The sequence below is a fragment of the Pinus tabuliformis genome, chromosome 6, assembly GCF_031772625.1.
Source record: "Pinus tabuliformis cultivar Carrire ecotype Pingquan chromosome 6, CPIR1, whole genome shotgun sequence".
NCBI classification, from domain to species: Eukaryota; Viridiplantae; Streptophyta; class Pinopsida; order Pinales; family Pinaceae; genus Pinus; species Pinus tabuliformis.
This window is the reverse complement of record NC_142292.1, coordinates 963,540,247-963,612,335: the sequence shown is the minus strand read 5'-3', so window position 1 is coordinate 963,612,335 and position 72,089 is coordinate 963,540,247. Positions and strand designations below refer to the sequence as shown.

The following is a 72,089-nucleotide window of genomic DNA, read 5'->3' as shown; positions in this document are numbered from 1 at the left end:
AATTGTCCTCTTGCTTTTCAATAGTTATAAAATTAGCTCAACCATATGAATTAATTGATTGATACTTCATGATATATATAATATAGCTAAAAAAACTATATTATTAATTTATTTATTTTTCATTAGTATTAGTTATAAAATGAATTAATATAGAAATTAAATATATACAATTTGAATGGATTTAATGGTTAGTAACATGTAATTCCTGGTAAAAACCAAATTCAAATTTTGCCAAAATCATGGATCCAATCTAATCCTCCTTGTTTTAATTATATTTGTTAAATTTAATATTTAATTTTCACTTCTTACATTAAAATCCAATCTAATCCTCCCAACTTTAATTATATTTAATACTATTGAATTTGATATTTAATGTTCACTTCTTAAACTAGATGAAATACTAATTATGATAAGGAAAATAAAAATATTTTAAATTGAATACAATCCTAAGAGTCTAAATTGAATAAAAGTCTTCTATTTTAAATTGAAAGATGAGGGTTATAAAGTCTTCCATTTTTTAAAATGGAGTGGAAGATAACCCAACAAATGAGTGGTTATGGCTTTTCCATTTTTGACCATTTGAATAAGGTTTGAAGTGCAACCCTTGAAATGACTAAAATGGTTAATATTTAAAGTGGAAAGGAAAATTTTAAATTATTTTTGGAATTTATTTAAAAAAAATAAATTAAATGTTAAAAGTAATTAAAAAATAAAATTTAAATTAATTAATTAATTTAAATTAAAAAAAAATATTAAATTTTTAAAGTCAATAAAAAATAAAATTCAAAATAATTTGTTTGTAGTTGAAAAAATATAAATTATTATAAACGCAAAAGACTTTCACCAATAAGAACCCAAAAAAATCATATATCATTTATGGAAGATCTATGTTGCAAAGGCTATAAAGAATTGTGAAATCTGCATGTAACTTGGATTCAAAATTTATCCTAAAATATTTAAAATTATAATTATAATTACAATTTGAATTATTTTAAGTTTTTTATTGGTTATATATATATAATTATTATTATTAAAATTTGATATTAAATTTATAATTATTAATAATTTAAAAATAAAATTTAGTTTACGGGTTTTTGGATAGATGGTGATTAAATTTTTTGTTAAGGAAATTTTTGATATAAAGTCATTAGTTTAAGTGATATATTAAACATGATGAAAATGTAATTTTACCCGATTTAAAAAAATCAAATATATCTTATATTAAATACATAATTAAAATTAAAATTAAATCTTTAACTAAAAATAATAAATCTAATTTAGACTAGAGATTATATTAAACTTTAAATTAGATTACAGAAAAACGGTTAATAAATTACAAAACAAACATTTTGATATTCCATGTCTACCAAGGCAAGACTGACCCACACACTCCCCTTCACCCATTAAAACCTATACAGCACTTATACGCAGTATAGGTTTTAATTGTAAGGTGAACGGGAAATTTAAAAAAATCTGAAAATTTGGATTGAAGATTGACCTTAGAATTTGAAGTGACCAAAGGGGTGCAGGATGCCGTGTTGACTACGATGCAGTGGAGAAAACGGAGCAGTCTCATGGATTTGCCATCCCACGAGAAGAACACCAGAGAAAATAAGAAGCACGCGTTCGTTTGTCCATCCCGTGGTCTCTCAATTTCTGTTTTATGCGGTGGAAAAAGCTTGTGGGCTTTTTTAGTGTTAGGTGAAGGGAAATTTTTTTTTTAGCCTTTTATGGTTAAGGAAAGAGGAGAATAAAAATATCTCTTCATTACTTTAAGGCCAAAATATCTTGCTGAATGGGAACTCAGGAATATATATATATTATTTTGGAAGGCTTTCGTAACAAGGGGTTTGCGGAGGGTAATCTATAATAATAATTTTGGACTTCGTTTTATATAAATTGTTAATTTCTGTATTAATTAAATAATGGGTGTAATTATATAATTTAAAAGGTTGGTAAAAGTCTATAAACATTAATTCATGAAAAATATTAAAATATTTATTTTATAATATATTATATACATAGAAAATTATAAAAATAATTAATAATTTTTTTAATTATTATTTATAAAAAATAATTATATATGAGTTAAATATATATAATTTAAAAAAATATGTAATAATATTTGTAAAGATGGAGATTTAATTCTATTTTACTATTGAAAATTTTAATTTGTAAATAGTTTATGTTATAATATTATGATTTTTCAATATCACATGTTTAATATGACATAGTTTAATATGTTTTTGTTTTAATCCATTAATGTAAAATAAAATAACTAAAAACTCATTAATGTAAAATAAAATAACTAAGGAACCACGGACAAGATTGCTTGGATCCTTAAGAGGTATGATATTCCCTCTTCATTTAGACCCCTCAAAACTATTCGTAATTCCCTCCGATCGGTTAAAGATCCCGTTAAACCCAAGGACATGAAGGGTGTCTACTTGATCCCTTGTTCTTGTGGGACCCCCTACATCGGGGAAACCGGGCGCTCCATCCATCAGAGGATTAGCGAACATGCAGCGGACCTAAGACATGGGAGAACCAAATCTTCAGCGCTAGCAGAGCATGTGGATAAGACCAAGCATCACGTTTGTATTGAGGAGGCTCAGGTTGTTTCCAAGGTTGCCCAGTTCCATCATCGTAAACTCAGGGAAGCTATTGAGATCAAAAGAAGGCCTAACAATCTCAATAGAGATGACGGCTGGAAGATCAGTAGATGTTGGATCCCTGCCCTTTCATCTCAGTCTCCCCCCCCCCCCCTCTTTCATCTTTTTCGCTTTCGTCGTTCCCCTAGAGCCTTCCTATCTCCTAGGGTTTATCCTTCTTGCTCTGGACTCTTTCCAGTTCTTTTTTTTTTTTTTTTTGTTGCTCCTTTTTTTGTGTCGCTCCTTTTTCCCTGATTGATTTTGGTATTTATTATCATAACTAACATTTATTTACTTATATATATATATATATATATATATATATATATATATATATATATTTTAATTTTTAATTTTTTACGAATATATATTATTATTATTGTTGTTGAGTCGCTTCCTTTTAACAAATATTTATTTACTTATTTTATTATTATTTATTCATTTATTTTATTAGTTTTCGTAACTAATTTATATATATTATTATTTATTTTAATTAATTAATTAATTTATCTATTAATGAATATATTATTATTGTTATTATTATTATCTATTTTATTATTTTTTCGTAACTGATTTTTACATATTGTTATAATTTATAATTTATTTATTTATTATCGAATATATATCATTTTTATTTTCTTATTATTATTTATTTTATTATTTCTTTCGTAATTAATTTATATATAATATTATTATTTTGAGTTATATATATATTTTTATCTATTTATTTATTTATTTATTAACGAATATATATTATTATTATTTATTTATTTGCTGATTTTTATTATTATTATTTATTTTATTTAACTATCATCTTGCATTTACCTTGTTTAAAAAAAAAATAAAAAAAAATAAAAAATTAGGTCTTCAATTTAACTAATACTAATTTTGTTAATTATTAAATTATACATTTTTAACTAAAACTCCTTATAAAATTATTTCATTTATATAATTATATATTTATATATAGGTATGGTCATTAACTATCTTCCTTTAAATAGTCAATTTGACTTTTTGACTGTCCCTTAGTCAAAGCTAGCCGTTGATCTAGATAGCTGTTGGAGGCCCTGCTCAGACTATTTAACATGCCAAGCTGGATCTGTTTCTTCAACTTGTCCTGACGATGAGCCACACTTGTTGGTTCGAAACGCGTCGACTAAGGTCTTTCTATATGTGATTTACGCCGAAGCTCTTCTTATAACTGTTATGGATCACAGAAGTCTCAATTCAACAACCCATAATTAATTTGGAGAAAAATCTTACTCTTTTATCTGTAATTATTATTATCCACCTAATAATTAATAATAACTAAATTAAATTTATGAAAAGATTATCCTACATTTAAATTTATGAAAAGATTATTATAAAATAGAAAAATAAAAAACCTAATAAATAAATAAATTGATTAAAAGTTAAATGAAATTTGTAAATTGCCTATAAAATTAATAACATCCGTTGACGTTTAGAGTCCTGATTAAAATTTGCGATCATCAAAGGGGTGCAGGATGATGCCGTTTTGACTACGACGCAGTGGAGAAGACGTAGCAGCCGTTTTGACTACGATGCAGTGGAGAAGACGTAGCAGTCACCATGGATTTGCCATCGGAAGCTGCCCGCGAAAAGTACACACCAGAAGACAAGACGCACACGGCGATACCCCTTTCGTTTGTCCATCTCATGGATTTCTCAATTTTCATTTTCTGATGTGGAAAATTTGTTGTGGGTATTATAATTAGGGGCTGGCCAATGAGACATTAACCTCAGCAAGCAATTCATGCTTGCACTTGGATACCAGCTATCCTGTTTGAGCTGGGTGAGCAGCGGCCATTTGTTGAGATTAGGCAGGTACAGGATTGTGTTTGAAACGACAGGAGAGCACTGATTAAGCCATGACAATTTTTGGGTGTTTGGGCTTGCTATGGCTCATGCTACTCATTCTCCAACTCATATGCCTCAGTTCGTCCCAGACCATTTCTCAAGGAAATGATGTACAGTGTCTTCTGACTACTTACAAGGAATTGAAGGACCCTCAAGGGAACCTCTACACCTGGAACTTCGCGAACACTACCCAGGGTTTTATTTGCAATTTTCTGGGAATTACTTGTTGGCATAATGATGATAACAAAGTGCTGTCAATTTCTCTTCAAGGTATGGGGATTCAAGGTGAGTTTCCATCTGGAGTACAGTACTGCAAGAGTATGACGAGCTTGACTCTCTCTCAAAACAGTCTTACGGGTACCATTACCAAGGAGCTCTGCCATTGGCTTCCTTTTCTGGTAACCATTGATCTCTCCCAGAACAAGTTTACGGGACCTATTCCTGTTGAGCTTCATAATTTCACATACCTCGATATCCTCCACCTGAATGGAAATCAACTTACAGGGGAAATTCCCTGGCAATTGACACGGCTCGACCGTCTCAAGGACTTCAATGTAGCAAACAACGAAGTTGTCTTTAGTGCGATTTTTTGGAAGTTTTTCTGGTGGGTTTTTCCGATCAAATTTCTCTAAAATTCGGCAATAATTTATTGAAATCACAAGCTTGATGGGTAATCCCTTTACAATCAAAGTGTCTTGGGGTTTTTTGAGAGCGCTGAATCCAAATATGCAATGAAAAAACCAGTTTGAATAACACAAAACAAGATTTCACTTCAAATTTTTCCGCCGGATTCCGGCAACGGAATCTCCAAAAAATCGCACTAAAGACAACTCCGCAAACAACAAGATTATTGGAAATATACCTTCATTCACTCACAACTTTTCTGCCTCTAATTTTCAGGGTAACCCCGGGCTTTGTGGGTCTCCCCTTTCGAAAGCCTGTGAACCATCGACCAATGGGCAATTAAATCCGATGGCTGTCATGGCTTTTCTCCTCTTCGGCATGGCGTTAATTGTCTGGATTTTTCTTGGTGTTCAGTGGATGATTTCTAAAGCAAAAAGCAGAAGATCTGTCAAAATCCCACCGCCAAGTACCAATGTTCCCAACGATTGGCAGACATATGTCCGAGCTCGGAGATCTGTTAAAGTTTGCTCGTTCGAGAGGCCCATCAGGAAGATGAGATTGGCTGATCTTGTGGCGGTCACTGGCAACTTCAGCAAAGACAATATCGTTTTGCATGGAAGGACATGTATAATCTACAAAGGCAAACTGCCAGATCAATCTTTGCTGGCAGTAAAAAGACTCCGGCCATGTTCAGTACAGACTGAAAAAGATTTCAAGTGCGAGATGAAGGCATTGGCCCACCTGAGGCACCGAAATCTTGTTCCTCTTCTGGGCTACTGCATTGTAGACGAAGAGAAGTTGTTGGTCTACAAATACATGGCCAAGGGAACACTCCTCAATTGCCTCCATGGCGTTCGAGGTGAATAGCATACGCTCGACTTGGCGACGAGACTGAAGATCTGTATAGGCACGGCAAGAGGATTGGCATGGCTTCACCACAGCTGCAATCCGCACGTCGTGCATCACAATATAAGCAGTGGAGTCATCTTTCTGGATGAAAAGTACGAAGCGCACATAAGTGGATTTGGTTTGGCCAGACTTTTGAATGCAGAGGACACTTGTGTTCCCATTTCTTCGTCTGGAGAGGATGATCAGCTTGTGGAGGAGTTTGGGTACGATGCTCCAGAAGTGTGCAGGAACTCGTCTGTTGCGACATTGAAAGGCGATGTGTACAGTTTTGAGATACTTGTGTTAGAGATAGTGACAGGTTTAAGGCCTTGTGAGACGGTAATGGATGAAGAAAGTAGAAGGGAAATGACTTTCCTTGAATGGATACATGGTGGTTTTGCGCGTGAGCGCGATTGTGTAGAGCAGGAGATACAAAACTATTGTGGGAATGAGATCATTGTATCATCAGATGAATGGATACGCCGCCTTTTTGCAGCTGAGGGCATCTGCTGTGTTGAGCCCACAACAGAAAGCTGTGATGACAATCATCAGAGGGGTGTATCATTAGATGAATGGACACGCCGTCTTTATGCAACAGATGAGGGCATCGGTTGTGTAGCACCCGCAACACAAAGCTGCCACGCCAATCAGATCGGTGTGTTCGCTGAGGAAGAGAGTTCAGTAGTTGCAGAGGTGATGCGGGTGGCGTTTCGATGTGTGAATTATAATCTGGATGGAAGGCCTGTTAGCTTTTAGCAACGATTTTATATGCGGAAAAACTTAAAAAATCGTAAAACTTAATGCCCAGAAATATAAATGACCTCCAGCCATTGGTGACGTTCTTGATACAAACCACAGTCCACTTGCTTCTTTACTAAAAACAACGCTCCAGTTTCTATCCAAGAAAAAGAAAAGAATGCAGAAAGTCTGAAGGCACTTCCAAGCTCTGCTCTCTCAGCTAGATGGTGTAAAAAACTGAAGGGGATTGAGATGCTAGCTTGGGGACCAAACAGATAAATTTATAGCCAAGCTTCCATCAAGCTTCTGATGGCTATGTGTCAGGTGTTCCACAGATCAAGGTAGAGAACTCCAGATGGAGTAATGGACCACTTCAGAAGCTCCCAACAAGAAAATTAATTAGCTGCTGTTGATTTCCTTAATTTAAGAAAATTACTGCAGTTGGTTTCCAGAAATTAAGGAAAGACTGCAGTTGGCTTCCACAATTATAGGCAGCAGTTGGTAAACTGCAGTTGGCTTCCACAATTGTAGGCAGCAGTTGGTAAAGAACTTAATGGAGCTTAACATTCTCCCACTTGGTCCATACTTCCAAACTTAATGTCTCAACTTAAAACCCATTGATAATCTGTATTAAGTAATAGATACATGAATCATGGCGATAAGTCCTCTAAAGACGAGTATTATCTTCCATGTATTACTATGTATTTATTCTTATTATAATTTATGTGGCAACAATTTCTTAATGAATAAACCTTATGTTTATTCTTGGTCATTCTTAAATGAATTTTCTCAAATCAACTTAAGGTGCACATAAATATGAGAAAAAAAACATCACAATAATTAAGAATTTCATTAAAATAACATTGTCCATACAATGAGAAACTACATAATGGAACCAAGTCTCATATTCATTACATGATCCTTGAATTTAAATGGTGGCATGCCCTTAGTCAAAGGATCAGCGATCATCAACTTAGTGCTGACGTGCTCAATGACCACTTTCTTTTCTTTAACATGTTCCCTTATAGCTAAATACTTAATGTCGATGTGTTTATTTCGACTCCCACTTTTGTTGTTTTTAGCCATAAAAACAGCAGTTGAATTATCACAATATATTCTCAATGGCTTAGAGATAGAATCCATAATTCTAAGCCCAGAAATGAAACTCTTAAGCCATACACCATGTAAAGTAGCCTCAAAATAGGAGACGAACTCGGCTTCCATAGTGGAAGTGGCAATCAAGGTCTTCTTGGCACTCCTCCATGATACAGCTCCACCGACCATCATAAAAATGTAACCTGATGTTGATTTGTGTGAATCAACACATCCAACAAAGTCAGAATCTGAGTAGCCAATTACTTCCAAGTTGTCCGTCCGTCTATACATAAGCATGTAGTCTTTGGTTCCTTGAAGGTACCTCATTACTTTCTTTGCAGCTCTCCAGTGCTCTAAACCTGGATCACTCTGATATCGTCCCAACATTCCCACAACAAATGCAATGTCAGGTCTTGTGCAGACTTGAGCATACATTAGGCTTCCGACAGCAGAAGCATATGGAATGTTCTTCATTTGTTCCCTTTCAAGGTCGTTCTTCGGGCATTGGTTCAAATTGAACCTATCACCCTTCACAATGGGAGCTATACTTGGTGAACAATCCTTCATCCGAAATCTCTCTAAAATTTTATTAATATAGGTTTCCTGTGACAGACCCAACATGCCTCGGAATCTGTCTCTATGGATCTTAATGCCAATGACATAATATGCATCACCCATATCCTTCATATCAAAATTTTTAAAGAGGAATTGTTTCACCTCATGTAGCAAACCCTTATCATTGGTTGCCAGCAAAATGTCATCCACATATAACACAAGAAAACAAATTTTACTCCCACTAACTTTCAGGTATATACATTGATCCATAATGTTTTCTACAAAACCAAAAGAAGAAATTACATTATGGAATTTCAAATACCATTGGCGGGATGCTTGTTTTAAACCATATAATGACTTCTTGAGCTTGCAAACCAATTGCTCACCATCACTAGAGGGGAATCCTTCATGTTGTTTCATGTAAACCTCCTCCTCTAGATCTCCATTAAGAAAAGTTGTTTTCACATCCATTTGTTGCAACTCCAAGTCAAAATGGGCTACTAATGCCATAATAACGCGCAAGGAATCTTTCTTAGATACAGGAGAAAAAGTCTCTGTGTAGTCGATTCCTTCTTTCTGAGTGAATCCCTTAGCAACAAGTCTTGCCTTGTATCTCTCAATGTTTCCCAATGAGTCTTTCTTTGTCTTAAAGACCCATTTACATCCAATGGCTTTTGCACCATTAGGCAACTCAACAAGATCCCAGACTTCGTTACTCTTTATGGAATTCATCTCTTCCTTCATGGCATTGTACCATAGTTCTGATTCTTTGCAACTCATGGCTTGTGAAAATGACTCGGGATCATTTTTGGCTCCAATGTTGTAGTCATATTCTTGTAGATACACAACATAATCATTAGGAATTGCTGATCTCTTTGGTCTAGTAGATCTTCTTAATGTTGTACCATCATCTTCCTGAGAAGTATGTGGTTCAACTTGTTGTTCAAAAGTTCTTGGCAACTCTTGAACTCCTTGATCTACTGGAATATCGTCAGCAGCTTGTGGAACTTCAACAATTGGTTGTTCAACACCAGTTTGTACTTGAGGGGTGCTATGAACAATAACCAATCTATCACTTGAAGTGGAAGGTTGAGATTCTGAATGATCCTTCTCAGAAACTATGTTTCTGGTTTGATCGCTCCCACTGATCAAGTCATTTTCAAGAAACTTTGCATTTCTTGATTCCATAATCCTAGTGCTGTGATATGGACAATAAAATCTGTAACCTTTAGACCTTTCAGCATATCCAATGAAATACCCACTAATGGTCCTTGGGTCCAGCTTCTTCTCTTGTGGATTATAAATTCTCACTTCAGACGGGCATCCCCAAACGCGCATATGTCGCAAACTCGGTTTCCAACATTTCCATAATTCAAATGGCGTTTTAGGAACTGCCTTGGTTGGAACTTGGTTTAATATATACACTGTCGTCTTAAGTGCTTCAGTCCACAAGGATTTAGGAAGATTGGAGCTGCTAAGCATACTCCGCACCATGTCCAATAATGTTCGATTTCTTCTTTCTGCTACACCATTCTAGTCGGGTGAACCAGGCATGGTGTATTGGGCAACGATCCCATGCTCTTGAAGAAATTTAGCAAATGGCCCAGGTGCTTATCCATCTTCTGTGCATCTACCATAATATTCTCCACCTCTATCTGATCTCACGATCTTAATTTGCTTGCCGCATTGTTTCTCTACTTCAGCCTTAAAGATCTTAAAGGAATCTAATGCTTCGCTCTTTTTATGAAGCATGTAGAGATACATATATTGTGAGTAATCATCTATAAAGGAGATGAAGTATCTCTGACCATGTGAGTCCATGTCTGGACTACATATATCAATATGTATGATCTCTAATATGTCCGAACTCCTATTGGCACCTTTCTTTGACTTGATGGTCTGCTTTCCCTTTATGCAGTCCACACAAGTCTCAAAATCAGTAAAATCCAGAGTATTAAGTACCCCTTTATTTACCAATCTTTTAATTCTTTCTATGGAGATATGACCTAGTCTCCGGTGCCATAATTTAGAAGAATCTTCATTAATAACACATCTTTTAGTGCCAGTGTGAACATGCATTGAATCATAAGTGACATTGTTTTGTAAATTAATGCAGTAAAGACCATTAGACAAAATACCATTCCCAACATAATCAGATTTATAGAATAGACTGAAAGATTTTTCTGAAAAGTTTAAGGAATATTCAAAAGGTACAAGCCTTGAAACTGAAATCAAGTTTCTAGAAAAACTTGGAATATAAAAGGTCTTTTCTAATTCCAAAACAAAACCACTACTTAAAGTTAAATAACATGTTCCTATAGCTTCCACATGCGAGCCCATCTTGTTTCCTGATAAGATGCTTTGCTCACTTCCCACTGGCTTCCTTAGGTTTTGCAAACCCTGCAAGGAATTCGAAATGTGAATTGTTGATCCAGAATCAATCCACCATGTGTTAATATTAACGTTAACCATATTAGATTCATAACAAACAAATGAGATTAAATTACCTTTGTCCGCAAGCCATTTCTGAAATTTGGCGCATTCCTTCTTCATGTGTCCCTTCTTTTTACAAAAGAAACTCTTGGAATCCTTCTTGACATCGGCTTGGGGAGGTACTTTACCTTTCCCTTTCCGATTGTCTTGAGATTTGCCCTTTCCACGCGTTGCCAGCATTGCACTCTCTCCCAGTTCCATCACCAGTCTCTCTTCCTCTTGAACACACATGGTCATGAGTTCATTAATTGACCATTTATCCTTATGTGTGTTGTATGAGATTTTTAAAGGTCTATATTGGTGCGGAAGGGTGTTCAGGATGTAGTGCACTAGGAAGGACTCCGATATATCAACCTCGAGTTTCTTCAATTGAGCCACAGTGTCCCTTATCTGCATGATGTGCTTGCGCACACCTTTCACACTGGTGAGCCTTAGGGATGAGAACTTCATGATTAGGGTGCTTGCTAGTGCCTTGTCAGAAGTGACGAATTGATCATCAATGGCCTTCAACAAGTCTCGGACCTTTTCATGCTGATCAACGGAACCACGAATACCAGCTGAAATTTTAGTCTTAATGAACATCATGCTTAGACGATTAGATCGCTCCCCTCGTTCATAAAGCGTGATGTCCGCTGCAGTGCTGGTATTAGTGAGTGCCGATGGTTCATCTTTCCTAATAGCATAATCTATGTCCATCCACCCTAAATGAAGGAGAATCCTCTCCTTCCAAATCTTATAGTTATCTCCCTTAAGTTCAGGAATGTCACAAAGAATTTCACAGAAATTTGCAGGTTGTACAACTGCATCAAAATTAAAAATCACATGCTTATGTTAAAATTGAGGCTTAATAAACTTTCATGTTTTACCAATGTAAATCATGCTCAAAAATTGAATCTAATGACATAAAAATTGCCTGTGGGCTAAATTTTCAATTCAAACAGATTCAATAAAACTTTATGATAAAACTTATTAATTCATAACTCCTGTGGGTAGGTTATGAAATTTTATCCTAATTAATTACATAAATATAATAAAAATTCCTGTGGGATAAAATTTATTATATTTAGTCTAATTAATTACAATTTAATGTCTAAATAATCTTTATGTGATCTAACCAATCAAAATATATAATTTTATTTAATTAAAGATGTTGTGGCTATTCTCTAATTAATTAAAATTATATGGATCACTAGACATTATTTTTGTTGCATAAACAAAACTTAACCAGAGAGAAAAAATAATGTTTACTGAAAGGAGTAAGTCAAAATGACATTTTAAATAAACTCCATATAACTGTAATAATTCTTCACAAAATCAAAATTAAGGTTAAAGCAGTCAGCATTACCGTAAATGACTGCAAATTGATTGTTCAATTTATAAACAAAACAAAAAATAGACCAGCAAACAAGCTATTTTGCTCACAAGATAAATAAAATTAAAATTAAATTTCAACAACGCTAAATCTGAACTTCATGCGAAATAAACATAGAATCAAAAACTGAATGCCCAAATGAGAAATAAACCATTTCTTATTTCTTCTTTAATTACAAATGTTCATTATTATAAATGTAAGTTCAGCGTAAATTTTACAATAAATATGTAATCAATTATAAAATTTACTTTGCATTGTTGATAAAATTCCCAACTATTTCCAAAAATTAATCTAGCAAGATTTGTTGACCAGACCACATATCAAATAAAAGCACGCATATTAAAATACACGGGCCTGATGCCCATAAAGGAGGCCCTGCCCTCTGGACACATGGGCAAACTTGTAGGCTTTTACCATCTAACACCTCCCAACAATTGTATCGGAACCTTTTGAGGAGGTTGATTTTCTATGAGTAAAACCACAAGCAGCGGGAAATTAAAAGCAATAAGTGGCTTAGTCAACCTGCAAAGTAGGCTTGAACACGTGGACAGGTTGGTCAAGGTTTAAATGGTTTAGTTGATGTGGGGGAGTCAAACATGCCAATATATATGTAACCATATATACATATGGTTATAACCATATGCGATCCATTTGAATTAAACGACATAACCATATAACGTTAAATTAAACGATACAAATAGATCCAAATGGGGGAAGCCCACAGGCTTGACCCCGTGACCTCAACACTCTATATTAAACATGCCAACCAATGTGCCATGGTAATGATCATTAAGACTTTCAGTCAGCACCCAGTAAGGCTTTTAAGGACCAACTCTTCAAAGCATTGGCGTTTCAGTTGAGAATAAAACAAGTCTGATAATTTTCACCATATCCGAGGCTCAAAATAAAAAAATCTTGCGATACCCTAAGAATGGAATAAAGCCACACAGTTAAACCCTTACGTGCTACTTTTGTCCATTCATTCAAGCGTTAGCGTGGAAAGGATAAAGCCATATAGCTAAGCCCTTAATTGCTATGTCTGTACATTCAGTCAATTGATAGCTTGTAAATGATAAGGGGATATGGGTTCATTAAACAACCGACCAATACATCTCGCTCAATTTGTTGTTACAGGAGAACCCATTAAACCATATTTTGCTTTATACATACATTCCCTGAACCCCTTAATTCAACTTTGGCATCGAGAAACAAAACGAAGCAATAAAATAAATTTGAACTGACCTGTACATACACGCACTTTTGAATGATAAGTAATCAAGAGGGGGGTTGGGTTTCTTTGATGAACCAGCCGAGTGCGAAGAAGGAAACACCGGCCAAAATGGCAGTTCCCCATGCCTGAGAATACCACCTGCTGTACTGCCTAATGGCGAAAAAATCTAATGACAAATACGATATTTTCTAACAAGAAAAAGCCATTCGTTTAAAAGCGACTGAATTCGAATTTTCGAGGGGCGAGAAAACAAATTTCTCGGGGCATGGACTGTGATTTTCGTTATCATAACAACATAATTTTGGTAAGCAGAACACACCAAGGCAGAGATAAATGTTACGCTCCGATACCAAATGTTAGCTTTTAGCAACGATTCTATATGCGGAAAAACTTAAAGAATCGTAAAACTTAATGCCCAGAAATATAAATTACCTCCAGCCATTGGTGACGTTCTTGATGCAAACCACAGTCCACTTGCTTCTTTACTGAAAACAACGCTCCAGCTTCTATCCAAGAAAAAGAAAAGAATGCAGAAAGTCTGAAGGCACTTCCAAGCTCTGCTCTCTCAGCTAGATGGTGTAAAAAACTGAAGGGGATTGAGATGCTAGCTTGGGGACCAAACAGATAAATTTATAGCCAAGCTTCCATCAAGCTTCTGATGGCTATGTGTCAGGTGTTCCACAGATCAAGGTAGAGAACTCCAGATGGAGTAATGGACCACTTCAGAAGCTCCCAACAAGAAAATTAATTAACTGCAGTTGATTTCCTTAATTTAAGGAAATTACTGCAGTTGGTTTCCAGAAATTAAGGAAAGACTGCAGTTGGCTTCCACAATTATAGGCAGAAGTTGGTAAACTGTAGTTGGCTTCCACAATTGTAGGCAGCACTTGGTAAAGAACTTAATGAAGTTTAACAAGGCCGTCCATGTATGAAGTGTACAAGTGGTTCACCAAGATTGGAGAGAGGTATGGTTCTGTTTCAGGCGACGACTCTGATTGATGAAGCTGCTGGGAAAATAATCGTCCTTCAAGTAGTAATGTTTAACCAGTTGCATTGGATTGTTGGTTTACAAGTAGGATAGGAGGGAATATTTGACTGATAAAAATAAACAATCGTTAATGGCTTATTGGTATTTTTATTCTTTTATACAATGTAATTATACAATAAAGTTTATAAGAATTTTAGAATAAAGTTTAGTATTAATGTTTTATTGGTAATTTTAGTGTTATGTTTTATACCATCTAATCATAAAATAAAGGTTATAGAATTTCAGAATAAAGTTTAGTATTAATGTTTTATTCCTCATTTTAGTGTTATTTTTTATAACATCTAAATATAAACTTTTAGTTTGTAAAGTTTATAAAAAATTAGAAGTATTGGCCAATATAATTTATAACTTATAAAGTTTAAGTGTGAAAAATAAATATTTATTTTTTAATATTATTATAAAAATTATTTTTCAAATATTTAATTCGATCATAAATTTGAAAATTTTATTGTAGTATTTGAATTATGTAAATAATTATTTCTTATTTTTCTCCATAATTTTAAAATATTTGTAAAATAATTTTTTATCATTAAATTTAATAAAAAAACGAAACTAATTTTTTTTTTTTTAAATTTAAACCAATATTTACATTAAAAAAATAAATAATAACAAAATGCAAATAAATGTACTTACAAACCGGAAAAAAGTTAACAAACAAAGAACAAAGTGAAGATGGCATCGTAGAAAGCCCGAGTAACGTAATATTCGGTGTTCTTACTCCCAATAATGAATATATCCGTCGTAACATCCCGCGTACAGAGCGATCGAGCAATCCGGGCTAAGGGGCGCTTCTATTAGCCACGACCTGGGCGCCTCCATACCTTCACCGTGCCGCCTTCAGATCCGGTGAAGAGAAGCCTGTCGTGTCGCATGACGACGACATTAACAGAATCGGTGTGGGCTTCGATAATCTCGATACACTTGGACTCTCACACATTCCACACCTTCGCGCTCTTATCCGACGACCTCGAGTACATCAAATCGTCGTTTGGATCACACGCAACGCAGGTCACGGGACTAGAATGTTTACTTTTGTGGGTTACCAAGGGCTATGTCACAAGGTTGGTTGAACTTCATATTTTTTGAGGTTTGGAATTTTGGTAAATTTTAAAAAGATTTTAAGGTTTGGTAAACTTCATCAAATTCATTGCTCAATAATCAAGTCTATAAATCAAAATTTATATTTTGGTGTCACAACTCAAGTGTGTAATTTATTTTTGCAGTTTTTATATTTGTGATAACATTTTTTTTTGTTGATGTTGATTTCTCACAATTTTATCTCATATTTCATTTTTAACTTAATATATTTGTACATATCAAAAATGTATATAGACAAATTTAATGGCGAAACTTGTCCAAACTCTATCAAAAATCTGAACTTGAATTTCATGGCCAATAACCAAGTCCATAAATCAAAACTCATAACCTCATGTCACAACTCAAGTGTAATCTATCTTTACAGTTTTGATGTTCATGATAGCAGAGTCTTGATGTTGCCAGACCTAGACTTGAGACAACTATGTTGTGGGAAATTTGTGTCTCCATACTCTTATGTTTTGGCTATCAGAGCTCGTGTACAGACGTCTTCCCTATCATGGGTTAACAATATGTCTTCGGCTTTGCAACCAAATAAAACAACATAACAAAGAAACTCTTCCATATGATGGGTTAACGATGTGTCTTCTGCTTTGCAACCAAATAAAACGAGTTGGAAAAATAGATCCCACTAGTGTTTCCTGGATCTGGGAATCAATGCGAAACTTCTCCAACGAGGTTAGAATCTAAGAAATATTGTCCTTCTCCATGGAAAACTTGTTCCAATCTACGAATATTAGCCTAATTACCGTGTTCGGAGAACAAAATTCTTGAAGTTCGAAGTTCACCAAACTTTCACGTCTGTCGATTTTTTTTGTCTCAGTTCGTTTAACACCAAGGTGAACACGAACATGAACCGCAAGCTTAACTCCAACATGAATTCAAACATGAACAAAAAAAATTGCGTTGAAATTGATTAAGTTCAACTTCATGTTCGGGGAAATATGGGCAGTTTGTAATTAAAAAGTAAAAATAAAAAACCTAAATCCACACCACGATTTGCGCACTGGCAACCTCACTCTCCACTCTCGACCACAACGCACAACAATGGAAAATGCGTTACGCAAGGTTACTTAGCTTGCAATTGTAATTCTTTGAAAACGTAAAAGCAAACAACATATAACACCAGCCCTTTGTGCTAGTGTTTGTTTTCAATTCAGCCAATGTTGGTCTAGATTTAATGTATTGTTATGCATGCAGGGACACATACAAAAAGTTAACAAATCAACCCACCTTCATCGAGGCTATAGAATGTGCTTGGCTTCTCAGAGTGCAATGAAGTTTTTGGTGATCTGAACTTGATTATGTATAGTCACAGGCAAACAAATTCTTTAGAAGTTCGGGACTTGTGAGCTAGGACCCAAATCCTTTACGAACAAAGACATGATACCTCAATTACTTGTATTGAGTTGACATCGAGGTTTTGCCTACCGTTGTATTAAAACTATCACAGGGTTGGTAGCAGTGACCAACTATCTAGACTCAATAATTGAATATAATCATTTTTTTATAATTTATAAGTTTGACATCTTCTTGAAATTAAATTAAGAATGGGAAATTATTTATTCTAAGCCCTTACATGAAACATGGAGATGAAGAGAGGACAAATGCTCTAAAGAATTTTTATTCATGTTCATGCTCTAGCTAATGTTTTTTTTGTTTATTCATATACTTGAGCTTCCAAATGTCAAGGTGCATTAGACCTAGTCCTAATTGGAATTTTTCTAGTGTTCATTTTCAATGTGCCCAGTGCACTATATTTATTCAATGTAGTGTTTACTGATATGACTTGCGTTCTTGGTTTTATTACTAGTGGTCTCCTAAAAGTCATAAAAAATATGGGGCATACACATTATATATATATATATATATATATATATATATATATATATATATTCAATTTTCTAGTATTTTAAACTTAATGTGGAACTTTATTGTCAATTTATTTATAGTGTTGAACTTTATTCGAACTTGAAAGATGTCGAACTCGAACACAAACATGAATGTGGTGACTTAGGTATCATCTTGGGTGCAAGGCGGGGTCACAACCTTGAAGATAGTGGTCGCCTCATGAGCTAGAGTCTCTACGCGAGACCATCTAGATTGGCCGCATCTAGACTACCCCACTCCCCCCTGTGCGGCAACAATAACCCCTTTGCCTCGACAAAATGTCCTATGCAACAAGCCAAACAACATGGTTGCCAGAAGGGCACCCAAGGCACCGTCTCTGTGAATCCACACACATAGTTTTCATTCAGACTGTTAGAAAGTACCAACCCCCTTGAGGAATGACACTCCATTCCTGACCACTAAACAAAAACCACCACCTAAATACGTTGGGGAGGGGGGGAAAGGTCGCACCCATCCAATAGAGTAGCCCCCACACCATAAGAGGGATGATATTATAAGGAGGACACAAACAATGCACCAACAAATAAATTGGTTAAAGCTCGAAGGGACAAAATATCAATGAACACACCAACAACTAGGCACACCAGAGGCTATATTTAAGAGAAATTATGAGAACTTGGAAAATCCTTCCAATTGACTGAAACAAATAAACCATGTGTGAGAGGCCAAATATGGAGAATTACCTTGAAATGAAGTCTGAACAGAGGGTGGGTGATGAGTTGTGAGTTCGCCTCAATGAGGATCAACTGCAGGAAGCTCTAGGCCATCCTTGGTGATATAAATTCCTAGAACAACTTCATCAATTCTAAGATTTCTTGAGAGATGATTGCCTTCTCATAACGAGTTGAACCCAAGACTATCAGAATAGCGAGAATAAGACTATATGGAAGTTTAATTACATGGAAACTCTTCACTTTCCTTGCCCACCCAAAAAATGCAATTGACGATTGCCGCTCCTTTACATGGTTTCCATCTTGGAGACTGATAAATAGGATTGCAAGATATCTTGTGAATCACATCTGCAACCAACTACTCATCCACACGCCATGTCGTTGCATGCAATCTAGAAGAAAGGTTTGGAATTCCTTTAAGGGTCTAGTCATTTAACGGGAATAATTTTGCATGTATAGTATATGGGGAGGGGGGTGGGTCATGCCATGTCATTCCCTTCCTTATTTTTCATGGGATTCAGTGTGGTGGAGTGCACTTTCTTTGAGTACCCCTTCCCAACAATCATCCACCCCATTAGGGGTAAATGTTTAATATATATTTGAAACCATAGTTTAAACCCATTTTTTTTATTGAAATCCATGAGGTCATTTTAAAACTAGTTTAAAACATGTGAGGATGGGTTTGAAACATGTATACATGTATTAAACTTGGTTTTTATATTAAAATCTACATATACAAACTAATAATTATAGTTTAAATATATTGAACCCAATAGATACAACCATATAACTATAATATTGTAATACAAACAACGTAAATATAACTTAAATGAAATACATATTGAACCAGAATTTACTTTAATAATATATATTAAACCAGATACAAATAACCATATAACTATAGTATTTTAATATAAACAACATTTACATATGAATGCATAGTTTAATACAAATGACATTTACAAATTTGATATTAGTTTAATAAAAATGGCATTTCAAAAATGCAATATACATATTGAAACCGATAGCAATAGTTGAAATTGTTTATACTAATATATTGAAACCCATCTTTTATTGAAATTGATGGCTTTATTAGTCATAATTCTATGGCTCTACTAGTTATGATTTTATTTAACATTTAACATTAAATTTTTTTATTAAAAAATAGTTTTATTAATTTTGCATGTATTTTTTGGTGCTAGGATATTTCATATGATCATGGATCCAACCATTTTGAGTTGTCTACCCTTTGAAATTTTGGAGTTGATTTTTCTTTGCTCTCGTTATCAGTGATACCACAATTTAAAATTATTTGTAAACAACATAATAATATTATAAAAAATCATTCTTTCTTATCACAATGCAATCAAATTTCCAGATAGGAATTCATATTTATGGTTCCTTTGCTCTATAATGAAGACAACTACTTCATTAGTGAATAACTTAATCAAAATAGCCATATATCATATTTTACTATGCCATTCATATATTCAAGATACATTGTAGAGTGTATAGATGGATTTATGGTTATGTTATCTTTACCAACAAAAATCCTTTTACAAAGACATTTAAAAGCATAGGATGTATATAAGTTGGATACCAATGATGGTTTTCATTGTTATAAAAAGTAAGTATGAGAAAATATGGTGAGTTGTTCTGAATTTATAAAAGAATGCAATCAAAGTTTTACATTTGCAACATCCTTGATAGGGTTTGAAGAAGGGCATAACTTCCTTATGGTGGCACTTAATCCCCAAAGGAGGCAATGTTCTATAAACTAAGTTCAGTGTTCTATAAACTAAGTTCTTTTGGTTCTATTTAGACAAATAAAATGAGGATTTTTGAACCTCTGAATTGTCTTCATTTTGACAGAGCTTTTTCCCTTTCTTCCATGCATTTAGTGCACATTTTTTCTTCATCCACGAATTATGAGGTCATCCAAGTCATGCATAACTACAATAAAAGGTATCATTCACTTGCAAATCATAGTCTATGATTTTTTTGTGAAATTGGTTAAACTAGCATTTGCATCAGATGTTGCAAAGAAAACACCGTAAGGCATAAAGTGCAGAAATCCATTATCCATGTAGTGTGTGCATTATTCAACAAGGTGGATCTCTCTAAATTTGTTGCAAACATTTATGTTGTTGCATTGCTAATTTATTTAGAATCTACTACTACCTCCTCTTCTTGGAATATTAAATTTCTTATCACCCCATGATGACAATCCCTCTAATTATTGGAATCACAATTTTTTCCAGTTTAGTGGGTTTACCTTCAACCTAAAGAAACATGAATTTGAGTCACTCAATTAAAAAGAAATTGCTAAATTGCTATTTATCAGGTTTTGAGTAAAAACAATTAATAACTCATATTTACAACCCTTGAAATATTTACAACCTTTTAAGTCTTGTATTTATAACTCATATTTATAACCCTTTAAAATGAAACTAACTATCTATATTTTTATTAATAATAAAAAGAATCTTCTTTATAAAACTGACACTCACATGCTACTCCTATTGAAAAGGAATCAATACTCTTTGATAAGCAAGGAAAGCATTATACTCGACCTGAGGGAACTCAGTGGGCAAAATTATCAATAACTAGTTAATATTGATTTGCATCAATTTCTTTTGGTCCAACCAGCAATTAAAATCCATCCCCTGCCACTGCAACAATAATACACCATATATCACCTTCCCATTAAAACTGAGAATGCGCTGCAAGTAAACTATGAGAACGCGGATGCCTCATAAGCATGGAGTTAAGTTTGATCCCTGAGCTTTGCTACAATCCTCAACTGTAGAAATATTGAAATTTTTAAGAAGACTCTGGCCATTTCATAAGCAGCTGAGTTGAGAGCAGAGTTTGTCTGTTGCCCAATCATAGAGATGTCTATATGAGTTATGTCAATGTCTAAGTAGAGTTGTTGAATATGGAATGTTGGTGTAAGTCCTCATCTCTGTCCAACTTATGTCAAAGCAAGGATGCTACATAGGAAGAAAGAATTGGTTAATCGGTTGTGGATGATGGCATTTTTTCTAGAAAATGCAATATCTCCTTCATTGATTTCAAAACTCCATTGCTTCACTTGCACCTATCTTCTCAGGCTTTCATATTGATAAAAACAATGTAGAAAATTTCGGTTGAGTTAGTTTCAAACCATAAAATCTACCCCAACTTCATCTAATGGGCTCCTAATATATCCTTCTTTCCCACATTTTCTTGATTATAAAATAATGTCAAAGTAAAACGAGAGTTAGAAATATTTTTCAACAATAGTCACTTGCATCAGATGATTATTATCTCGCTTGGTTTTCATCCTTATGACTTAATATGGACAGACCATTTTATGCAAGATTAGGAAAGCCTATTGTGTCTTTGAAATATCAACTTGATTAATGAAGGACATAAGTTAAAAATGTAGTGATCATCCTGTAAACAAATATATATACTCTATATATATCAAAGCAGCATATTGAAGGCACTGAATTTGCCCATTTCAGACTCATATATGATATATCTATTCAAATGTTTACATAAACCAATATTTCATCCACAATGGCTAAGAGTAGTATATATCAAAGATTGAAGGCACTGAAATTGCCCAATTCACTCATATATCTACTCAAATGTCTACACAAACCAATATTTCATCCAGAGTGGCTAAGAGTATATATCAAAGTAGCAAACTGAAGGCACTGAACTTGCCCATTTGAGACTTATATATCTATTCAAATTTTTAAACAAACCAATGTGTGATCCACAGTGGCTAAGAGTATCTATCAAAGTAGCAGATTGAAGGCACTGAACATGCCCATTGCAAAATTCAGAGTCATATCTATTCAAACTTTTACACAAACCAATGTTCATCCACATAGGCTAAGAATATATATCGAAGTAGCAGACTAAAGGCACTGAACTTGCCCTTTTCAGATTCATATATCTATTCAAACTTTTACATAAACCAGTGTTTCATCCATAGTGGCTCGTGATTTTCAAAATATTTATGTATGCCATAATAAGCACTTCACAAATCAACTAGGAATTGAAGGCACTTGCACAAAGAATATAATAACAGAAAACCAACGTATTCTTGCACAATAATATTATTGATGATAACACTATGCATAAATTGCTATTGCTTTGTTGTAAGCCAAAGCAGGATCTTGATCTTCCTTGGCACAGATGTTACTGTCAGATGGACTGAGATGAATTTTTGCAGCCCCATTCCTCAATCCAACTTTATTCCTTTTCAATTCTGGGGCCATGAGAATCTGATAGCAGCCAATAGCTTTCTTCTTCTCCTTCTCAACCATCTCACCACCATCTTTCTGCTTTTCTTGATCTTTGCCCTGTTCCTTGCATGCACTACTGTTGAAGGCTTGACAGCAAGATCGCTGTTCTTGGGCATCAACAACATTATTAGATTTAATGGATAGTAATTTTCCCACAAACGAAGGCCTGGGTTCGATAGGATCCCCATCAAATCTTTGAAACCCACAACCCCCCCAGTTGCAGGGATGAATCTGTTCATTTTGTGAAGATCTACTCCATCAAGAATCAGGGTGCCAAGGTTGAGAATGCCCTGTGGGTGACCAGAAGGACGACGGACCTGCAGTGCCAAGAAACTCATCCCACTGAAATTTGTGCTCCCGCGGCCCTTGAGGAGAGTGGAAAGCAAGACCCTCACAGTGCCTAGCAGGGTATCCCTGAGGCAATATCTCCATCATCATAGCAGAGGTTTCACAGCGAAGAAAACTCTCTTCCACTCTGAATATGGCCTTGTCGTTCCAAGTAGGGTTTGCGCCCCCTGTTCTGTCAATTTGTGTCGTCAGTTTTTTCTCAAAATTGATCCATACAACACAGTAGGTCTGCATCATGCCAAAAATATGCATCTCCTTCAGATCTTGAGCTGAGATGTTGTTAAGCTCCAGCTGTGTGTAAGCATCCCCCATGATGTAGAGTGAATTTACTGCACAAGGAAACGCAATATTCAGAGACCACCCTGATTGAAATTACAGGAGAAGAAACGCCATGAATGAAATCTTTTGAAATCTGAACATTGTATAGAACTGACTTATAAGACAAAACTCATCATAGACTCTCTAGCTCATGATGATGAAAGCAGATGGAAATCAGTGCAGAAGGACACCCCAAATGGTCATGATCGAAGCCAAGAAGCAGAAAAACCCATTCATAGATACAACAATAATGGAACAAACAAAAACAAATTTGTACCAGATCCATTTGTTGTTTCATTTTAGAATTTTATTGTTGTGATTTCCATTTCAAAACTCCATTACTTCACCTACACCTATAGTCTCAGGCTCTCATATTCATAAAAACAATGTACAAAATTTTGCTTGAGTTAGTTTTAGATTATAAAATCTACCCATTTCAAAACTCCATTGCTTCACCTGCACCTATCTTCTCAGGCTCTCATATTGATAAAAGCAATGTAGAAAATTTTGGTTGTTAGCGTTAGACTATAAAATCTACCCATTTCAAAACTCCATTGCTTCACCTGCACCTATCTTCTCAGGCTTTCATATTGATAAAAACAATGTAGAAAATTTCGGTTGAGTTAGTTTCAAACCATAAAATCTACCCCAACTTCATCTCATGGGCTTGTAATATAGCCTTCTTTCCCACATTTTCTTGATTATAAAATAATGTCAAAGTAAAACGAGAGTTAGAAATATTTTTCAACAATAGTCACTTGCATCAGCTAATTATTATCTCGCTTGGTTTTCATCCTTATGGCTTAATATGGACGAACCATTTTCTGCAAGATTAGGAAAGCCTATTGTGTCTTTGAAAGATCGATTTGATTAATGAAGGACATAAGTTAAAACTGCAGTGATCATCCTGTAAACAAATATATATACTCTATATATATCAAAGCAGCAGACTGAAGGCACTAAATTTGCCCATTTCAAACTCATATATGATATATCTATGTTTACATAAACCAATATTTCATCCACAGTGGCTAAGAGTATATATCAAAGTAGCAGACTGAAGGCACTGAACTTGCCCATTTGAGACTTATATATTAAACAAACCAATTTGTGATCCACAGTGGCTAAGAGTATCTATCAAAGTAGCAGACTGAAGGCACTGAACATGCCCATTGCAAAATTCAGACTCATATCTATTCAAACTTTTACACAAACCAATGTTTCATCCACATAGGCTAAGAATATATATTGAAGTAGCAGACTGAAGGCACTGAACTTGCCCTTTTCAGATTCATATATCTATTCAAACTTTTACATAAACCAGTGTTTCATCCACAGTGGCTTGTGATTTTCAAAATATTTATGTATGCCATAATAAGCACTTCATGAATCAACTAGGAATTGAAGGCACTTGCACAAAGAATATAATAACAGAAAACCAACGTATTCTTGCACAATAATATTATTGATGATAACACTATGCATAAATTGCTATTGCTTTGTTGTAAGCCAAAGCAGGATCTTGATCTTCCTTGGCACAAATGTTACTTTCAGATGGACTGAGATGAATTTTTGCAGCCCCATTCCTCAATCCAACTTTATTCCTTTTCAATTTTGGGGCCATGAGAATCTGATAGCAACCAACAGCTTTCTTCTTCTCCTTCTCAACCATCTCACCACCATCTTTTTGCTTTTCTTGATCTTTGCCCTGTTCCTTGCATGCACTACTGTTGAAGTCTTAACATCGGGATTACTGTTCTTGGGCTTCAACAACATTATTAGGTTTAATGGATAGTAATTTTCCCACAAACGAAGGCCTGGGTTCGACAGCATTCCCCATCAAATCTCTGAAACCCACAGCCCCCCAGTTGCAGGGATGAATCTGTTCATTCTGTGAAGATCTACTCCATCAAGAATCATGGTGCCAAGGTTGAGAATGCCCTGTGGGCGACCAGAAGGACGACGGACCTGCAGTGCCAAGAAACTCATCCCACTGAAATATGTGCTCCCGTAGCCCTTGAGGAGAGTGGAAAGCAAGACCCTCACAGTGCCTAACAGGGTATCCCTGAGTGTTGTGGGGAAAAGTATCCAACACGGAATGACCCTATCCCACTCTAAGGGTGATAGTTCCTAAGCAACAGCTGAAGCAAAGCTATCTAAAGTTACTTCTTTATGACATGCAAGAGATGAAAGGAAGAGATCCACTTACCGATTTCTTGCGCAAATGGTCGATCCAATCTCCTCTATTTGCCGCTTGCTCCCAGCTCCAAGTCTTCTCACGGGCCCAGCTACACGAGATCCTGCGAACAAGACAAGAAAAGGAAACTACAAGAAGCATGCATTCATAATTGATTCAAGGATTAGCATAAATCAAATACGCAAGTAAGACAATACACCATTGAAACACATGCAAATAGAAGAACCTCAAATGCTTTATTAATATAAGGAAGTAAGGTTCAGGCGGTGATACAACCGTAAGAGGTCCAATCCAGCATCACCTTCCCGACGGAAAGAAATCTCCTCTTCACCTCCCTCAAGCAATCACCCAATACTCACAACGGTAAACCAACAGCAATTCTTTGCACTAAATTCCGGCCTCCAGATCCCATGGGATGAGATCCTTATATAGAGTTTTGGAGTGAAGATAAGTCAGCTTGATGTGTGACTTGTTGTCCTCTTCAACTCCAGTTGTTCTTCAGTCCTTCACTCGGAGTTTCTGCCTTCCACTTGGAGTTTTAGAAGCTCTTAACTCATCATTAGGCGAATCTTATGATCAAGTGCCTTTTTGGAAGCTTCCTGGGCACTGGCACATTGGGAAAAAGATTCCTCCACATGTCAAAGTACACCCAGCGCAGGTAGCTTGTGTTGTACCTGCTATGCAGCGCAGGTAGCCCTTGTTGCACTTGCTATGCAACGCAGGTAGCCTTTGGAGCAGCTGCTTTGATCCAAAATTGACCTGTTTCTGAGTGTTTTTCAGTGGAGAACTGATATGAAGTGTTGTGGTTTGCTGACCTTGTTCCTCTAGGGGTAGGAACAACATGTTTAGGGACTTTGGATCCCTTAGATTATTGACATTTCATGCTTTATGCTGTAAGGCACAAAAATGTCTATAACAGTTGCCCCCTAAAGTATGAGGTCGTTTATCGGGTGAAATGCTTTATTAGGAGGATCTGAAGTTCATTCAATCGTTGGGAGGTGACCTGTAACAAAATACAATACAATACATTATCTTTTCATACTTTCTTTTCATGATCTAGCTGATGCGGGCATTTCCCATGATCAGCTTTATAAATACATTTGCCGTACATAAACAGACGATCGTCTGATGAGAGACGGATAATTCTCTGCTTTTAATTATCATCCTTTTAGTAGGATGCTCATCTGCTGCACATGTCTATGTTTTTATCTCCTGAATATATATCGCAGCCCGGATGGATGAAACTAGATCCGGGGTCTTCAAACTTGTCCGATCTTCACTTTAGTACAAGTCGATCCATGTGAGAATTTCTTGAAGTCGAACATGGAAAGACATCGCTTGATTACCAGTCAATAATGTAAACTGTTAACAAGCGCGAGAGGAATCACCAATAATGATGATGACCCTCAAGGTACTGCAGCACAATTCACGTGGTGTGAATATAGGATCTGACGTCGAACACCACGCAAAGTCTCCTGGTCGAAGGTCATTAATGTATACCTATCGCCGGGAGTGAGAAACTTGCCATTGAGGCATGCAAGCTTCAAAGTACTGAGGGGGTGTCCCTAGATCAACTTCTTGGATAGTGAGCTGATGTCGACAAGAAGTGATCCGTCAAAGGAGGGCCTTAATGAATCCCACATCAGTGACACGAAACGGAGCTAGTGATGATGGTGAAAACGATCTGTGAAATATGATTCAAGGTGGCGGTCATGGAAGGATGAAAGATGATGTACGGTAGTGGATGGGACCCGGTTGACACTTTCTGAATGACATCTCTTGAACATATAACGACACTGATGTGATGGATCGGTAGCATTACCCCATGTATGGATGGTATGGCGAGACCATGGTGAAGGGACCGGTGAATGATAATAACCCAACCCGATATTTACGGAGGCAAAAGTGTCATGTTCAAGAGCGACTTGCTACCATTAAGCTTTGAGGTTCTTCCCAATTTTTCCCCAGTCATTTCTGACCAATACCTCTTTATTTTTGTCAAGCTTGAGGAGGATAACATATGCTTGTTCTATAACCTGCCCTTCGGGCAAGCCCATCGCTATGTTTTAACGAGCCTAGCGATAGGGAAACTCGTTCTCGTCTATAGACAAGTTTGTCGCTATCTAATATTTTTAACGAGCCCAGCGACAAAGACAACTCGGTCCTTTTCATTTTTAGGGAGTCTGAAAAGGGTACATAAAGTGGACTCCAGGGGTCCTTTTTCGTCATCTAATCCCTTAAGTCCGAAAAAGTATAAAACAATACAGAAGGGATGAATGTTCGATATCTTTATCGAGCCGAACTAGACAAGCGCTCGATCCTTTTGTGCAATAATCCCTCAGGTCCAAAAAGATTAAAATCTAGAGGAGGAATAGCTCTTCCGGTCCTTTTAACGAGCTGGAAGGCCAAAACTCGGCAAACTTTTCATTTTTTACGAGTCAGTGAAAAGAGCTCAAAGGAGACTCTTCTTTTGAGGAACGAGTGATAAACAAGGATAGCAGCGGATTCCAGGTACAGTTTGGAATTTTCCAATAACGGCAGTATTACAAGGATGGCTAGGTGGGATCACTTTTCGCAGCTGTTCCTCAAAATAGGTAAACAATCAAGTGGATGTGAATGATCGGCCAAATGAAAAGTGGAGGTGACGGTGCACAAACGCGACCAAGGCTTTTATGGCTGATGAATTTACGGTCTCAAATGGTTATTTACCGGTTCATTTTTTCTGAATGAGCTTGAACTCTGGGGGAAAGCCTGCTCACAAGCTTATGTTTATTTTTTAACGAGCATGAATTTCCGCATTAAAACTGCTCGGTTCTTGCGTTAATTTTTTAACGAGCATGAACTTTGCCAAAACTGCTCGTTCTTTTGCATGCCCCCAGCATCATAATAACGCATGTCAAAGGAGGGTGCCCCCCAAGCTTCATTGCATTCAACTTGGTGGTTGGAATGAAGGTTTACCTTTGAATTTTGAAAAGGGGATTTGTTTCATTTTTTTATGAGGTTGACATAGTAAAAGAACTATCCTCGTGACTCCTTGTTTCATTTTTTAACGAGGTTGACATGAGATAAGAACCGTCCTCGGAGCCCACTGTATTTACAGTATTTCTATTAGGGCGATGATCCATGCTGACAAAATATTTAGGAATCTTCCGAATCCGTTGGATATAGAAGATTTCATATTGTAGGTTTCCACTGTGGCTACTTCCGCCAGATTACTCGTCGGCGGTAGGGCAAAAGTACCCATTAAGGCAGGGTCTTTTAGGAGACCTACTCCAATATTTTGGAGCGATTGATTACTTTCATGGATCATTGTGCTGCTTCCCGTAACTTGAGAACTGTTGGGGAGAAATGTTTGTTGGTCGACGATTGTAATTTTTCCTTGAAAAGGAAATACAATCCTCCTGAAGTAGGTCGACACAACTGCAGCCATGGCATATATCCAAGGCCTTCCCAGTAGGATGTTGTAATCGAGGTTTCTGTCGATTACTTCCACATCCACTTCTACTGTTTTGCCCCCCAGTTCAACTTGCAAGTTATTTAAAATCCCGTATGGAGTGTATGATCGTCCATCAAATGCTTTTAACGTCGTTGACGATTTCGACAAGGGTGGTGAGCCTAAATTTTTCCAGCAACTCATCGACATAAGACATGTAGATGCCCCCTCATCAATAATTGTTCGATGAACAGTTTTGTTGAGGGCTTTCACTTGAATAAGGAAAGCTAGTTGAGCTGGTATCTGAGGGTCATATCCTTTATGAGCAAAGGCCACAAGATTGGAATCCATTGGGCTAATCCCACCTATGGCTGATAATAAAGCTTGCTCTTGGGAGGTGCATTTTTGCGCTACCTCAAGTGTCGACATAGCGGACGACGATTGGGTCAGGTCCTCTATTATATTGTAATCCTGTGTTATTTTTTCACGAGGATTAAATGTCGATTTGTGTACTACTCCCTTTGGCGACTTTATCATTGGTTTAGGAACGATGGGTGGCACAACTTTGGTCAAAGTTGTTGTTGAACTACTAGGTTGTTTATTTGCCTTGTTGTTCAATTGCTTTGGATTCCTGTGATCTTTATTCCTTGTCAAAGCATTATTTTGCTGCTTTGAGGTGGACAACATAAGCACTTGGGATCGGGAAGCATTTTGATTAGCAACCAGATTTTGTCTTGGACTAGGAAACGGATCAGTCAATATTGCTGGGGTTTTTGAACTCTTGAAGAGTTTCTTAACTTCAGCTATATGAGGACAATCTTTCGTCCAATGATCCTCATCGCATATATGACACCCTGTCAGGGGGTTTCCCTTTCCTTTTCTTTTTCTTCTTGCCCCCTGGTTGCTTCAGTTGTTTGCCCTTGTCGGTCGACATGGCATTTACTTCTGAGGCAAGAAGTTCCTCATTTGCATTTTGACTAGAAATTTTGCGTTTGCCAGTCACGCCATTGCTGGCGTGAGAGTCAGTATTCGATTTAGGAGGGGGAGGAATTGAAAATTCAGGTCTGGGGGCATCAGGTATTTTTTCGTAGAGCGTGCCAGACTGAGTATATACTAAGTCTAAATATTGAGCACGAGCAATGACTTGCTCCTCGGTTACGACTCCCCCCTTGGCCACATCTTCCGTTATAGCTGGAAGTAATGACTTTATAAACCATTCAGCTAATAGCTGATCAGGAACGTATGTTTTCACCATCCTACGTCGACGACGCCACTCATGTATATGATCAGATATGTGAGTAGCTATCGTCTGTTTGAAGTTGGTCAGTATTTCGGTTCCTGTTTCATACCTTATTGGTAATTGAAAATGGGTTAAGAAAGTCGTGGCTAAGGAGCTGAAATTGTCGAAAGAGGCTCTCGGCAATTCTATATACCATTTAGCCGCCGGACCTGTCAATGTCCTCTGGAAGAGGCGAAGTCTTATCGAATCATCGTTTAGGGTGTTCGATGAACACCACAGAGGAAAGGTCATGACGTGATTTCCATTGAATTTAGGAATATCCGATGGAAGTTTGTGAGGAATCATGGGCCACCAAGGGGCGTAGGTGATAGGATCGTTTGTCAACCGATGTAGATCGGGTAACTCCAGAGTTGCCACGAATGGCAGCTGCTGACTCAAGTTAGGTTTCAAAGCGTTGTTAGATAAATTCAGTTCTTTTTAAGTTGATCTTGCTTAGCAGTTTGCCTTTATGGATCACCACGTGATGTATGATACAACTCCTAAATGCAGTCTGAGAATGATAAGCAAGCTTTTTCAATTCTTTCAACTTATGAAAATCTTAACTACTGAAGGAAAAGAAAGACATCATCTTTTCAAACAGATCATAGAGCACACACTGATGCACTTTCCTAAATCGACATGCAAACTGTCAAAATGCACATGCACAATGCAAGTATTTCTTTTCTTCTTCCTTAATGTTGATGTATTACAAAAAGAAAGCTGTTGTATAATTTCGAATTCAATTTCAAGCGAAAGCAAACAAGTTTTTGTCCAATAATCAAAAGAACACCTTAAGATTCACTCGTTTCAACACAAGAAATACTAAAATTCGAACCATATAACGAAAGCAAATGCTCAAGCAGCTATGAACAGCAATAAACTAGCTCTCAGAATCACAACGACATTTTCTTACAGGTCTAGATCCAAGAGGTCATAACAAGACTAGTTCACTTTCGCTACGGGAAACTGTGAATGACGGCAAGAAATACAATAAGAACAATCACGGTTTCTTCATACAACTGAGGCGGAATGAAGGCAAAGAGAAGTGGTTTCAGCTGGGTATACAGGTTGACAACAGGCTGCAAACACAATACTGAAAACTGGGCAACAGACAGTGGGGAATCCCAGTTGCACAAGGCAAAACTGGATCAGCGCAGGTGTTGCACTGTCAACCTGCGATGCAGCACAGGTAGCCCCTTCGGGACCTGCGTTGCAGTGCAGGTAGCCTTTGTTGCAGCTGCACTGATGAGACAACTCTCGCCTCTCTCAGATTCCGGGTCACAGTTTGCTCAAAAATCAACGGTTTTTGGCCAAATCAGTTGCTATCAGTCAAGTATACTCTAGAGGATGATTAAATGAAGATGAACACTATCACAAAGAGCTACAAAGAGTCCTTGTGGATCAGCTCTTCAGATCATAAACATGCCCAGTACTGGGCTAGAGTAGCTGCCCTCTACTTTGCATTCGAAGGACTTGAATGCAGTTCGATTCGGTACTCCCTTTGTTTAAGAAATGAATAGCAAGAAACACAAGCTACCAACAAGACACAATCCCCAGCGGAGTCGCCAGTCTGTTGTGGGGAAAAGTATCCAACACGGAATGACCCTATCCCACTCTAAGGGTGATAGTTCCTTAGCAACAGCTGAAGCAAAGCTATCTAAAGTTACTTCTTTATGACATGCAAGAGATGAAAGGAAGAGATCCACTTACCGATGTCTTGCGCAAATGGTCGATCCAATCTCCTCTATTTGCCGCTTGCTCCCAGCTCCAAGTCTTCTCACGGGCCCAGCTACACGAGATCCTGCGAACAAGACAAGAAAAGGAAACTACAAGAAGCATGCATTCATAATTGATTCAAGGATTAGCATAAATCAAATACGCAAGTAAGACAATACACCATTGAAACACATGCGAATAGAAGAACCTCAAATGCTTTATTAATATAAGGAAGTAAGGTTCAGGCGGTGATACAACCGTAAGAGGTCCAATCCAGCATCACCTTCCCGACGGAAAGAAATCTCCTCTTCACCTCCCTCAAGCAATCACCCAATACTCACAACGGTAAACCAACAACAATTCTTTGCACTAAATTCCGGCCTCCAGATCCCATGGGATGAGATCCTTATATAGAGTTTTGGAGTGAAGATAAGTCAGCTTGATGTGTGACTTGTTGTCCTCTTCAACTCCAGTTGTTCTTCAGTCCTTCACTCGGAGTTTCTGCCTTCCACTTGGAGTTTTAGAAGCTCTTAACTCATCATTAGGCGAATCTTATGATCAAGTGCCTTTTTGGAAGCTTCCTGGGCACTGGCACATTGGGAAAAAGATTCCTCCACATGTCAAAGTACGCCCAGTGCAGGTAGCTTGTGTTGTACCTGCTATGCAGCGCAGGTAGCCCTTGTTGCACTTGCTATGCAACGCAGGTAGCCTTTGGAGCAGCTGCTTTGATCCAAAATTGACCTGTTTCTGAGTGTTTTTCAGTGGAGAACTGATATGAAGTGCTGTGGTTTGCTGACCTTGTTCCTCTAGGGGTAGGAACAACATGTTTAGGGACTTTGGATCCCTTAGATTATTGACATTTCATGCTTTATGTTGTAAGGCACAAAAATGTCTATAACACTGAGGCAACCCATGTAGTATATCTCCATCATCACAGCAGAGGTTTCACAGCGGAGAAAACTCTCTTCCACTCTGAATATGGCCTTGTCGTTCCAAGTAGGGTTTGCGCCCCCTATTCTGTCAATTTGTGTCGTCAGTGTTTTCTCGAAATTGATCCATACAACACAGTAGGTCATGCACAACAGATTGCATAGCATAAACGGGACACATTATTGCAGTAGTTAGTGGAATAACACGAAAACATTATTGCAACAGGGCGTGGAAGAGAACAGGAAGAGCAGAAAGCGGAAACAAGAAGAACAGAAATGGTCGTGGAAGAAAACAGGAAGAGCAGAAAGCTGAAGAGGAGAAACAGAAATGAAGTTGCACGACAGATGTCAACCATATGCCAGTTGAAGGTGAACACCAGCTGTCAAACATAGAAACAAAGTGTAAACGAAAAGCTCACTCAAAGGAAGGCCTATTGGCCTAAATATTGAAATTTTTAAGAAGACTCTGGCCATTTCATAAGCAGTTGAGTTGATAGCAAAGTTTGTCTGTTGTTGAGTCCCAATCATAGAGGTGTCTATATGAGTTATGTCAATGTCTAAGTAGAGTTGTTGAATATGGAATGTGGGTGTAAGTCCTCATCTCTGTCCAACTTATGTCAAAGCAAGGATGCTACATAGGAAGAAAGAATTGGTTAATCGGTTGTGGATGATGGCATTTTTTTCTAGAAAATGCAATACCTCCTTCATTGATGGTCTCTTTTGAGGGGAAGCAGAAGCACAATTCAATGCAATCCCCACAGACACTGAGATTTCTTCCCTTCCTTCAACCTCTGGTCGAAGAGTAGGATCTATGATGCGCAAAAGGTGATGCTTGTCATCAACAAAGTTTTGACCCCATGCTGCAAAATCCTTATCTGATGGTGGCTTCCCAGTAAGAATCTCCAGAAATATAACCCCAAAGGAATAAACATCCCACTTTTGGTTGTGTTTGAGAGTTTTCAATGCCTCTGGGGCTTGGTAAGGAGATTCAAAGTTCTTGGATGTGCTTGGATTGCCCAGCAAATCAGGTGTTGTTTGCAGGCTATTGCGGGAGCCAGTGGAGCATTTTCTCCCTGAAAATATACCTTCAAGGTTCCTTAGGTGGATAGCAGAGCTACTATACTTGACACTGGCAGTGTCCAGTAGCTTTTCTAGCCCAAAATCTGCTATGTATGGCTCCATGTCAAAGCCCAGAAGGATGTTGCTTGGCTTAACATTTCCATGAACAAACTTCCTTTCATGAAAACAGGGATAGACTCTGCACAGAATCTGAACAAGATTCAGTGATTTGTTATCTTTAATAAATTATTATATGACGCAGCAAAGATGAAGAATCCCAAATAATTTGACACATCACAGAAAGTTGATACCTATTCCTAAACTTCTCGTTTTCACTTTCAAAGGTATATTTCTTGAAGTTGGAACCAAACTCTATATTCTAGCTCTCCTTGCTTATATAGAGATGGGGATCTTGTATAATCGCTCTTTAGTTCTTTGATGTAACAACCTTCGTTCACATCTATGATGCTTTTGCCAAAAAAAACCTGCAACTTTCACTTTCCTTCATTTTCTTATTCTTGGTGTTTGTATCCTTCAGAAAATATAGAAAAGACTTTCAAGGTCTACAGTTCCATACACGGTCATTCTAAAAGGCATGGAGAAATCAGCCTCACTGGTGATGGCTTCAATTTCAAGGACTTGAGCAATTACTAAGCCAGTGGGATACTTCTGAATAAGGCTGCAGACTATTTGGAATAATAGCAAATGAAAATTCACTATAATATCAAATGCCACCAAGGTTAGTTGATAACAATCTAGCAGAGATAGTCCCAAGGATTAGCTTGGTTAGAAGATGCTTTAGTGCAAATGCTCAAGGAATTCTCAAGATCAAATGTAATTGAATATCTAGTGGTTACCAACAGTAGCTAAACATGGGAAAAGTGTGGAATCCATAAGGAACTCATTATATGCAGGCTTGTGATTACCAACAATAGCTAAACAGGGGAGATTGTGGAATCCATAAGAAACTCATAATATGCAAAACAATAACAATACAATGTAATTTTCCCATCAATTCAATCCATACTATTATGATGCAACACAATATCCCAATACTGTAATGTAATTAATTGAGTCATTATGATGTGTTCAGTCTCCAAACTGAAGTAATTAATGCAGTCATCAATAAAATATGGCTTACCAGGAATATGGTATAATGGACCTGTTCAATATATAACAGCAGAAACATTCCATAGAAACTGATATAAATACTGCAGCTAATTGTTCTCCAGCTAAGTAAGAAGATGTTATGTAGAATAAGATACAAATACAAGCACAGGGTCACTTGTCTTATTTCATGGTCTTCCTAAGAAGGCTTATGAAGGAAGCTGTGTAGCATTCTCATGGTTTTGATAAATTATCATTTGTTGCTGAGATGAACATGTATATATAAATATTCTAACTTGAAAAAAGAGCAGTTTCTTCTTTGTATATGCAAACTATAGCGGAACCAATAAATCTAATTTTCAATATTGATTTGCATCAATTTCTTTTGGTCCAACCAGCAATTAAAATCCATCCCCTGCCACTGCAACAATAATACACCATATATCACCTTCCCATTAAAACTGAGAATGAGCTGCAAGTAAACTGTGAGAACGCAGATGCCTCATAAGCATGGAGTTAAGTTTGATCCCTGAGCTTTGCTACAATCCTCAACTATAGAAATATTGAAATTTTTAAGAAGACTCTGGCCATTTCATAAGTAGATTAGTTGACAGGAGAGTTTGTCTGTTGCTGAGTCCCAATCATAGAGGTGTCTATATGAGTTAGGTCAATGTCTAAGTAGAGCTGTTGAATATGGAATGTGGGTGTAAGTCCTCATCTTTGTCCAACTTATGTCAAAGCAAGGATGCCACGTAGGAAGAAAGAATTGGTTAATCGGTTGTGGATGATGGCATTTTTTCTAGAAAATGCAATACCTCCTTCATTGATGGTCTCTTTTGAGGGGAAGTAGAAGCACAATTCAATGCAATCCCCACATACATTAATATTTCTTCCCTTCCTTCAGCCTCTGGTCGAAGAGTAGGATCTACGATGCACAAAAGGCAATGCTTGCCATCAACAAAGTTTTGACCCCATGTTGCAAAATCCATAAGGAACTCATAATATGCAGGCTTGTGATTACCAACAGTAGCTAAAGAGAGGAGATCATGGAATCCATAAGAAACTCATAATATGCAAGCGATTGAAGGGCTATCTTTGTAAAAAAAAAAAAAACAACCATGCAGAAACGAATTGAACGACATTTCCTACAGATATACATGAAATGGAAAAAAGAGAACAAGAGAACCCACCATAATAGGCATTTGCCAAGCTTCCATGTGGAATGTAGTCATAAACCAACAGTTTTTCCTCTATACCCCAATAGAAAGCTCGGAGGCGAACAATGTTGGGATGTTTAACCCTACCGATTGCTTTAGCTTCTGCTTCAAAATCCTTGTACCTTTCCAAACCACCATCACCAAGTCGCCTTACTGCAAAAGTCAGCCCATCTTCCAGAACTGCCTTATACAATATAGTATAACCACTGGCACCCAATATATATGCAGAGGCTCTGAGTAGCTTATCTAATTCCATGTCAAGATCTCCATTTAATGTCACAAAAGTTCCTTGTTGTTGATCTCCATTGTCCGAGACACTTCCATCTGAGCTCTCATCAACTTTTTTAAGTCAGAGACATCCAACTCTACCCGAATTGGAAGAACAATCTCCATTGTCATCCAACTGGATATTCTTGGTATTAGGCCCATCCTCTGACTCCTTCTTTCTTCTTGTTCCCTAGTAACGGTACATAAAAACTGCGCAAAGGAGGCTTATCCCTGCAAAATCACCAACTACAATGGCAGCTATGGTGCCTTTACTCAGACCTTTTCCCTTTTTGATAATAAGCATGGCTGCAATTGGTGAAGGTGAGCTGATTTTTGGAGGATCCGAGAGTGTTGAAGGAATTGAACATAAATTTGTCAGCATCATTTTTCTGATGCAAAAGAGCTCCAAACTGTGGAATGGGTCCAGTCAAAGGCACAAGGTTACCCCTGGCGTAAAAATTGCAAACGAAAATTCGCAGGCGTCTTCAACAACACCCAACACGAATCTGAAGAAAAATTTTGACAACGGCAATGGATTTCTCAATGGCTTTTCTTCCTCTGGGGCGGATTCGCCCTCAACTCCTGCAGATTCAATCACAAAAACCATTTGGACGGCAGATTCAATCACGAAAACCATTTGGACGTAGCAGTCATCGTCAGATGATTCATCTCTGACCTTATTTGATCCGGATCTCATTTCTACATTCAGGAAAGCCATGGATAAAATTTGCCCCAGAGATTCAATGGAGCCCGTTTCAGAGGTCTGTTAGGCAGCATGGGAAGCAAGAGCGGAGAAGATGAAAAGGGTACCCCAGGAAAATCTTTTAGGCTCCGATCTAGAAGCATTCAGGCGAGGGTTTGCAACTGTTTCAAATATCGTGAATAGTTGCAACCACTCAACTACCTTCCCTTGATCGAACGATTAACAATCTTCTAATCGTCTAACACATAATCTAACGGCACACAGGAATGACAAGTGGATTTTAGGGAAGTTCACTTCAGAGGGAAACACCTTACGGCGTAAATATCTAAATATTGTCTTCGAAATAATATAAAGGGCAAGTAAAAAGAAAAAAGAAGAAGCAAAAAGTCATTAAAATATCATCATTAAATCACATTATAAAATATTTAAAAGAAAATAAATATTTAAATAATGTCTTCGAAATAATATAAAGGGCAAGTAAAAAGAAAAAAGAAGAAAGAAGCAGCAAAAAGTCATTAAAATATCATCATTAAATCACATTATCATATCAAACAGAAATTAAAGAGTTAAAAAAAAAGAGATGAGAAAAATCGAAATAAAACAAAAATTAAAACCTATAAAACTTTAAAAACAAAATATTAACTAATTGCACTACATATATAACAAAATTTTAAAATTTCTCTTGAAAATATAAATTTATAAGAAAAATAAATTAAAAATACAATAATAATAATAAAGATTTACCACTTTACTTGGTTCCAATGTATTAACTAAAATTACTTTATCTTATCTAAGAATTTGTATTTCTTGGACATGAGGAAACATGTTAATAACCCCAAACCTAGAGATGTACCAATAATGAAACCCTAATCTTAGTTCAAGGGTCTCCAAGGTCCAGAACCAAAAATACCTTGAAAGTATTAACTAAAATTACTTCATCTTATCTAAGAATTTGTATTTCTAGGACATGAGGAAACATGTTAATAACCCCAAACCTAGAGATGTACCAATAATGAAACCCTACTCTTAGTTCAAGGGTCTCCAAGGTCGAGAACCAAAAATACTTTTCGTTCAAGGGTCTCCAAGAATTTGGTTTTTTTGTTGAAAGGTCTAAAAACACTTACGATTCCCATGTGTCAAATCAGATACTCCCTCAAAATAATAACAATTTTCTCGCAGTTAAGTGAACGGTAAATCTAGCTGAGGAATTGTCTGGATTGTTATGGAAATTTAGGTTATATTTAGAAAATATTTGGTAAAGATTTTTGTAAATCCAAGTTATAGTTGTTAAATTTCAAAATTTTAAGTGTCCTAGACGTTTTTGATGGTGCTGAATCTACTGATGGTGTTGAATCTATTTCTACTATCAAAAATAAAATTCAAACACTGCATCTACAAGATTTTTTGAAATTATTTTGCCCAGATTCCTACCACTTTTGGCCATCCAAACAATTCCTCCGCATCCAATTCAAATGGACAAAGGCACGGCAAGGCTATTTAAACAAAAGGATCAAATGGACAAAGGCACAACAAGGCTATTTAAACAAAAGGATCAACAATTCTCGGAACAATGTAATAAAATCAGTTTTTCTTCAAAGAATGTAATAAAGTCAGTTTTTCTTCAAAGCAATTTACATGCTTTTTCTTTGATTGCGGATTATCAGGAGGACAATCTTATTTTCTCTATATTATAAACTTTGTGACTGGTTTCTATATGTTCAACAGAACTGATAAATTATATATCTTTCATACACACAACTATGAACCTTTATAAGAGTTCTTATACCATATTATTATTTTGACATATCTCAGCTGGTACTACGGCCATACATACAACATAAATATGTTTTTAAGGTGGTAGGGTACTAATAACTGGGCAGAAATTATTGCATCTCGGGTTTTTTATACTTGTTTCAGTGGCTCAACATCAAAGATATTCAGGTATTTGGGGATTTAAAAGTTGCATTCATTGGATAAAAAGGCTCAATTGCTTTCGGCCTCCAGTGATGTCATACTGGTTTGATATAATCAAAATATCATTAAAAAATTCTTGTAGTGTCTAAAATGTTTCCAAGCCCCTCATCAGATTGTTGAGCATTCAGACGATAAACACATCTTTTACCTAAAATAGAATACTTTTGCACACGCTAATTTTCACCACAATGCAATTTGATTTCTTCTCTATTTGAAATCAGAAAGAAAAAGACAGAAAGATCTTCGGATGATACCTTCACTGATCATGGAACCCATTATCATCATGAACCTTTTAATACATGCTTGACATTCCTTTTTACGACCCTTGGGCATTAATTGGACACTAATTCCAAGAATCTTGAAAATATCAGCTAGAAACATTGTGAGTTTATCAGCCAGTGGTGAAATAGTGGCATAAAATCAGGAGAGGATAGAAAATTTCATTATCCAACACAATTGCACTTGCTGAATTTTACCAGCCACTGCAAACAGTGTTTTATATCTGAAAACACATCATTATCATGCCAGTAAACTATATATGCATTAGTATAATTTCTCTTTTTAGCTGCTGCTTTTTCTTCAGATATGGTAGTATGATTTGTTGGTTACATACCCTTTTTCAGTTTTGCAGTGAAAAGTTAGTAATACCTCTCTGTCATCAAACGCTCATGCATTGTAGAAAACAAGAGCCTATAATTTCTTGAATTTATTCCTGCTTAGGCTAACCAAAGTGTTCTGGACAAGGGACTGATATAAAAAAGTCACAAAAAGCCAAAAATGACACAGGGAATGTTAGGCCATTAAAAGTGTTTTTGACCTGCTTCTTGGACAGCAAACTCCATGGGATGACTTTAAAATCTGTTGATCCTATTACTTCACTATTAAAGCATCACGGCCTGGCCCAACACCAATATAATCGATTGGTATTCCAAGTAAACTCTCGATCCTTTCCACATAGAGGCAAGCAGCAGATGGTAAGTCTTGATAGCTTCTCACTTTAGATATATCAGCCTGCCATCCAGGCAGATCTTCATAAATAACCTGCATGTGACCAAGTTATATTAGAATTGGGTACCAGAGAAGAGAAAAATGCTTTTATCAAAATTTGAGTTTGAAATGAGAAACTTTCTCAAGGAAACAAGATTTCAAATAACCTTGACATGACATAATGTTAGAAACAAACTGCAAGGAAAAAGGAATATGACATATGCAGAATATTATCTACAAAGATACAAATAAAACTATATATTGAGAGAGACTCAAACTGGTATAAAATTAACAGTTAGATCCATGAAATTTATTAGTCAAAAGAATGCAAAAATGTGTTGTCAAGAACAAATTGAGGGTCAAAGGTTCAAGAGGCAAAAATTATGGGGCCAAAGCCTCAATGCAAACAAGCTTTCTGTAAGTTTTAGCAAAATAATTCATACATATACAATGTAGAGTACTAAAATAGTGGATTTCTGATTTTTTAAAGGTAGAAATTGCAGCATAGCACTCGATATAATGATCATCGTAAATGAAGCTGTCTGATTAAACCTCACAAGGATGTGAAGCTTAAACAGACAGCATCAGATAGGGATGCTCAGACTGCTCCAATGTGCTTTTCTGAATCTGCAACATGGTCACTTCTTTGGTATTTGTTTTGAAAAGGTGCTGATTACATATATCCTTGTGTCACCATCAACCTCACAACAGGAGGCATTTTCTTTTGTTATTACGGATGTCACTGCTCAATTGTGTCTTCGGATTCTCCAATTGCTGATTATGGATTTGAACCATATATGTATTCGTATAATCTAAAGATCAAAACACAGGCCTGTAGATGCCGGCCTGACATCTAGTCACAGTATTTTTTCACTTATTATGCCTGACGTTCCCCTTTTTCAACTGTTATGCATCACAAAATGTTTTTCAAGATACTTGCAATACTCATACATAATAATTACAGAAGCATACTATTTTAAGTTGCCCGTTAAGTAATTGAGATCCATGGCTCTGAATTAAAAGGAAAGTACCTCTACTTTTTGTAGAAGGTCAAGGTCCGCAGGAAAAGATTTCAACACATTTCCATCAAGCCCTTTATAGGCTATCCCAAGCCTATTTCGAGATAACCCAGAAAGTATGTCAAGCTTTGTCAGATTAAGTGCTGAGAAACCATTGATTTGATAAGAATATTTAAGTGCAACCAGATCTAGCCAACCACAACGACGAGGCCGGCCAGTTGTGGTGCCATATTCATGTCCAGCTGATCGAAGATCTTCACCCGCTTCATCCAAGAGTTCTGTCAGGTAAGGACCTGAACCAACTCTTGTTGTGTATGCTTTAGCCTGCAAATCAAAACCGTGGTTAGTCATCAGTAAATTTTTAAAACTTTCTTGATGAATCCAATTTTCATTAGAACTTTAACCTGCATGAATTTGCATATGCAAGTTAATAAAAAATCATCTCACATACCACACCAATCATATCACCAATATGTTTTGGAGCAATACCAAGTCCAGTACAGATTCCACCGGCAGATGGATTAGAAGAAGTGTCAAATGGATAAGTTCCAAAATCGACATCTAACATGGTCGCCTGGCCGCCTTCAACCAAAATCTTATTCCCGCCTCAAATCACTTACCCGAATACCATTCCGGATTGCCTTGCTTGCATAGCAAGGACCAATCCCTCTTTTTTTTCATTCCAATTAACGACCCTGCAAGTTCTGCTTCTCTCATTCCATCAATAGTTTGATGGAAATCAAATAGTAAATGAGCACGGTCAGAAATCAAGTCTTCCTTTGCAAGAAACTCCATTAGACTCAAGCCCGTCTATCTCTTCAAATAGTCCTGGAAGATGCACAACGGCTCCATTCCCAATAGTATTTTTTCACTTATTATGCCTGACGTTCCCCTTTTTCAACTGTTATGCATCACAAAATGTTTTTCAAGGTACTTGCAATACTCATACATAATAATTACAGAAGCATACTATTTTAAGTTGCCCGTTAAGTAATTGAGATCCATGGCTCTGAATTAAAAGGAAAGTACCTCTACTTTTTGTAGAAGGTCAAGGTCCGCGGGAAAAGATTTCAACACATTTCCATCAAGCCCTTTATAGGCTATCCCAAGCCTAATTCGAGATAACCCAGAAAGTATGTCAAGCTTTGTCAGATTAAGTGCTGAGAAACCATTGATTTGATAAGAATATTTAAGTGCAACCAGATCTAGCCAACCACAATGACGAGGCCGGCCAGTTGTGGTGCCATATTCATGTCCAGCTGATCGAAGATCTTCACCCGCTTCATCCAAGAGTTCTGTCAGGTAAGGACCTGAACCAACTCTTGTTGTGTATGCTTTAGCCTGCAGATCAAAACCGTGGTTAGTCATCAGTAAATTTTTAAAACTTTCTTGATGAATCCAATTTTCATTAGAACTTTAACCTGCATGAATTTGCATATGCATGTTAATAAAAAATCATCTCACATACCACACCAATCATATCACCAATATGTCTTGGAGCAATACCAAGTCCAGTACAGATTCCACCGGCAGATGGATTAGAAGAAGTGACAAATGGATAAGTTCCAAAATCGACATCTAACATGGTCGCCTGGCCGCCTTCAACCAAAATCTTATTCCCGCCTCAAATCACTTACCCGAATACCATTCCGGATTGCCTTGCTTGCATAGCAAGGACCAATCCCTCTTTTTTTTCATTCCAATTAACGACCCTGCAAGTTCTGCTTCTCTCATTCCATCAATAGTTTGATGGAAATCAAATAGTAAATGAGCACGGTCAGAAATCAACAGTCTTCCTTTGCAAGAAACTCCATTAGACTCAAGCCCGTCTATCTCTTCAAATAGTCCTGGAAGATGCACAACGGCTCCATTCCCAATAACGCATAGGGCTTTCTCATTCACTATTCCAGAAGGGACAAGGTGAAGAGCAAATTTCTTTCCCTCGCTATTGTATATGGTGTGACCTGCATTTGCCCCTCCCTGCAATAAAGATGTAGTATAATCGGTAAATATACTTACCAGTTAAGATGGATTTAACGACAACGAAAAAAAATGGAGGATGGGTGAGTACCTGAAAATGGGCCACAATATCATAGCGCTGTGCTAAAACGTCAACGAGCTTGCCCTTTCCTTCGTCACCCCACTGAGTTCCCAGCACTGCACACACTTGACTCAGGGATTTAAAAGGATCTTCCACTTTCTCTGCCTCAACAATGGCGTCGGCCTCCTCGACGCTGGCATTGCATTTTATCCTTCTACTCTGCAGTACAATTCGACCTTTAGCCTAATGCAAGTTCACAGAATGCGCAAACCCTGACCGCAACCCTTGCTGCCTCTTCTTCTTATCCTGTGAAAATCCATGCAAATTCGGAACACAGAGATCGTTAATCAGCGCAGATGCCATTTATTCCCACAGACCGCGGATTGAGCAACCTTCAAACCCCAAATCCCTAGCAGATGCTATCATCCAGTGCAAGCGGATAGCTTTTTTTTATGTAGGAGGGTAATCCAAAATGGAAGGGGCTGAAACTGAAGGATTTGAACAGAAGGAAACAGCTAAACATTCAGGAAAGCCATGGATAAAATTTGCCCCAAAGATTCGATTGTGTCAGGCAACACGGGAAGCAAGAGCGGAGAAGACGAAAAGGGTACAGGCAAATCTTTCAGGCTTTGATCTAGCAGCATTCAGGCCAGGGTTCGTGAACAGTTGCAACCTCTCAACTACCTTTCTTTGATCCAACGATTAACAATCTTCTAATCGTCTAACACATAATCTAACGGCACACAGTGAGGACAAGTGGATTTTAGGGAAGTTCATTTCAGAGGGAAACGCCTTACGGCGTAAAAATTGCTATAGCTACTGAAAGGTGCATATTTTGTAGCTAACTAGCATTTCTGCTGCTAAATCCAAGGTTGTACAGGTTCCCGTGAGTTTGAAAGACAAGCAGGACATATGGATAGATGCCATATGTCAGCCACATGGGTATCCACTTATTGGGCTTAGATGGAAGTTTACAAAATATGAAAACCTTTCTGGTCAAATCAAGAGTCAAACTTGGCTGTAGAATATTATTTTCGCGCAAGAATTTCAAGGAGTTAATCTTATCATCAAGTGGGTGTGGAGAAATCAAGCGAGCGAGATCTAGAATTTAGAATTTATATTTAATGACGTGTCAAACAGAAATCCCTCTCATGATTCACTCTTCTCGTAGTGAACCATGAAAGTAAACTTCTTATTCTGATCTTAAAACTTAGATGTCGACTGAGGAACTTACCTTTCGATAGTTAACTCTTTAAGTTATTAGATCATAAAATAGTATAAATTGCTTTGATCTAGAAGCGAGGGGCAGTTGTAAAACTATGTAATTATTGTTACTCTTTGAGAGAAGACTTTGTTTATTTTAATGCTATTACTCTATTCATGCGCAATTGGGAATGTGATTGGTGATTTAATCCAGTCATCCAACCTTATAACAGAGGTTATAACGAAGGTTTTTAGTGTTATAAATTTGGAAAAAATTGTCAAAAAAAACATCCGCTAAAATATATATTTGTGATAGAAGATGTTTTAGTAGAGATCATAACGAAACTTCATTAAAACTGAAAAAATTTGGGCAGGCGGTGGTTTTAGCGGATGTTTTTTTTTGTGGTGCGCTTCATGGAACAAGTAGCATCAATGTGCTACATATATAAACGCATTGGACTGCATACATAACTAAAAGCACCAAAGTGTTGAATGCAAAGAACATCGGTGCAAAATATATATCGCACCAGCGCTAATAGATAAAAAAAGTCTCGGGTCATTCTTGTAAGGAACGACATTGGAGCATGCAAAAAAGAATTGTTGTGTCGATGCTTTTATTTAAACCTACAGTTTCAATGTGTATAGTTTGTATAAATGCCTTGGTGCGTTAGTTATATAAAAAGGTCGATGTTATTAGTTTTCATAATGCATCAGGGCTGGAAATAATATTTTATGGGATCGGGGTGTTAGTTCTATGAAAGCACTAGTGCGTTAAAAATTACAATGCACTGGGGCGTTAATTGCAAACAATATTGGTGCTTAAAGAAATAAACGCCCTGGTGTTGTCATTTTGTGAGAAGGCAACGATCATGCAAAAAAAATGTTGTCACAGTGTTTTTATATAACGTAACACACTCGTGCAATTTTATGTTATGGATGCACTATTTTTTTGTATGAGATATTCCCTATTTTGAAAACATTGACCTGTAACAATGCAATTATTGTAATTGTTTAAATCTCTTATTCATCGAAAATCTGACATATACCTTATAACAATATTCATATAAATTAAAATTTTATTAGTACATTTATATATGATTTTTGGATTAATTTTTTATATTATCATATTCCACATCTCTTCATTATAATTACACTGAAAGTGTTTCCTTTTAAAACACCTCACCACTGACTTTCATCTACATTTCTATTTTCCACGGTTGGTTCTAGAAATAGTTGTCATTGTTTTCCAACTTTGAATTCTCACGTTGACTCCAGGAAATGAAACCAACAAAACACAACACACTCATTGTTTTCCAGCTTTGAATTCTCACGTTGACTCCAGCGAATGCAACCAACAAAACACAACACACTCATGGAGCCGTCGGTGGCATTCATGCTTAACTTTTCCACGTCGACAACATTACTGGAGCAATAATTAACTCCAAAGGTTGAGGGTGAAAATAGTAACAATGTACTATGAACAATTTTATATTTGAGAGTGGATACACACTATGTGAATAGACCCTACCTTACCACTTCGTATAAAAATAGATTATATATTTCAAAATTTGTATGGGCATTGGGTGGTTATTTATGGTATATTTTATAGGAAGAGTGCAACCATTAAGGACTCAAGTGATAAGCAAAATAGCATATGCAAGATGTTTTGATACTAATATTTGTATGGAATTTCAATAATAAAATAAAGTATAATTAATTACAAGATGATTCAATAATAAAATAAAGTATAATTAATTACAAGATGATAATTAAGTTATTGTATATCAGGTTTTTGAAATGTTTTTAACTAAGTAATTAATATGATTTTTTAAAATTGATTATAATTTTTTTTAATTTTTAATTTAACTAAAATATAGTCATTTTGTATAAAAATATAGAAATAAATTTCTTTAAAATGTTATGTAATATTTTTTATTTTTTATTTTTTCTAAATAGATGATTATTGTACTTTTATAACATAATTATCAACTAAAAAATTATAACAATAATTAAGAATTATTTTTTTAAATAAATGATTGAAAAATATTTTTTTAAATAAATGATTATCATAATTTTACAACTTAAATATTTATTAATAAAATTATAAAAATAAATAAAAAGTAATATACATAATTATATTAGAAATTAAAAAGTAATACATGTTAATATAAGATATATAAAATTTTGAAATATTATTAATATCTAAATAAATTTTGTTATCAATTTTTATTCTTTTTTTAATCATTTTAAAATATATAAAAATATCAACTTCTTAAAAATATTATATCTAATTATATTTAAATTTTGTTTATTAAATTATTTTAATTAATATACTAAATAACATTATATCCCCAAATGGAGTGACACACGCGAGAGGGTGGGCAAGGGATATCACCAACCCCCAAGCGACATGCCCAATACGTGGCAACATACCCCAACAGTGGTTTGTAAAGCATGTTGCATGGGAGATGTATCATACGAGAGGGATCCTTCTTCATTCTGACATCTGTTGCTCGATGTGACGCTCTATCTTTCAGCCCAATTTCGTATATGCAATGGCACATACCTCACTGACAAGGTCCATCATGTTGCACTGCCCCATTAATTCGACATTTATTACCTACACACCAAAAAATTCTAGTGATGCAATCTCCTTCAATCAACTGCATGTTGTTGGTTGTTTCTTATTTTTCACTATACCAGTTCTTAGGTACCTTCTCTAGCATTTTCATGAACATGAAATTTATTTGATCATAGCATTTCCAGTGTGACATCTAAGATTGATTTTCAGTAGTGTGAATAATTGAATGTCCAATTGGATTTATTTGTATAGGAGAGACATCATTTCTCTCTTCATAATTAATTGAAATTTGTTGTGTTGTTGAAAACAGTTGACTCCAGTGTGTTTGTGTTGTTGAGTTGTAGAACTAAATTAAAAATAAGGTTAGCCTTTATTTGTTTCTCAGATTAAGTTATCATGAAGAATTTATGTTTTGTTTCCCAAATTAAGCTAGCATGAAGAATTTTTGTATTTAAGTTTATAATAGAAATGAAAGTTTGCACAGATTGCAAATGGTTGTTTGGGAAATATTGGTATGTAAAATTGTGAAAATCTTGATTACTATTTTAAAATTCTATATTTTGAATGTAAGATTTAGATTTTTTTATTACAAATTTTGTGTGCTAAAAATGAATATCTTTTTTGTAAATCATTACTTTGAATGTAATTAAAGTTATTGAGTTCTAAAATTTATAAATAAAAAATTATGAGTATGTGTTATTAAAATCTTTTTGAAATTATGTAGCTAATTTCCAATTCTAAAATTTAATTATGAGCTTAGAATTTAGTTATGAGCATGCATTCAACAATGGGATTTATTTTTGAGAATATGATCTTCCCAAATCTTCTATTCCTTGGGTGTATCCTTGCACCTTTAGGGGCAATTGCTAGTATTTAATCATCCATATATTTAATTAGCGGTGTAACATTTCACAACGACATTGGATGACACAATGGAATAAATTAAAATGTTTTTTATTATATATCAATAAGAGGCTTTTTTCATACAAAATTGGATTGTTATTGGTAACCCCTTGTCTTTCAATTGGGACACTATGTCCATTACATTAAATAAAATGTCTTGTTTTCACAGACAATTGTTTCAAAAAATACAACAACTTGCATTGATATCCAAATATATCATCATTCTTTGTCGAAACTATTGTCAGTTCTCGAACTACTTCCATGACTTAGGTTATTTGGAGGAATTTTTTGTTGATTGCATCGATTGTTTTCGTTTTCTTGATCTTGTTCTACATGCAAACATAAAAATAAAGTGTAATGAGTGTATCTACATTGGTGAGAATAATGAAAATTGAAATAAATAGTATACATCAATGTAAATCGAATAACAATGTACAATAGCAAGAAGTGACTCATAAATTGTGCACATGGTTTCAAAACCAAGTCTCATGCCTTGTTGCAACAAGTCTTCTACTGACGTAGTTTCATACTTTGTTTCCTGCATGTTTTAAACCCCATTATAAATCATAGATTTATTATAAAGGATTATTTTGATTTATTAATTATAAACTCATAGACGTAAAACAACATAGATACTTACAAATTTCACGATCAATTTTTGATATGCCAACATATACTCACAACCCTTATTTAACCCAATGTCAATCAATTCTTCGGATGGCTCTTCTTTGGATGTTAGCACCTATTTGAAGACATTCAAGGATGGTTGTTGTAAAACAACTTAGATACAAAAATGAAACCTTGAACTTTTATAAGAAAATATTACCAATGACTCAAAAACTTTGAAATCAACCATTTTCTTCCTTGTCATCATGTTTTATGTGTTGAATGAGTTCCATTTTGTTTTCTTTTCTGAAAGAAAATACTTGAAAAATAATATTTAATGTTTTTTTTGTTTTTGTTTTTGTTTTTGTTTTGTTTTGTTTTTTGTTTTGTTTTTTGTTTTGTTTTGTTTTTTTGTTTTTGTTTGTTTGTTTGTTTTTTTGTTTTTGTTTGTTTGTTTGTTTTTTTGTTTGTTTGTTTTTTCGTTTTTTTTGTTTTTTTAATGTAAAAAGTCAATCATGATTACATACATTGCATCTTGTTGTTGTTGAGATGGCTCCTCATGTGATGCAATTATGTCCATTTCTTTGGCCATCTCCTTGTACACTTTTTTTGGACGTTCCCACCGTCATGTTTCGCATATAAGCTCGTTGATCATTTGGTATTTTCATAATCTTCCTGAAAAAGTAATAAGATATTTTTATATTAATATATGAAAACTAAATATAACAAAATTGATATTAATAAATGAATGATTTGTAGTAATATATACATATAATTTTCTAAAATCATTTTAATTAGGAATATTACCTTTTGAATTATTATTTTTTGTTGTTGTATGTCTTTGCTATTGCAAGTTTGATATGTTTCATTGATCATTGCTTTGAAAACACTTCATGTAGTTTAGATATAATTTGGCTTTTAGAATCATTAGATTGATTTTTGTATTGTAAGTGGAAAGTACGTCTATATGTTTGTTCCACTAGATCGCTCATAGTTTTGTAAAAAAAATCCCACTTTCATTAACCTCCAACACCACTCCAGATGAGCTAAGGACCAATTCATTTTCATTTACATGTTATATAATTTTTATTTTCTTAGAACTACATTGATCTTTTCCTTCGTTGTTGTTCCCTGTAGAACATTAAAAATATATGAATTAATAGATTGTTTGAAACATGTTATCTAATATTTTTAAGTATATTATTAATGAAAATTAAAAAATAAAATCATATTGAATAATATTTTTTCATTCACCGAATTCATCCTTCTGCAAATTTTCTATCAGGATTTTATGATCTTATACACTTAGATTATAAATAACCTTATCGACCTCCTTCATTTTGTGGCTCTACATGACACACACCAACCAATACATATTACTTAAACTTACATATAGTTCAAACATATTAATTTTGTAAAGAATTTACAAAGAACTTGTCTTCTCTACGTTTTTTCATGTGTTATCATCGTGTCAATAAATATTTTTGTTACTTGACACCTTCTAAGACATTTTCTATCAATATACAACCTGTACCATTCAATACATAAGTCATTAAATATATTTTACAAATAAATTAAATAATTTTCAGCCAAAAATATCTCTGGTAACCGGTGTGTTTATCTGAATAAATGCATCGGTGTGTTTACCCCATTAAACACATCGACCATTTAATTGTTCAAAACTGTTATGGAAAATTATTTTTTTAAAATAATTTTAAATTATGATAGTGCGATTTGTAAGGTGAACACACCGCAATGATTTAATGGTGCTATTTGGAAGAGGCATGTGGGTGTGTTATATTACATCAGGAGCAACGACAAACTAGATAGAATCAACTGTGTTATAATATATCAATGCATTGTATTATAATGGGCGCACCGATGCGTTACATTATACAGGGCGTACCACGGAATATATATCCATTTTCTTTAAACAAACATGGTCGACAGGATTTGGATCTAATGCAATAAGTCGTTCCCCTACTTTACATGTCAAACGCCCTACATATAGTAAGTACACAAACCCATTAAATCTAAAATGCCTAAAATGGCAAACCATAATTGTGAAGTGGTAAAGGAAGTTAAACCCTAAGGTGAAATTTTGTAAGAAGAAGCAAGGGTTTATGGTAAGTATTGAATTTTATTTTATTTTATGAATTTTAATTAAATTCAAATAGGAACAAAGATCATAAAAAAAATTACAATTTTTTTTGTTAAAGCAAGAGTCGTACCTTCGTTATCAATCAATCGGAAAATAATTTACATAGAGTACAACCAACCACATGGATCCAAGGACCAAGCTAACTCTACTCTCTAAAGAACAAGGGCATCGAGTTAAGGGTAAAAACTCCGATCCCTACCCACAAAACAACAAAACTCTCAAATGCCAGAAAATACCTAACATTCTTGAAACGGAAATTGGCCATGAAGCCCTTAATCTCCACCGTCAAAACTCCTTGCCCGAACCAATATCAGAGGAAGACATCGCAATGCTAAGACGCCTGCCAAATAACATTATGGACCCACTGACAAGCACGCTGGTTCCTGACTGTAGATCCTCCAAACTTGATCCAATGGTTCAGGGTGATATTGCAATGCCTAAAAGCCCACCGCTTAACTTTATGGACCCACTGACATGCTCGATTATTCTCAATCATAGATCCACCATGCTTGATCCGATGGCCAAGGATCATATCGCACGGGTCTAAATCACTGCTAGTTAGCGTGCGATGAGGGCGGTATTCGTACCCCCACCTTGGCCACGTGTAGTGCATTGAGTGGGATTGCTCCCAAATCTTAAAAACTGCTTCCAGCTCGAGAGGCCCCCAATAACCGAAAACCACTTTGTGGGTGAAATTACATCTCTGTGGAGAGAATCAAGAGTATTCTGGCCGCCACGAAATCCTGGATTCCGGCTTCTCCTGCCATCACCTCGGCACCCGATTGTGAACCCATGTAAAGTAAAACCCCTTCCCTTTGGCCAACTTCCCAGGCAGCAGCATCTGTCGATCAACCCAGGAAGGAACAAAAAGAGGAAAAAATAGCAACTCATAACGAAACCATATTATCTGGACACAGCCTCCATGGCTTTATTACGATACACTATCATATCTTCATCCGCTTGGCAGCAACACTGTTCCTTAAGTCTGTTCAGAGGCAATCCTTGCCAACCCATCGCGACCCTACTAGTGGTACATTTCACACCTTGATTAGCCAGTAAATCCGCCAGTTTGTTGTCCTTCCTTCGCACATGGTTAAAACTTACTGTGCGTAGGCCCTTGAGGTGGAACTGGATCCGTTGAAAGACCTGGATCAACCGCCAGTGTTTTGAAACCTTCTCTGGCTCAGTGCCCTAACTTATTCTTTTGACCGAGTTAATGATTAACTCAGAGTCAGCTTCGATAATCACATTTTGCTGATTGCCCTACACCAAGAGTTCAAGGGACTGCTCCATAGCCATTAATTCTGCCATGTTGTTAGTGGCTCTGCCTAAATGGCAATGGAATATGGAGAGTATGCTTATGATTTCATCCCTTAACACCCCTCCAAAGCCTACAGTGCTTGGGTTGCCTTTTGAGGCCCCATCAATGTTATATTTCAGAAAACCCTGAGGGGGAGGATGCCAGTAGTCCTGCTCAATGCCCATAATCCTAACCTCTTTGTCCAGGCCCTGCGGAATAAGCCCTTGCATACCTAGCTGTCTGAGAATCCTCATATTAGCATCTGAAGGTGGATTCTTAGGGGGAATTCGCACAGTGGTACTAACCGTCTCCTTAAGTTGTTTCAATGTCTGCTTAAAAAGACATTGGAAGGGCCTCTTTTCATTTTTGAAGATTTTGTTGTTCCTTTCTTTCCAGATATTCCAAATAATGAAGCAGGGCGTAAGAGCCCAAGCTGAGCCAAGAATTTCATAATCAAAAAAATTTCACCTCCAGTTGGTTAGGGTATTGATGATACTCCTTCTATCCCTGTCGGTCTTTTGGAATATGGTGGCAAAAGAGTCCCACAATCTCGAGGTGAAGATGCAATTGTTGAGGAGATGTTCCATAGTTTCCTCTTGGGCCTCACAGAGCTGGCATTTGGAAGGCACCAGAACACCCCTTTTCCAATTGTTATCCCAAGTCAGAATTTTCATATGATAAACCAGCCACATGAAGAGTTTGATCTTCATCCAGCTTTGATGCCTCCATAGATTCTGCCAAATTCTATCCGAAGCAAGAGAATCCAGCTCGAGGATAATGCATTTTGCTTCCTTAAGGTTAAAGGTGCCCTCGTTATTGTTGCCCCACCTTAACTGGTCATGCCCCTCTGTTACTAGAATCTTCCTTTGTTCCAACAGTTTCATAAGAGCCTCTACTTTAGCTTTCAAGGGGCTATCTTCCCTGTCAACAATGCTCCTCCAGTTTCTCCATTTGCCTGCATTATTGGTTTGGTCCGAGAAATCTTTGACCGTAGATAACCCTATGCTATCTGTCTCTATCTTAAGATCCACAAAATCCTCTTTTAACAGTATCGATTCTTGTTGCCATTTATCTTCCCAAAATAGTGCCAAATCTCCCTCTCTGATTTCCCAGAAGCTGTTCTTTTGTACTAAGCCTCTATTCTCCCAGGCCTTATTCCAGATGTATGAGCCCTTTATACTTACAGACATCCTTATATGATCGTTAATTTGCCAAGTGCTGGCATATTTTTCTTTCCAGATTCTTGCCCACTGAGCTTTTGGTTCTTTAACCCAACGCCACCATAATTTAGCCCCTAAAGCCCTACTTAGAACCTCTGGATCGTCCAAACCAAGACCTCCATGAAGTTTAGGTTTACAAATATTTTCCCAAGCTACTAAGGCCCATTTCCTTTTTTTCTCCCCCTCACCCCAGAGAAAGTCTCTTTGAATGGTTCTGAATTGTTGTAAGATTCCTTCAGGTGCTGGTAGTGCCGATAGTATGAAAACTGGAATAGATTGAAGAACAACCTTTGTAAGCACCAACCTACCAGCCAAGTTTAAAGATCTGATGGTCCAATTCTTGATTTTATCCTGCATCTTATTGATCATCGGCTCCCAAATGTTCTTATGCAGAGGTTTAGTAGTTATAGGAACTCCAAAATATTTTGAAGGTAGGGAATCCCTTTGAAAGCCCAAAATTCTGGAAATATTCCTTTGAATAGCAATGTTGGTATTAAAGAAAAAAATGTTAGATTTGGAAAGATTGACCTCCATACCTGTAGCCATGGCAAAGTCACTTAGAAGTTATTTGTATGCAAGAGCTTCTTTGACCGTGGGAATTCCCTGCAGCATGGTATCATCCACAAATTGTTGATGAGTCAAGGACTATCCATTCTCAGAAAGTTGGAGACCCTTGATTTTGCCTTCTTCTTTTGCATGCTTAATGGACCGACCAAGTCCTTCCATCATGAGTATAAAGAGAAAGGGAGAGAGTGGATCACCCTACCTAAGGCCTCTTGAAGGAATACAAATCTCAGAGGGAGAACCATTTACCAAAATTGAAAAGCTGGAAGAAGTAACCAGAGCCATAACCCATCTAACCTAGTTATGATCAAACCCAAAAGCTATAAGAACCCTCCTAATATAGGTCCAGTTTAACTTATCATAAGCTTTAGCTACGTCTAGCTGCATGATCATTCCAACCTTCCTATTGCTAGTCAGTGAGTGTACCACCTCCTGTGCTTGAATGATGTTATTGAGAATTTGTCTGCCTTCCACATAACTAGATTGTTCCCCAGACACAAGAGTGGGAAGAAGAGGTTTGAGTCTATTGGCCACAACCTTGGATATTATCTTGTAAACCACATTGCGCAGTGCTATGGGTCTAAACTTATCTGGAGTTAGGGCATTGTCCTGTTTAGGGATCGGAGAGATGAAGGAGGTATTCAGTGCTTTCAGAATAGTTCTATTCCTCTTGGAATCTTCTACTACTTTTAGAATATCCTGTTTAACAATATTCCAGCAAGCTTTAAAGAAATGACATTGAAACCATCAGGGCCTGGTGCTTTACCATTCTACATTTCCTTGAGGACCTCACTGATTTCCTCTTTAGTTACTGGCCTATTGAGGTTGAAATTGTCCTCTCTGGATACTAGTCTTGGTATATGTCTTGTTAAATCCTTGATGAAAGGCTCTCTGTCTGAAATGGTTTCCTTTGCAATCCCACTAAAGTGTTGAACTAACACAGCTTCTATCTCTTCGTGGGAGCAAAGAAGTTGCCCTCCCTCATCCTTGATCGAAGAGATTCGATTATGAGCTCTGTTTGCCAAGGTGGATCTATGGAAAAATCTGGTGTTTCGTTCTCCTTCCTTCAGCCATTGCACTCTAGATTTTTGTCTCCAAAATATTTCTTCTTGTTTACATAAGTTCTCCCAATCTTGCTGGAATTTGGTGGCTTTATCATTTCTGACTTTGTCAAAGCCATCCTTGATAAGGGTTTGGTTGAGTTCCTGCAATTTGTTTTCGACCGCTTTTTTTCCTTCAAAAATATTGCCAAATTCATTCTTGTTCCAATCTTTTAGCCTGAGCTTGATATGTTTTAGTCTTTTGTGAAGAAGAAACATACTTGTACCCTGAATATGCAAATATTCAGACCACCAACTTGAAATGTTACTAGTGAAATCTGGATGGGTGAGCCATATATTCTCAAATCTGAAAGGTCTATTCTTGGGAGTACCAATGCCCTTGACCTCCAGTTGAATCGGCTAGTGATCTGATCCTCCATAGGGGAGAATTATTGCTTCCATTTCCTTATCATTGAGCATAAGGTCCTCTGAGATGATGAATCTGTCTAACTTTGAGGCAACTAGAGACTCTCCTCCTCTTCTATTGTTCCAAGTAAAGAGACCATTACTCGAATCAATGTCAACTAGCTTCATAGTATCCATAAAAGTTTGAAAAGCTATGGAATATTTGTTTAGAGTTCTAGTGCCCCCTTCTTTCTCTGATAGTGATTTGATCATATTGAAATCCCCACCCAGAATCCATGGTATCTCTACATATCTCTCTCTGAGGTCCATAAGAGACTCTAGCAACCTGAGTTTATCATCCATTCTCTGAGGGCCATAAACATTCGTGACCAGATAGGTCTCCCTATCCCCCACAGGTTGAATAACCACTGATAAATAATTTCTAGAAGCCTCAACATCTCTTATACTAATCTTTAGGGGGTTCCAAAGAGTAAGAATGCCTCCTGCTGTATTTTCTGCCTTGACTTCTAGAAACTCGAATCGATTGAGCCATTTGCTATATATTTCTTTGATTTTCTGAATGGAACATTTAGTTTCCTGGATAAAAATCATATCCGGAGCTTCTTGTTTCATTCTGTTACTAAGTAATCTTTGTTTCCTTTTACTACCTAGACCCCTGATATTCCAAGAAGTAAACTTCATCATTAAATATTTGTGAAAGAGTAACTGGTTAGGTCTTTCATCTTACCTGAATCTATCATTAGCTTTCCACATTCCATCAATAGCTCATTCTGCTTTTTTCTGCCTCTTTTCTTTCCTGGGCATCTAGGTGCTAATCTTGGTGTATTTTTTATAGTTTTCACACCTTCATTACCCTGTCTTGCAGTGTTACTTTTCCTATCCATCCCTTTAGCCTGGGTTTTCCATAAGTACAACTGTTGTACTCTAGTGAACTCTTCTTGCGGTAGCGAGTCTAACCCTCCCATGGTTCCTTGTTTCAAGAACCCTTCCAAATCTAGGTGTTATCTATTAAGAATCTCCTGTAGTTCCTGGTCCTCCATTTCCATCTCGCTCTGGGTCATTTCTTGGTCCATATCCAGTTCTACATTGTTCATCATAGCCTCTTTCTATTTATTATTAGGTACCTTTGTTTGATCTTTGTCTTCCTCTTTCTCCTTCTCCTCTGGACTTCCCTCCATTCCCTGATCTGCTTTTGTTATCTCTTCTTCTTCCTTGAGAACTTGGTACATGTTCAGATTGGCCTGAGGCCCTTCTGCTTAATGTTACTTAGGTCCCCTTTTGCCCCCTTTTCCTCTATGGCTCACTTTATGAAAGCTTTCCGTATCTTTCATAGTAGAAGCTTTGCTCTTGTTTTCTATTTTACTGAGAGGGCAATCCCTCAAAAGGTGTCCATGCTCATGGCATTTGCGACATCTAAAGGGAATATGTTCATAATCTACTGTTTGTACCCATTCTTCATCAAAAACTTCCAAGATCACCTCATCCAGTAGAGCTCCGGAGAGATCCATTTCCACACAAATTCGTGCAAAGGAAGTGTATTTTCCTCTTCTGGTGGCTTCAGAAGCTTTGACAAAGCGTCCCAATTTATTTCCTATGGTTGTTAACGATTCTGCTTGCCAATAATCAAGAGGAAGGGAGTAAAGTCTTACCCAAACAGGAACTGAAGTGAAAGTTTCCTGCTCCGAGACAAAGTTCATCATCCACGACCTCATATAAAGGCCTGCAGCTGCGTAGAAGTAGGGCCCTCCTTCAAACACTCTGTCTTTATCCTCAATATTTGTGAAGACCACAGTAAAGAATCCCTTTGACCCCAGATGTAGGTCAATGCTCCCTTTTGGTTTCCAATGGTATTTAATCCATGTCTGTAACACTTTTTTAGTGGGCCATACTCCCATGAATTTACAAATGATAGCATATGTCCTCATGTGGTCCCTGTGTGCCTGCAGAGCAGGATCATTCAGAACTACTCTGGGTGTAACTTCAGTTTTGGGTTTACATGGTCCCTTCTGTGCCTTGGTTTTTGCTCCCTGTTCCTTGTCGTCTTCCTCCTTTTCTTTTGTGCTTTTATTCTCCCTTGCTTTGATTCCCTCTTGCTCTTCTTCCATGCTCGCTTTCCCTTCTTCAGCAAGACCTCTGACCTCTTCTATTGGCTTCTTACCTCGGCTGGCTACCGCCTACTTGTAGGAGGGAGTGGAGCTCCCTCCTTTGCACCCTTCCATGGATTCCACACCTACTAATGACTGAAAACCCTAGCTGTTCGTTCTACTCCATCCAACCCAAGCATCTCTTCCTGTGAATCACTTTTCATGTCGTGATTTTAATTATTTCATTATAACTTATATGATTTATATTTTCATAAAAAAAAAATTACAATTAAAATCAATAGTAAATTTTTTATTATACAGGGGTTTAAATTTTTATTATTATTATTATTAATTTAATTTAATTTAATTTTTAATTTATTTATTTATTTATTTTTATTTTTTATTTATTTATTTTTTATTTTATTTTATTTATTTATTTTATTTTTATTTTTATTTTTATTTTTTATTTTTATTTTTATTTATTTATTTATTTTTTATCTTTATTTTATTTTATTTATTATTATTATTATTATTTTTTTTGTTTTTTTTTTTATTATATATATATATATATATATATATATATATATATATATATATATATATATATATTTTATTTTTTTTTTTAATTCTGAATTGTGAATTATTGTAATAGAAATTGTAAAAAAAATTAACAATAAAATTTGAATTTTTTGTTATCCAGGGTTTTGAGTGAATCACAATACATTTCAAATTATGATCTTTCTACAAATCCAAAATATTTTGTTGCTCCATGGTACTTTCAATATGTCTCTCTTGCAAATGATCTCTCTTTTCATTAAACACCAACAAAAATTGCAAAAACATTATTAGTAAAATAAATAATAAGATTTTAAAAATTTACTATGCAGGGTTTTGAGTGAATGACCATACCTTTCAGCTTCTCGTCTTCTGAATAGTTTTGTTTCTCCAAAATATTTTGCAGTTGCACAGTGCGTCTCATATGTCTCTCTTGCAAATCACTCCCTTGAAATTTTGTGAAAAATAATGAAATAGTGAATAAATTTTTACTATTTAAAAGACTTTATGAAATTATATTTCAAATAATCAATTGTTGCTCATTTTTTAATTTTAAGAAAAAAAGAAAAAATCGTGTTTTGTTTTTTTTTTTTTTTTCCAAACGCCGGTGTGTTTGATAGTTAAGCGCACCAGTGCGTTTATAACAAAAGTGCATCGACATTGTTGGGGCACCAAATGTTTTGAACGCACCAACATGATACAATTTTATTTTATTTTTTCAAAATCCTGAAACAGTGGGATTAATATTTTTAATGCAAAGGTACAATATTTATTTAAAAGCATCAGTGCTATAATTGTTATAAGAGCATCAAGTTGGTTGAATTCGTTTTTATTTTTTAAACTACAGAAATGGGTGCGTAGCAGTGATGTTTTTTTGGAAATGCATCAGTGCGTTTTTGTACTAGAGCATTGATATGATAACATATTTTTTGGGAATGTCGGAAACCGGTGCGGGTATTATTTGAACACTCGGTGCTAGTGTTTTTTAAACGCACTGATGCACTTTGTTCTTATAAGCGCACCGATAGGTTTTAAAAGCTATCTGAAATTTTATTTTCACATAAAATGGCATATTAATATCAAATTATCCTTTATAACACATCCACATGAATTACAATAGTTCATAGTATACATATGTCACTTAAAGTCACTTTATTCTTGTAAAATGGTTTGAAAACTATATTGAAAATCATATTATGATTATATGGTTCTTGAGATTAATCTTAGATACGCACACAAAAAATCATTTCTGATTTTTCTCAAATGCATGGAAAAAATCTAAATAATATTAAATAGTCAATTCTTCAAATTTTAGCTCGTTTCATATTTCTGATCAAAGTTCTTCAAGAATTTATCCCTTTCCATCTCCTATAAGTTTAGATTTTATTTATATTTCGATTTTCTAATTGAATTTATTTTTTTTAATCCATGTCAATTTGAAAAAAAATGTATCCAAATTTTCAGGATCCTAATTCAGAATTGAGTTCAGATGCAGAAAATATTCCTCCATTTCAAAAATGTTGGAAGCTCTTATCAGGAGCAACATATTGAAAGTAGTTGGTAGATGAAAATGGACAACATCTTCATCCTGTCAATTGGAACATGACATCTTCCAACCGAAACCTTGGATCAATGATGGTAATAATTGTTTGGTATCATGTAATTTCAACAAACCAATTGTATTAATGTGCTTACTAATATCATCGATATTGTACTAATGATGTTCAATAATTTTTTGAAATTGGAATTCTAGTGATGATGAGCGACCCACCTACCATTTTCCGGTGCACCCCACTACAATGTCAACTCAAGAGAAGGTTGCATTAAGAGAAAGACTTGAAGAGGAAGCATACAAAGAATGGTTGAATCAACCACCTATTCAATTCCCACTATGTCCAAATTCACTAATTAGGAATGACTACAACAATAGTAGTTCTTTATCACAAGTTGGAAATGGAGGCAATCAAATAGAGGTTGGTATGGATGATTACTTACAAGATAAGAATACCATGGAGACAATGTTGTTAGATTCATTCCAGAACGATGAGCTAGGGGATGATGCTCATATCACTGATACCTTATTCGAAAGCCTAAAATCTTCTTCCACCACCCCTCTCTTTGGACTTGGCAGAAAGTCAAAGTCTACTCATTTGGGGACAATGATGTTGTTGCACAACTTGAAAGCAAAGTTTGGCATGTCGAATGCATGCTTCTCGGCGATATTGAGGTAAGTCACCTACATGGTCGGTCGAGTCCCTTATATTTTGAGAAATCTTTGCGCACAATCAACATTAAAAATGGTCGGTTTTACAAACGTTAAATATTGACATTGTACAATTATTTTCCCTACCAACTGCAGGTTATTCAAAGATAAGATTCTTCCAAGTGATAATGTCTTGTCGGGTAGCTGAGAAGAGGCAAAACTATTGTTGTAAGTGTTGGGTGTTGAGTACATATCATATCATGCATGTCCTAATGATTATATTCTATATAGATGAGAATATGAGGACAAAGAGATATGTCTGAAATGTGGGCAGGACAAGTACCGTAATTCAAAAAAATAAGGTAAATCACATGGTCCTCCCCATAAGATATTGGGGCACATGCCTATAATCCAAAGGATTCAAAGACTATTTCATTGCAAAGAATTAGCTATGTTGCAAGGATGGCATGCCTCACACAGAAGTGAGTTAGGATTTATGTGAATCCCAATAGATTTAATAGCCATGAAGCATATAGAGGATACATGGCCTGAAAAATTCAAGGATGAAGTACGAATTCTACGACTTAGCATAGAAATGGATGGCGTCAACCCATATCCTCTCCAAAACACCAAATATTATGTTTGGCCTGTAGTAGTGATCAATAACAATATCCCCCAATGGTTGCCTGTGAAGAATGAACATCTTATGTTGGCTCTCATAGGCCCTAGTAGAAGACAAGTGAAGAATATGGATGTCAAATTTACAACCATTGGTAGATGAATTGAAGGAATTATGGGAAGCGATACATGTGTATGATGTATCAAGACCCATCGCAACATAGAGGAGTTTTATGTTGTATGGAATAAGTCATTACACCATACATGATTATCCGGGCTTAGGAGTTTTCTCTAGTAAATTACATTTTTATTGATTTATTTATATATGTAACAATATTACTTCACATATTAATCTAATTTGCTGCAATTGTTCAAATCTTCATGGTCACTAAAATGTCGGCATGTATACAATAATTTTGTAGGTCTTGTAACAAAAGGGTATCATGGATGTAAATGTTGTGGACCTTCTCTGATGGTTAGGTGGTATGACCACCTATGAAAGCTAGTGTATGACTACACTAGGGTATTCCTCCCAGAAGAACACCCTAACAAAGAAGAACATATGATTTCAATGGTAAACCAAATAGAACCCAAAGGGCTGCAATAATGACACCAGATGAATGGCTTAGAGCATATTAGAGAGAGAAGGAGAAGGAATTTGCAGAATTGTTCAATTCAAATGGGGAGCCTATGTTCGATGATCTAGAATTCTTCGACACCTATGTTGAGAAATTTCCCATTGGGATGAAAAAGAAATCTATCTTTTATGAGCTCTCATATTGGGATCATCTTAAGATTGCCAACTTACTAGATCCCATGCATATATTCAAAAAATGTTTCATCTTCTTTATGGAGGCATATATCATCAAAATAAAGTGACAAATTGGCTATTAGGAGAAACCTTATTTTTTCAAAAACTAAAAAGAAACATTGGCCAAGACAAGAAACTAGAGGAGACGTTGGTTCCTCTTGGTCTTTCAAAGAAGGTGATGTCTGATGGATTTTAAAGAACGTTGATCTTTCTTTGGCAAAGGAAGTTATAATGAGTGTGAGGGTGCCTTCTTTTTATGGGTCTTCACTATGGCATTTTTTCATTTGTCGAGGTTGAAATTGCATGACCATTTGAACATTCTAATAGTACGTATGTCAAAAACATGATTTTATTATTTTTATTTTTATTTTCATGTAATGGGATATTTTATAATTAATTTTTGTATTGTGTACAATTTACTGTGCAGTGTCATTATCCTATGGTCGTGGGTGGGTGTGTGAACCATGAATTCCCCCAAGACCTACGACGTGTCATATTTAAATTATTTTCATTTGTACATTGGAACACATCAAAGGATATGCATATGGCTAGCATTCCACAGTGGCATCAAGGGATAACTGAGATTGTCTTAATGTTTGAGAAGGAACTGCCTACGAGTCAACAAATTCATTCTTTACAATATGGAAGTGACACAACTGTGGGTCTCATTGTACGAACAAAAGAGGAGGAAATGGAATAGTGATGGGAAAGAATTCGAACGGTTGAATGATAGAAGCATGCCTTATCCTAATCATTTAAAAGAAAATATGTCAATGATATGCCATAACAGTTGGGTTTTTTATCAAGTCAAAGAGAAATATTGTGCATCTGATCATTACCCGTGTGATGAAGAGGATGTGCTAAACATAGGGATTGGGTGCAACAACTTAGTAATTATAATATATTTCTATACAATTTTAACTTCATACTGCACCTTTGAATTATATATATATATATATATTTATATTTTTAATTATGTTCGAGTTATTAGACACATGACACTGTGATTTTTTCACTTTTTTATAGGTGCATTTGTTCCCATCTATGCGGGAATATGGACATAATTTTCACACAGGGGATGTTGATGATGGATATAAGACACGAGGTTGTGGATTGGAAGTTGAGTTTGACTAATCTAGTCATGATAGCCACCACGATAAAAACCTAATGCAGGGGACGTTAGGTTACGTTGGAAAGATACAAGAGATCATTCAAGTGGACTTCTCTTTGTTCCAATGTGTTATTTTTAGGTGCAAGTGGTGGGACACCTTTGATAAGAATGGTGTAAATGAAGATCGTGAAAGTGTGTTGATATCTATCAACTCTAGAAAGATGTGGCCCGAAGCTAGGGAGCCTTATATTTTCCAAAAACACTGAAACCATGTATTTTTTTACCCAAATGTGTTGGATAGTGATTGGTGGTTCATATTAAGACACGACCCTAGATCAAAATATGTTTTTTAGAACAACAATGTTATCATGCCAAGCGAGGAAGATAATCAGGGTGATGACAATGGAGAGTGATATGTACTTGTGTTATTTCATCATTTATACTATTGTTGTATGTTTTTGTTTAGTTTATTTCGCTAATTATATATTTTTTATTCATATTGTTTGCATTTTATAATATAATTGGTAAGATTCACAAACACTTTTATACGTTGTTTTATAGTGGAAATATTTTTTGCACTTAAAACTAAGTATTTCCAATTGTGTACAAGATCTATGATACTAAGGATTCAAGGTCACAACCCTTCTCAAATAGAAAAATGAGAACAAAATAGTGAATTTAGAAATAGCATTGAAGATTTAGTCTTGATTTAGATACTTATTGGTTTATTAATAAATTCACATGTTTTTTCTTCTTGTTTAGTTCAAAATCAATATAAATCATCATGTAGTGATAACTATATGAGGACTTTAACAATGAAAAAATTGTGTATTAGTATATAAGATTAAATTATTGACATGAGAGGTAAAGTCATGTGTACTATATTTAAATTACAGTTCTTGCAACATTATGTAAACTAAAAGGAGGTCACATGCATGTATAAAATGTTGATTACATATTTTTATGGACCATAAGATAAACAAATGGGCTTACATGGATGCATGAGATGTTTTAAGTTTTTCTTCATGAATAATGGAACAATTTTGACTTTTATTTTCAATGGTAATTATAAGTTAAAGTTGAATTAATCAATATTTTATGGCTAAAAATTGAATGATAAATAATGTGATGGTGATTAAGAGGCATTTTTTTGACTTTCAAATAGACTTGGTGATGCATTTTTCCTTCCTATTTATATTATATAAAATAAATATCTATTTTTATGTATTTATAAGTAAATTATTTAAAGTAGACATGTCTTTATAATTTCGGTAATGATAAATGATAATGCTACATAATAAGGTGTTGCATGTTGTATATTATTAAAATATATCCTTCCCAAAATGATCATTGGAGGTCATGAGCCCAAGCCATATACATCATGTCATTGAAAGTCACGAGCCTAAGCCATATACATCACGTCGTTGGTTTGAAGGCACGCCTGCAATTTTTCACGGTGTTTGGTGTGTGAATTATAAAACCCATGAAACCCTTATTTGATATCTTTTCTTCGTACTACTACCTTCTCATTTCACTCTTATTTTACCATTTAAACCGACAACATTTATCAAAGTATAAATTATTCACAATTCCATTTTTGAAATACATGGTGGTTTGTAGCAGGGACCTTTGAGATCCAGATAAGACACCTGGAGTGTGTACTGTAGGACAACAATTAGGTGTTCTCCCTCTCTCTGACCTCCCATGGTAAGACCATATTTTATAGGTCCACCATTTTCTCATGCTCCTATTCTTGCTCCCTTTGTTGACATTTGTGCTACATGATTGACATATAAAATACATCAACCTCATACATAAAATATTTTTTTTTATTAAATTAAAAATGTATTTATTGTTCGCCTGGGGTAGCTCAAGTGGTGATGGCCGTGGAATGAAGTCTCACCAAACTGGAGATCCTGGGTTTGAATCTTGTACTACCCTTCCCCGTTGCGGGATGAATAATGGACATGTAAAATCGAAAATGAGAGAGTCCTGCCAAGCTTAACAAAAAAAAAATGTATTTATTAATATGGAAACATAACTTTCAATTAAAAAAAAAACAAAATCGTTGGTGCCCCCAAAACACAGTCATGCACCAGCTCAAGTGTGTTGTCAAACACAACCACACCGACAACAGTGTACACATACGTACCATGCACAGTTGTTGGTTTACAAATTGAAATTTTCATTGTAATGTGTCACACTTATGCACTCGTGCACATGTATAACCTTTTTGCACCGGTACGAAACGTTCAAGTTATCGAACACACTGACCAATAACTATATTTTTAAATATGATTTTTAAGGTTTGTTTGGTAAATATGAATGCACCAGGCATAACCTAAAAATTGTACTCACTGACGTACAATTTATAGCTTTCCCGATGCGGTTTCATTTATGAAACAAATTGCAACAGTAGTGGTGCATTATGTTCACGCACTGAACTGCGATGCACCTTGTAAATTTACAAGGTGTGAGCTGAACATATCAAGCACACCGCATTTGTGATGGTGATTAAGAGGCATTTGTTTGACTTTAAAATAGACTTAGAGATGCATTTTTGTTTCCTATTTAAATTATGTAAAATAAATATATATTTTCATGTCTTTATCATTGTGAACATGATGCAATATTAGCTAGGAGAAATGTAAAAACATGAATTTTAGTGACTATCTTGTGATAAGTATGTGGAAAAAATAATATTTTTGAGTTGTTCATTAAGAAATAATCAAATATATTATTTGTCAAAAGTTTAAATCTATTATAGTATCATTTTTATATTATTTAACTCATATTTACTATTAAAAAGAGTTGAATCTAAACTAGTAAAATAGCAAATAAAGAACCAAAATAGCACCAAAATGTTATATCTTTATTACTAGAAAAAAATCAACTTGTCTCTTTAAGGGAGAGCTTCCAATAGAGCAAATATTCAACTACAAGTAACTTCACAAGCCTTATTTTACATTTTTTTATCCTCATCTTTAGAGAGATAAATTTCTAATTTAAATTGGTAAAAGTTGCGATAAAATTAAATTTAAATTGCTTGAAAATATCATAATTTTAGTAATAAATTAAATTTTATAAAAATAGAAAATTTTAAGTTATATTAAATCTTTAACTATAAAGAAAAATTGACATAACTTTTTTAAATTTAACAATAGATTGAATTTTATAAACCAATATCAAATTAGTTAAATTGTATTTTTGAATAATTTATTATTATTAATATTTTATATTAAAAATTGAATGAGTTACACATTTTTGTCTTATTAAGAACTAACTAAATTATTTTACCTTTAATTATTTTTTCCTTGTGAGTATTGAAATATTTTACTAATTAAGTTAGATTGAATATCAATGAACTATCTAAGCAATAGAAAAATATTTATCATAATTTTACAATCATAGTTTCAACCATACTAAACTTTGTAATTTATAAAAATATCTTTACATTTCTTTTAAAGCCATTTTGCATGGAATTTCATATAAGTTTTCTAATACATAATCTATAATAAATATTATTTCATCAAAATAAGCAACATGATGATAACAATCTAACAAACATATACATCATTTAAGATACACATTTGAATTCGCTTCCATCATCTAATTATATACACCTCTAACACATATAAACGTCATTAGCTAGCACAAAAATCTAATAATCTAATAGGGCATCATCATCGTGATCACATCTAACAAAACACAAAAACTTTAATCTAACATCATCACCACACACATCCTCAAATTAATATAAATCTCATGTCAAATCATTGTTATCACATACACATCTATCTGCGAGCACATTAAATGAACATATCTGACATGACCTAACAATATACACATCAACACCAATATATAAATTAAGTACATAAGCATGAAAAAAATGCACCATATATATATACAAACAAGTCAAATAACTGCAATCAAATATCTGATACAAGAGACATAGTAGTGTCAGTCTGATCTGCAGTAGAAGACAATGAATGGTCAATCACTGCCTCAACCTATGTCAAACTCAACTAATGCCTCAATGCGGTCTATCGAACTCTAAGGTGGAGGAGGAGGTGGTTGGTCTGTTCTATCAGGAGAAACATAAGTCACATCCTCTAGCTTTGGTATCTCATCATCAGGAAACTGACAAGGAGGTGTACTACCAAAAGGATCACCGATACCCTGATGACCATGATCAGATGGGGTGGTACTACCAGAAGCATCATGATCACCACCCGCAACATCATGATTACCACCTGCAGCATCATGATCATGATCACCACTCTCATGATCATGATCATGATCACCACCCTCATCATCATCATCACCACCACCCTCATTTGATGTATCTATCCTTTCATGCCCTACATCTCTCATTGCTACGAGTACTCTGCTACCTCTGATGATATGACGTATAAAAGACATCATCTCGTGCAGATAGTCCCTGTAGAGATCCATGAACCTAGGATCTGTATCGATATCTTAATCCCTCATAAGGAGGACTCCCTCGTCAATCAAAACTCTGGCTAATTTTTCACAGTAATCCATATGAAATCACAGACCATCCCTACTATTCCGGACACCCACGAATTCTTGGGGATGTGCCTCACCCTCTTGCGCCTCACCCATCTCCTCATCTCCCCCATTTGGTGGGGGAGGAGGCATGTCCCCATTGAATGTGTCAATGTCTACAAAATATATAGTACACAAAAATAATTAGACAATTTCATTAAACAAATTAATAAAACAAGTTAAAGAATGTGATAGAATAAATTGTATTCTAATTAATTAAGACAATAAAAATGAAACTAGATTAGCCCTAAGGGATATCTCAAATGGTCGAGTTCTCATTGCTAAGTACCTTTCTAATTGGGAGGTCATAGGTTCAAATCTCCTCAACTCCCTTGGGATTAGGCCCGACCAGATAAGCTAGCAGGTAGATCTCTTTAAGTGGATCTGCTCAGATTATTACCCGTGGATGTAGCGGCCACTCAATGACCATGAACCACAACAACAAAAATGAAACTAGATTAATTTAAAGAAAACACTAATATTACCTCCGACTTCTGCAGGCTCAGTCGTTGTGAAAAGGATGTTGGGACATTGTATCCAATTAATCCTCGTGTATGGAAATTCCAACACAATAAATGCATGGTCATCCTCATTGGCCAGTAGTTTCAATTCCTTAGAGGAAATTCTAGCTGGATACTCCGATAGGCCCCTCTTGGGCATCATCTGCCTCCACATGTGCATCTGGACCTCAGTGATCGACCTAGGAGGGCGACGGTCAAATGTAGGCCTCAACTCTGGAAACCATAAAAAGATAAACAAAAATCTCTGAATTGAAAGGGAAGGTCGACCTCCCATGTCTCAAAGCACAACATCTATCTAAAACCATACAAAATTGCCTCAAAAAAATGGCAGACCATCCGATACAATGTGGTGCCTAAATAAAAGAATCGATATAATACAAAAGAGGGAAACTAATGTGTTTCCCATCACTGCTAGATTGTGTAATGGTGGTGAGTAATAACAAGAGGCACCTAACCTCCTGTGCAACAAAAGAAGAAATACGTAGTTGTCCATCATGCACCTAAAAATTTGTTGGATGTACTACATGAGGCCCTACATATCTTTGAGTGTAGGCAAGATGAGTCTCAACTGCAATGTAACACCCCCTCCCATATCTACCTAATTTCACCAGGTTGTCAGGGTAAACATGAGAGGAAGAGCTACTATGACATGACTCAACCTCCTAAGTATAGTTAAGGAAATGGAACCGATAATATGAAACTTCACTGACTTCCCTCAGGTGCTACAAGACCCCTCAAGAAATAATCAACCATTCCAGGCATCCAAACCCCGAGTTAAATTTATTTTTCATTGATCTGGAGCCCCAGTCAATCTAATGGTAAGGAAATCCAGTGATTGTAACTCTCTAGTCACTCCGATAAACTTGCCTCCCAGCGACTACAGTCTAGATTTCCTAGTTCTGAGGTTGTGACCCTGAAATCTGAGCCACCTTTCAAGGCTTGACTCTCAACCACTGCCTAGAACTTCATGAGACTTTCAGAAATTATATTTGACACAAATAAAAATCCTTTAACAAAAAAATGTATCAAGGAATTAACCTAACCAAACTTAATCATGCCATTCATTTCGTCAAACACATTGAAAAACATGTAATTTACAGGTCATGTATGCATATTTGAACATAGGGGTCTAATACTTATCTAAGAATCATCAAGAATGTCTAATTCCCTTTCATAATATCTTCAATAAAATATATTAGGTCATGCATTCAATAACCATTCATTTACCAATCAAAACACAATAAGGGACATAGGTATTATACATCATATAACCAAAAAGTGAGCACCATATACATCATGATAAAATAGCCATCAAATCCACATAATAAAAAGAACATTTACTCATGAAATATAAGAGGAAAAGATATTTTATTAACATATGAAAATTCCAACTAAGTCTGGGACTTCCACGTACCACCCGACCATATATTGAGCTGAACCAAATCTCTCTTTCAATCAGTCACACTTGCACCATATTCCAAGCATGAATGTGGTATCTCATGGAATAAACCAAACAAAACCAAACCAGGGCTTCCAGAGGCCAAACCACCTCAACCCTTAACTAGTGATTCCAACTCATGTTCAGACATCACTAACAATCACTAGATTGGTCTCTACCCAAGTTTTTTAGGGCTTGAGAGTGTTTGTTCCAACCCAGCTCTAGGACTAGTAACTCAATCCACAGTTATCGTAGGGCTCCAATGTGTTTGTCCAACCAAGTCTCTAGGACTAGTAACTCAACCCACCAAGGGATTCATACCATTTTTTCAGCTAAGGCTCTAGGACTAGTAACTTAACCTAAGTTGTTTCAGGGCTTCGAGAATGATTTTCCAACAAAGGCTCCAGAAACTAATAACTCAACCCACATCCTTAAGGAACATGAGCACCAATAAGAAAACAATCAAGTGGGAAATCCACGACACCATGACTTCCAGGAAATGGAAAGACTAGGTGTTATAGGTCATTTTGTCACATTTGGTAAATAGGCCTTCAAACAGGACCATTCACATCCTTTGAACACTTTGTCATCCTCACTACACAAAGCCCTAAGTATGCCTCTCTCATATCCTTGAGTTTCTACCTGAAACAACCTCATTTCAGCCATTTTAGGCCCAACACACCCTCGCTCCTCATTGACCTATGTTCACCTACAAGTTTTCCTACTCTGGGCGTGCGTTGATCACCTATAGGTTACCCTATGTTGGGAGTGCGTTGATTCTAGAAATTTGGGAAAACAAAAAGAATCTCGAAGCTTCCTCTTCCAGAAGCTTACAGGATCTGTTGTAACTATTTACCTTAGATAAAACTCTTGAATATGATCCTATCCTACCTTGGAGTTTTCATCCTTTATCCCTTGAGCTCATCCTCCCATCAAGAGTGGATCTCAACCCTAGATTGGTAAAAGGATAAGAATTCATAAATTACCTCCCTCATCTATATATTTACAGCCATCCATAGGCAAGGGGTTGTCTTTTGGAGATTGATTCTACCCTTATGTTGTTGTTTTGAGAGAGATTATTCCATGCATTAGGGTGACTAGAGGTGCATTTTGTAGCAAGGAAAGGACAAGTCAACTTGGAATAGCTCTTCTACAAGATCAACAACTATTTTTAGTTGTAGCTCACTCAATTTCTATTAATGAAAAGAGTTCTTTGTTTTCCTATATATTATGTTATGATTTCATGTATTTCAATACCATGTTGATGTATTGAATAAAGTGATTAGATGATGCTACATAAATCACATAGACCATTGCCTCATGTTGTCCGATTGTACTGGTTCTAATTATAACGATCGGAGCTAGGATTTGAGCGTACAAGACAAGGAAGCATACGACAGATTGCAGGTAGGATCATCCTATTATCTATTTACTTTAAGGAAAACATAAGCTTATTTATCTTTCGGTTGTTCTAGGTCAATCCACCAGGCCTAGGGAAAATACTTTTCTCTACATTTTTAGATTTCGTATAACGAATTGGCAGCCATACTGGGGAACAATGTATTCCCTTGGTGGTTTCTTTGTCCATTGTGCTTGTCTTACCTCTTCTTCAGAATTTTGTTTTCTTATTCAGTCAAGAACATACTTACGAAGACCCTTCACTGAGTTTCAATTGTAATTTTTGTGTCAAAACCTTTCATCCTTTGACCAACGCACTCTCTGGTCTACAGACAGATTTTTGCACCCTAGCTGATCCTTCTCTGTGTATGCGTTGCAAAGCACTGGTGCCTCCTTTGCACCTGCATTGGCCCCTGTTCATGCACAAATTTACTTTGTCTTGATATTCTCTGATAAACCTTCTTTCAGTTTCTCTTCCTTGAGTCTTTGAGTGTATTGTGGTCTCTCTAAAGCCTCCATTTGGTTTGCTTTCATTTTTTAGTGCCTTTGGTAAGGATTTGTTTAGATTTTCCTTTGTTCTTATCATTAGGTCATTTTCAAACTTTTTTTTTTTAAATCTTTGAGTTCTTAGATGAATTTATGTTTTAGTCATCGTTATGAAAAGTTTGTTTGAATAAGTGATTAAACTTTTTATTTTAGTTTTCATCATTTTCGAAAATTAAGTGATTTGAAAAGAAAAATCCTTGCATTAGCATTTAGGGTTTTGTGTGTGCATCAAAATTGGAACAATTGCAATAAAAAGGGAATTGTACCTTTCACATTGTTTGATGCAAATTGTTTCGCATACTCTTTGTCCCTTCCCTTAGATAGATTTTCATTGAATGAGAAATATTTCATTTCCTTATGCTAGTTTGAATTTTAAGATATTCAGGTGAAATTTGCAGTGAGCCCAAAAACTGAAACTTAATTGAAGATAAACATTAAAAAAATTGAATCAACCTAAGGACCATTTGTAACATTAACTCAAATACTTAGAGGTCTAGGATAGAGACGTGTTTCAACGTCATTAAACATAGGAGTTGTCATTGTTTGCTAGTGTTGTATCCAGGGGTGAAATCTCGTTCCATGTATGTAAGTGTATAGGATCGTTCTCCACGTACCTTCGGGTATATTGGGTGGCGTTCTATGGATGAAAAGTATATGGGAATTCTCTCATCGAATGGTTATGCATTAGACATCACTACTACGGACTACATTTCCACGTACCATCGAGTATATTTTGGAAGTCCCCTTTAGGTTGTTTTTCTCGCCGTAGGTAACAGAGTCGACTGCCTTGTATATCATGATACACTGAACACAAAATTCAACAATATTTCTTGCATGTACGTTAATTCCTTGGTTCTCCAAGGTGTATATTGTAGTTCACAGTTGCTTGGTAATCCTTTATGCCTAGATTACCCTCTTTTTGATTTATTTTTTGTGTTAATTTCTAAAATTTACTATCCAATGTGGAAGAAAAATATCCCCCACTCTGTCATTCTCATAGAATGAAAAATAAGCCTCCTCTTCCACTAGAGGCTACTCTTGGTCATTGTCAGAAGCATAAGAAGATACAAACTACCAAATCGAGAA

The 72,089-nt window shown here is 35.8% G+C and overlaps 1 protein-coding gene and 3 pseudogenes across 2 annotated transcripts; 1 reads left to right on the top strand and 3 right to left on the bottom strand.

Annotated features, from left to right (window-relative positions):
• The first annotated feature begins 4,540 nt into the window (after window positions 1–4,540).
• Window positions 4,541–6,797, top strand: LOC149262172 (putative inactive receptor kinase At1g27190 pseudogene; annotated as a pseudogene).
• Window positions 6,798–33,383: 26,586 nt separating this feature from the next.
• Window positions 33,384–36,806, bottom strand: LOC149262171 (putative LRR receptor-like serine/threonine-protein kinase At4g37250; annotated as a pseudogene).
• A 2,965-nt stretch (window positions 36,807–39,771) lies between these two features.
• LOC149262170 (adenylosuccinate synthetase 2, chloroplastic-like) lies at window positions 39,772–42,268 on the bottom strand (annotated as a pseudogene). Its single transcript, XR_016258824.1, has 4 exons — window positions 42,134–42,268; window positions 41,556–42,005; window positions 41,117–41,428; window positions 39,772–40,139 (listed from the first exon to the last, which is right to left on the bottom strand). The product of XR_016258824.1 is annotated as an adenylosuccinate synthetase 2, chloroplastic-like (transcript).
• Window positions 42,119–42,689, bottom strand: LOC149262169 (adenylosuccinate synthetase 2, chloroplastic-like). The gene is made up of 2 exons (XM_089375418.1): window positions 42,573–42,689; window positions 42,119–42,445 (listed from the first exon to the last, which is right to left on the bottom strand). Exons 1-2 carry the CDS (start codon window positions 42,687–42,689, stop codon window positions 42,119–42,121), a joined length of 444 nt encoding a protein of 147 aa, XP_089231544.1.
• Between the last annotated feature and the right edge of the window lie 29,400 nt (window positions 42,690–72,089).

Coding starts and splice junctions, on each gene's coding strand:
- LOC149262169 (XM_089375418.1), bottom strand. CDS start 42,689: ATGTTAGATGTCGATTTTGGAACTTATCCATTTGTCACTTCTTCTAAT. Junction 42,446..42,572: donor TTGGTGATATGATTGGTGTG/GTATGTGAGATG, acceptor TTTGATCTGCAG/GCTAAAGCATACACAACAAG.